The 72,089-nt window shown below is 43.5% G+C and overlaps 1 protein-coding gene, 1 non-coding gene and 1 pseudogene across 2 annotated transcripts; 1 reads left to right on the top strand and 2 right to left on the bottom strand.

Moving 5' to 3' along the window:
* Window positions 1-6,955: 6,955 nt before the first annotated feature.
* Window positions 6,956-7,062, bottom strand: LOC136478686 (small nucleolar RNA R71). Its single transcript, XR_010764404.1, has one exon. It is a non-coding gene; the product is annotated as a small nucleolar RNA R71 (small nucleolar RNA).
* A 24,841-nt stretch (window positions 7,063-31,903) lies between these two features.
* On the bottom strand, window positions 31,904-33,131 carry LOC136470071 (calcium-transporting ATPase 4, endoplasmic reticulum-type-like; annotated as a pseudogene).
* A 16,061-nt stretch (window positions 33,132-49,192) lies between these two features.
* Window positions 49,193-50,186, top strand: LOC136473832 (uncharacterized). Its single transcript, XM_066471472.1, has one exon. The coding sequence runs from the start codon at window positions 49,398-49,400 to the stop codon at window positions 50,049-50,051; it is 654 nt and encodes a 217-aa protein (XP_066327569.1). The 5' UTR covers window positions 49,193-49,397; the 3' UTR covers window positions 50,052-50,186.
* The last annotated feature ends 21,903 nt before the right edge of the window (window positions 50,187-72,089 follow it).

Genomic DNA, 72,089 nt, shown 5'->3' with positions numbered 1-72,089 from the left:
GAAGATATCCTGAAGATACTACCAGATCTGTTAGGATATGTATGATCCCAAGATTCCTGTAATATGTTATTACTTTCTGGTTATCTCTCAGATCTAACCAACCTATAACCCTGCCCTCGGACTATATAAGGTGGGTAGGGACCCTCTCCAAACTCATGCAATATCATAAGATAACTAATACAAACCAATAGACCACAGGAGTAGGGTATTACGTCATACTGATGGCCTGAACCTATCTAACTTGTGTGTCTCTGTTGCCTTCTTGTTCTTGATTACACGCATCTCTGTCGATCAATCTACCTTCATGGGATACCCCTCGGAGGACTACTGATGATATTCTGTCGATAGTATGTCACATGAAACTTTAAAGTGGAAGCTATTTCTGTTCTCTTTGACGAGAAGAGCTAAACACTGGTATACCCGAACCATAGGGAGTGTACAAGGAGATTGGGAAGCTCTATGCTCTAGCTTTTACTTATCTTTCTTTCCCATCTCTGGAGTGGTTAGCCTTCAAATAGAGGTTCTATCTTTTAAACAAAAAGAAAAAGAATCTCTTGGTGTGGCATGGGCATGTTTTAATGACCTAGTCAATTCTGGCCCTGATCTTGCCATTCAAGACCATATGCTTTTACAACACTTTTATATGGGTCTTAGTGGGGAGACCACACAGTTTCTTGACTCAGCTTTTAGAGGTGCCTTCTTACATTGCTCTGCTAGTGAAGGGAGAAAAATCCTTAGAAAAATCTTAGAAAACACCCCCTACACCAGCGTTTGTGATGATGGCCCAGAAGATGAAGTAGAGAAAATTCCTGAGGAAGAACCTTTGATAGTTGAGCCCGAACCTTTAACTACTCCACTTGAAGCCTCAACTATCCTCCAAGTTCTCGAACCACCAAAGGAGGAAGAAATTCCGCCTTTGGAAAATATGTTCGAATTCGAGGAAGATCTTTTCTCCAATTTTGGAAACACCTTGAATTATTATGCAATAAGGAAATCTTTGGCACCCTTAGCACCTAGCCAACATCTTCCCGACCCAACCAAAGAGAAATTCCTTAAAAAGACTATGAAGGAGTTGACAACAATCGTAAGCAATGAGTGGTTGGGAGAATCCAAGCTTTCTCCTAAAGTTATTCGTTTAGATTCTCCCTCTACCTCCATTCATTGTCAGATTTGTAAAACCTCCTTCGATGCTTTTTATAATCCAGTTGTTGGAGTAAATCTTGTGTCTAAATCTTTTGCACATACCCTTCCTAAAAATATGCACTTAACTCCAACAATCAAACTCTTAAAAAGTCTCCTAGGGCAAATCCTTCCTAGTGAAGGAATTTTTCACCTCATCCCTATCAAAGTAGATGAAACCAAGGTGTATCTTAGTTTTTATGTTTTCGATATTTGGGAGTTTGATCTTTTCATAGGGCATCCAATAGACTCTTACATGAAGGAAGAAAGAGGAGTATAAATGTAAGACTTGGGAAAAGCATAAACCTTTCTATTCCCATCACTTGATCATTACATGTTAAGACCGAGTTGAGTCCCGAGCAAGATCCAATGGTGAGGATTATGGTAGCATCTCTCCTGGAAGCTTCCGACAAACATCTCAAAGAAGAAGCCTAGGATTTCATCTAAGAAGAAGAAGAACCATGAGATCCTTTCCCTTTGGATGAAACTCAAGATCCGCCAAAACCCCCCATTGTGCTCAAACCCCTTTCTTCAGGTTTGAAATACGCTTTTCTAAATAATGATAGGGAGTCTCCTGTGATTATTAGTGATAAACTCTCTAAGGATGAGACCCTCTGGCTCCTTACCATTTTAGAAAAGCATCGCTCTGATCTCGGTTACTCGCTTGAAGACCTCAAGGGGATTAGTCATGCCCTTTGCACCTATCGCATTCCCATAGATCCAGCATATCCACCTTTTAGGGAGCCCCAACATAGGCTTAACAATGCGATGAGAGAAGTTAAGAAAGAGGTTTTAAAACTTTTGCATGCAAGGATAATCTATCCCATGCCATATAGTGAGTGGGTAAGCCCGATATAATTTGTACCGAAGAAAGGGGGCATGACTGTGGTAAAATTGAAAAATATGAATTAATCCCACAACGAACAGTCACAGGATGGCGGATGTGCATTGATTACCAAAAACTTAACAAGGCAACAAAGAAAGATCACTTCATGTTACCCTTCATCGATGAGATGTTGGAATGGCTTGCAAAGCACCCTTTCTTCTATTTCCTCGATGGGTATTCTGGCTATCATCAAATCCCGATCCATCCTGATGACCAAAGCAAAACTACTTTTACTTATCCCTATGGAACATATGCTTATTACAAGTTGTCCTTCGGATTATGCAACGCTCCAGCTTCGTTCCAAAGGTGCATGATGTCTATATTTTCTGATATGATAGAAGAAATCATGGAAGTTTTTATGGATAATTTTTCTATTTATGGAAAACTTTCAATGATTGCTTAGAAAATCTAGACAAAGTTTTGCAAAGATGTGAGGAGAAGCACTTAGTCCTTAATTGGGAAAATGTCATTTCATGGTTAGAGAAGGCATAATGCTTGGACACTTGGTGCCCGAATGTGGGATTGAGGTAGATCAAGCTAAGATAGAAGTAATAGAACAGCTACCTCCTCCCACAAATGTCAAAGGGGTATGAAGTTTCCTTGGTCATGCAAGGTTCTATCGCCGTTTTATAAAAGATTTTTCTCATATTGCTAGACCCCTTACAAGTTTGTTAGCCAAGGATGCTCCCTTTGAGTTTGATGATGAGTGTTTAAATGTTTTCAAATCCTTAAGAAAGCACTCATCTCTGCACCAATCATTCAACCCCCTGATTGGTCACTGCCTTTTGAAATCATGTGTGATGCTAGTGATTATGTTGTGGGGCAGTTTTGGGTCAAACAAAAGATAGAAAGCATCATGCAATTTTTTATGCTAGTAAAACTCTATCATGACCTCAACTTAATTATGCAACAACTGAAAAAGAGCTTCTGGTAGTTGTTTTTGCTATTGATAAGTTTAGATCTTACTTAGTAGGAGCAAAGGTTATTTTTACATTGATCATGCTGCTCTTAAATATCTCCTTACTAAGAAATACGCTAAGCCTCGGCTTAAAAGATGGATCCTTTTGCTTCAAGAATTTGATTTAGAAATTAAAGATAAGAAAGGAATAGAAAATTCTATAGCCAATCACTTGTCAAGAATGCAATTCGAGAATCCACAGGAGTTGCCCATCAATGATTTTCTATGGGATGACATGCTCCGAAAGGTTGCAGGATCTGACTCCTGGTATGCAAATATTGTTAATTTTATGGTTATAGGTTATGTACCTCCAGGAGAGAATAAGAGAAAGCTCATCCATGAAAATTGCCTCCACCTATGGGATGAACAGTATCTCTTCCGAGTTTGCTCTGATGGACTGCTCAAGAGGTGTGTTCCGGCTGAGGAAGCAACCAAGATCATCGAGAGATGCCACTCGGCACCACACAGAGGACATTATGGGGCATTTCGCACTAATGCTAAAATCTAGCAAAGTGGGTTCTTCTGGCCAACCATGTACGATGACACCAAAGACTTGATACAGAGATGAATCTAATGTTAGAAACATAGGAATATCAATGCAAGAGACGCCAAGCTACTCACCACCAACCTCTAGTTAGAAATCTTTGATGTTTGGGGAATCGACTACATGGGGCCATTTCCAAAATCCTGGCAGTGCGAATACATCCTGATGGTAGTTGACTATGTCTCAAAGTGGGTTGAAGCTTTACCATGTCGAGCTGTAGATTCCAATAATGCCAAGAGGATATTTCCTGAGACTATCTTTCCACGCTTCGAAGTTCCACGCATGGTAATTAGCGATGGAGGTTCATTGATAGGAAGTTCCGATGCTTCTTATCCGATCATGGAGTCCATCATAACATCGCAACACCATACCATCCTCAGACTAGCAGACAAGTAGAAACATTGAACAAGCAAATCAAGAACATTCTATAGAAGACTGTCAATGAGATGGGAACAACATGGAAAGATAAGTTACACGGAGCACTATGGGCTTACAGAACAGCTTACAAAACATCTCTTGGAATGTCACTATACCAACTTGTCTATGGGAAGACATGTCACCTACCTATCGAGTTGGAATTCAAATCTCATTGGGCCATAAAAAGGTGGAACATGGACTTTGAAGCAACTAAAAAGAAGAGAAAAATACAACTCTCTAAGCTAGAGGAATGGCGAGAAAAGGATATCATAATGCAAAACTCTATAAAGAGAGGACAAAGAGGTGGCACGACAAAAGATTGAAAAAGAAGGAATTCAACCTAGGTGACAAGGTGTTGCTTTTCAACTCTAGAGTGAAGTTGTTTGGACATGGAAAACTACAAAGCAAATGGGAAGGACCTTAGAAGGTAATTAGCACATTGTCTCATGGAGCAGTCACACTTCAAAATGATGAAGGTATGCTTTTTTAGGTAAATGGTCATCGTTTAAAAGTTTTCCATGACACACAATTGCCAGAAGAAGAATTGGATATATTTAACTTTGTAGAATTCAAATAACATTTTCAATTTAGCTCTTCTTCTTTACTCTATGAAAAACGCCCTTAAAAACCATGTTTACCTGCTAAAGTATTGAAAGAATATCTCTAGTCTTTTGTTGGTGCTTGTCTCCACATGTTGTTTATGCAAGGTAACAGAATTCAAGTGTGGGGGACGCAAACCTCCCAAGCAAAGCATGGCATCGACAAACGACAAAAGAACCACGAGAAAGGTAGGCCGACCTATCTTGGGTCTACTAAGCCTTGCACTTCGTCCTTGTCTAGATTTACCATCAACCAGTTTGGGGGAGAGGCACCCCCATGTATCCAGCTAAGTATTTCTCTTCCTTTGTTTTATTTAGTTTGCTTTATAAAAAATGAAAACAAAATAAAAAGAGTGTGCCTAGTTTGCTTTAATTTCTTTTAAGAGCTAAATAAATAAAAAGGGATTCTAAGGATAATCTCTTAAAATGGAAATGATGAATAGTTGCTTTGTTGTAATTCATTTCAAGTATCTAGTTTTCAGCCTTAAGTTTTCCTGAGTTTTGGATAAGATTGCTTTGATATAAGGATTTACGCTGAACTTGAAACTCATGGGTAGCATATGCTTGATCTAAGTCTAAGTAATTGACAGATATGATATGAGAAGGTCTGAGCTATTGTTTATCTTGTTCCAAGTGACACTAAAGTTCTGGAGATTTCTTTTGAAAAACACAAAAATGCTACATGATGAGTTCTTGTATGACAAAGCTTGACTTCCCACCAGAGCCATACATTTTATGCTAGGAAAACTTCCACATATATGCTGCTTGTTTTGCATTGAGTTTTGTCAAGCTTTGTTGACCCTTATGAGAGATTTGTCATGCTCTTAAAATCAAGATCACGTACACACCACCCACATATGCATTACTCCTACACTAGGAGTAGGCGTAAAAACATGCCTTCCATCTAGATCCACTCAAAAATATTTTACTCCTGCACTGGGAATGAACACAAAAACATGCTTGTTAGGTTTTTCATTCACCAAATAAATGCTCCAAGTTCTTGTTGATACCTCTCTCAAAGTTTTGTTGTAGAAAAGAGACATGGGGCTATGCAAAAGTTATTCATAGAAAAAGAAGAAAAAGAGTTGAGAAAAAATAAACAAGTGTTCGAGATATTTAAAACAATGGGTACTTAGATGCCCGCCTGAAAAAAGGCAAGATGAGTAAGATAGTCCCTGTTCTCTCGCAAAAATATTTCCAAGTTTCAAGAGAGAGATGTTTTCAAGGAGCATAGTAGAATTAGGTTAGCCACCATATATATCCACCACACATCCATACACATGCACATCTTGATTTGATTGTATGACTCAACTCTCTTTGGATCCGAGGTTTGACTTTAAAATATATGTATTGCAAGTATGCTCTACCTTTCTCCCTACCGATGAACTCCACATAAGCCTTAGTTGTAGGAAGAGAAAGGCATGACATCACTATTGTCTTAGTAAGGATCCACAAATACCACATATATTGGGACACTTGAGAGTGTCATACAATGGAATCTCTAAGTTTTATTTTGAAAACTTATAAAAACTCTAGAACAATGGTTGAACAAAGAACTAGAGTCATAGTGCATGACTTGATCGTTCTTTCAATTACCCAAGACCCAAGTGAAGGCTAAGAAGCCCCATGGTTGAAGGTAATATGGTAAGTTTGAAAGTCAAATCGGTTTATTCTAATCCGGAGGAGAATTTCTGATTGAACGCATGTGTACTTTTGAGGTGTGAAAACATTGATGCAACTCCTGATCTATTGCTGAGTTTAGCTTTGCCAAGGGATGAGCAAAGGTTAAGTGTGGGGGAGCTTGTTGATGGTCGTTAACATCAATCATAAACCATCAATATAACCTGCATATATACTTAATTCAATCACCAACAAAGGTGTAGGGGATTAAACTAACAAATTCCACGAGTTTTGGTAAATCTATATTTTCTGTAGAGTTTATCTAGAAAACTATCAAGGTGGACCTAGATGTCAGACTTAATTGTGCTTATCCACAACGAAAACAACTCTAGTGCTAACCCTCCATGAGTTCTCTGCTCTAACTATGGCCAACATCCGTACTGGACCAGCGATCAATGTCAGAGACAATGGTTTTGAACTCAAGCCAACTCTCATCAACATGGCGCAAGCCAACTAGTTTTGAGGAAAGGCACATGAAGATGTGAGTGCTCATCTCCAACACTTCCTGGAGATCTACAGCACTTTCACCATCAAGGGAGTTACTAGAGACGCCATACTACTCTGCCTCTTCCCATTTTCACTTTTGGGGGAATGCGAAGCAATGGTTCTACGCCAACAAAGATAGAAACACTACATGGGATAACTTCTCCACTGCCTTTCTAGCAAAATTCTTTCCTACAGGCAAGACCAATGCTCTGCGTGGGAGAATTTCAAGTTTTCAATGGCAACATGATAAATCTATCCCTAAGGCATGGGAATGCTTTCAAGATTACATATCAGAATGTCCTCATCATGGAATGGAGAATTCGCTACTCATGCAGACTTTCTACCATGGGTTGACCAATAGTACCCATGAGAACATGGATGCTACTGCTAGAGGTGCTTTCCTGTCACTCATGGTCTCAGGTGCAACAACTCTCATAGAGAAGATGGCCTCCAACCAAGGTTTGAATGAAGAACGTCTTCAGACCTGCAAGAGAGGTGGAGGAATGCATCAACTCAAGGAGGTAGACATATCGTCTGCCAAGATGGACCTGCTCATGAAGAAGCTCGAAGACTAAGCCATAGATAAGCAAGAAGTCATGCACATTCATGATTCCTACATGACGTGTGAAGAGTGTGGAAACACTAGGCATTCAGGGAACAACTGCCCTAAAATCCATGAGGATGTGAACTTTGTCAACAACAACTACTATCGTCCTCAACATAATCAAGGATGGAATTAGCAACAAAGGTCAAACTACCAAGGTAATTACCAAGGTAACTATCAAGGTAATAATTTCAATAATCAACCACCCTTGAGAGAGTTAATTTCTGGCCAAACTAAAATTATGGAGGGCTTATCTAGGAAACTAGCTTCCAATGATAAAATTTTAGAAAATATAAATAATAAAATGGATAGCTTCTCCCTATCATTAGAAACCAGCATAGCTTTAATAAAATGATAGAATTACAAATAGCTCAGCTGGCACCTGTTGTTCCTCCTACCAACAAAGGTAAGATTCTAGGGCAACTAGAAGATCTAGAAACTATAAATCTTGTCGATATTCACAATGCAGCATACTATTGTATACAACCATCATCTAGAGGATGGATAGATTATTCCTTGCCTGAAAAGAAAGGTGATCCAGGAAGGCCTATCATCCCCATCGCCATTGGACCTCATATTTTCTAAGAAGCTGTCTGTGACTTCGGAGCAAGTGCCAACATCATGCCTAAGGTAATCTATGATCAAATTAATGGAGATACTTTGTTATACACAAATATGCATTTGTAGCTTGTAGATGAGTCACTCTTCTACCCCAAGGGAGTTCTTGAAGATGTCATTATTCAAGTGGGACAATCATACGTACCCGTAGATTTTGTGGTTTTGGAAACAGGTGGAGATGTAAGGGCACCCATTATGTTAGGCCAACCTTTCCTAAGCACCCCAAAAGCCATTATCTACATGAACAGTGCCAAGATCTATTTCATAATCAAGGATAAAAAGGAGAAGTTTTCTTTCAAGAATCGTATCCTGCAATCTCCTACAAACGGTGTACTTGCCCGAAGAAACAACAGTGACCAAGAAGAACAATAGAAAAAGAAGGATGAACAAGGCCAGGCAGCCACAAGAAGAATCAGTCAACATGATCAACACACTTCGGTCAGAGTACGACCACCTACTCGCTTCACCATACCTTACCAAGAAGGACGATCTAGGCATACCCACGATCGAGTGTACAATTAGGCAAAGAATATTCCACAAGACCTTCTGTGACATTGGGTCAGGTGTCAATATAATGTCCAAGGTAACATATGAATATTTATTTGGTAATGAACCTTTGTACCCTACATACATACAATTATAGATGGCGGATCAATCAATCTGATTTTTGGAGGGAATAGCTAAAGATGTCATAGTAAGAATACATGATCACTATGCCCCTGCTGACTTCATGGTTCTAGACATGGGTGAAGAAGAAGATGATACATCCATCATCCTTGGAAGACCATTCCTCAACACCAGAAACGTAATTATCTACGTCAGATCTGGACAAGTCCACTTCTAGTTCCCTAGAGAAAAGGTATGATGTTATTTCAATAGTTATACCACTTATGAACAGCCAAAGAAATCCTGCTCTAGGAGGAGACGTTGATCATCCCAATGTCAGAAGAATCAATCCCTAAAGAATGGATGGGAAGAAGATGAAGAACCTGAAAAAGTTGTAAAAGATGAACCTACTCTGCCAAAGTCAAGTCCACAGACCAAACAAGTGTGGAAGGAAAATGTGACAACATTAGAGTCACCATCACAAGAGGTGCAACCATTAGGGTCTCCATCTTCGAGGCCAACAGATGCACCCAAGGAATGAACAAGACTGGAGGTAGTCCTATTCGAAAGACTTAAAATCCGAACCCTTGCCAGGAGGTAAAATTGGTAGTTATCCATATTTACTTTTCACGTCACATGAATTACTTTAGCATATTTACTTTTTTGCATTAGCATTGCGTTTAGAAAAATAAAATAAAAATCTCATTCTTGCATTATAAAATCCTAAGCCCCATGTGAATGATTCCTCAGAGTGTAAAAACCCGTAAGAAACATTCATTGTGGTGGCATAAAAATAAATAAATAAAAATACCATGCATACAATTATATAAGAAAATTCAAAAAAATATATTAGACAGACATTCTGCTAAAAGTCTGTCAATTCAAAAATATTTCTAAAACTCAAGAATGACTAATCTCTGAATGGCTGACCACTAACCCTTTATCCTAATCCGTTCCATGAGTTTTGGTGTTATGGTTGGTATTTTACAGGATGATGCATAGAGATTAAGAGAAAGTTCACCTGGTCGTCATCATCTCGCTCCACTCCAGGACGAGAAGGATGTCCGCTGGCCAATCTGCTCTGAGAAGGACCATGATAACATCTAGCTTGGGGGAAGAACATCCCCATCTATCTAGCTAAGTATTTCTTTCTCTTTTGTTTTACTATTTCTAAATTTGCTTTATAAAAAGATGCATAATTAAAAACAAAATAAGAATTTACCTTTTTGTTAAATATATATTAAATATTGTGTGATCTAAAAAATGAATGAAAACAAAATAAAAAGTGTGTGTCTAGTTTTCAGTTTGTTTTTAAGAGCTAAATAAAATGGACTCTGAGGATAATCTCATGAATGAAAATAATGAATAGTTGCTCTGTTGCAATTCCTTTCAAGTACCTAGTTTTCAGCCTTGAATTCTCCCAAGTTATGGATAAGATTGTTTTGATATAAGAATTTACTCTGAGCTTGAAACTCGTGGGTAGCATATGCTTGATCTAAGTCTAGATAATTGACGGATATGATATAAGAAGGTTTGAGCTGTTGTTTATCTAGTTCCAAGTGAACTAAAGTTTTGAAGATTTATCTTTTGAAAACATAAAAATGTTTCATGATGAGCTCCTATATGACAAAGCTTGAATTCCTACCAGAGCCATATATGTTATTTAGATTAGGAAAACTTTCACTCATATATGCTGCTTGTTTTGCATTGAGTTTAGTCAAGATTTGTTGACCCTTATGAGAGGTTTGTCATGCTCTTAAAATCAAGATCACGTACACACCACCCACATATGCACTACTCCTACACTAGGCGTAGGCACAAAAACATACCATTCCATCTAGATCCACACAAAAATGTTTTACTCCTACACTGGGAGTGAACATAAAAAATATGCTTAATAGGATTTTTCCACCAAATAAATGCTCCAAATTCTTGGTGCTATCTCTCAAAAGTTTTGTTGCAAAAGAAAATAAGCATGGAGCTACGTAAAAGTTATTCATAAAAAAAGAGAAAGAAAAAAAAGTTGAGAAAAAATGGACAAGTGTCCAAGATATCTAAAACAATGGATACTCAGATGCTCGCCTAAAAAAGAGAAGAGATGAATAAGATAGCCCATGTTCTCTTGCAAAGTTGTTTCTAAGTTCCAAAAGAGAGATGTTTTTAAGGAGCATAGTAGAATTATGTTAGCCACCATATATATCCACCACACATCAGCACACATGCACAACTTGATTTCATTATATGACTCAACTCTCTTTGGATCCAAGGTTTGACTTTACAATATATGTATTACAAGTATGCTCTTTCATGCTTTCCCCACTCCTATGAGCTCCACATAAGCCCTAGTTGTAGGGGAAGAAAGGCATAACATCACTATTGCCTTAGCGAGGATCCATAAATTCCATATATATTGAGAGACTTGAGAGTGTTATACAATGAAAGCTCTGAGTTTTATTTTGAAAACCCATAAAAACTCTAGAATAATGGTTGAGCAAAGAACTTGAGACATAGTGCTTGACTTGATCGTTCTATCTTTCAATTTCTCAAGAACCAAGAGAAGGCTAAGAAGCCCTATGGTTGAAGGTAATATGGGTAAGTTTGAAAGTCAGAATAGTTTGTTCTAATCCGGAGGAAAATTCTTGTTTGAACGCATGTGTACTTTTGAAGAGTTGCTTCGATGTTTTCAAAAATCCTAAAAACTCATGATCCAGTTGCTAAGTTTAGCATTTCTCAGGGACGAGCAAAGGTTAAGCTTGGGGGAGTTTGTTGACAGTAGATAACAATCATTATAAACCATCAATATAACATGTATAAGGGCATGAATGTGATCACCAACATAGGTTTAGGGGTTTAAACTAACAAATTCTACAAGTTTAGGTGAATCTGTGTTTTCAACAGGGTTTATTCAGAAAACCGTCAAGATGGACCTACATGTTAGAATTAATCATGCTTATCCATGATGAAAACAACTCCAGAAGGTTCCAGAGGACACCAGAAGCCAAACCACCAAAGAGGACCGCGAGATACCTCCAGGTGGGGCCGGCTGCCCCCACCTGCATGCCGGTTGGCCCCTAGGGCCCACATGTCTACTCTTCGTTGCATTATTGGTTCTCCACCGTCTTATGGTTTGCATCTACATCGTCCTTTCAAGTTGGTTTGATCCAAGGGCTCAGGATTGACGCTCCGGTCTGTATATACCAGCCCCTACCCCCTTCCTCAGGCATTGCATTCAATCAAGAGAAGATAAAAACCCTAATCATCCTCATAGTTCCACCATATTCTATGGCATAGCTAGCTAGGCTAGGTCTAGAGGTAGGCAAGCTTCGCTTGGATTCTCAATCTTGTTAAAAACGTGGCTTGGTATATCTCTTGCACCCCTCTCTCGTTTGTATCTCTCGTTACTTTCATATGTTTGCTACAATTGTTATGACAATGTTCTTCATATCATTCATGTTTCAAGTTATAATTAGGGCTAGATATCGAGCCAGCTCGGCTCAGTTCGGTCCAGCTCGGCTCGGCTCGTTAATATTACGAGCTAGACGGACATCTCAGCTCAGCTCGTTTGTGAGCTCGAGCTGGCTCATTTAACTCATGAGCTACTACTAAAAAATAGGGGACATATGTTTATAATGTTGATGCAACATCAATTCCAGAAGGTGACGTCCACCATTATGCAACCATAATGATTAATATATATCAGGTTCATCATAGTACCAATCATGCAACATAACTGGTCCATCCATGATCCATGCAGTTCCAGCATATTACATTATGTCCATCTCCATGCAAGTATGTTAATATTTACATATGATACTTGACACATTAATTAAGTTCCATGGAAGCACACAAAAGTAGCTATTTGTCCTCCTTTGGAGTTTGTTTCCTAGCCCCCAATTCCTACACTTGTTGCAGGCTTAGATCATATCATGTAAGTAAAAAACTGTACTTCAGGAAATTACCGAGAACCAAATTTTAGAATGTTTGTATTTCAACTTCTAGTTGTATAATTACTAGTTGCTTGCCACCACAGACTTAGAAAAGTCCACAAACTCAATGTCAGCATCATCATCTTCTCCCTGAAAAATAGTTCATAAATCAATATTTAAGTACCACAACAATTATAAAATCAAAATTCATATGAAACAACTAAAATTAAGGATTACATACAAATAGAATAGGTGTACACTTTTCATTCTGAGACCCCCTTATCTAGCTTGTCTAGCTAGATGCACAAACTAATGCTTGAACCCTCATTGGCTTCAAAGAGCTCCTATAGTCATGAAGAATTCTACCAGAAGAGCTAAATGTGGACTCTGATGATACACTGCTAGCTGGAATAGCAAGAACCTCATTGCCATACTAGACACAACAGAGCTGCTTGTACCCTTTGATGAAGAGGCTGAATGAGTGGTTTGGTTTGTCTCGCCCATTTTGTGGCGATACCTCAATTCATACTTCTTGTAGAGCTCTTCTAACTCTTTGTTGATCTCATTAAGCTCTTTTTCACATCTTACAGGGCTATAAAGCTGTTCAAAGCTATAGCTAACGTACCTCATTTTAAACCTAGGGTCAAGGATTGTAGCAATAGCCATGAGATTGTTTCTCACCTCCTAGTATTTATCAAATTTATCTAACATTGCAGCAGCCATATTTCGCAAATATACATCATCTGATTCCTTTGCCTTTATCAATGCAATCTTAGCTGTCACTATGTAAGGGTAGAAGACATTAGCTGTGGGGTAAATTGATCCTAAAAATGCAATTGTTGCTTCAGCCATCGTTCTTAAAATTGGCCTAATCTTGTCATAAATTTTCCACTCATCTTCTTAAGGTGCCCACTCATACTTATGGTCTACTTGAGAATAGTAACCAAATGCAGCCCTGTACTGAATACAAGTATCTAGCATTCTATGTGTTGAACTCCACCTTGTTTTAACATCAAGAGACAGCCCTTTTCCAACTGTAATAGCATACTCATTGCAAACATCCATAAATTTATACATACGACTTGGAGACCTTTTAAAATATTTCACTGTGTCTCTAAGGTTACTTATGAGATCATCTATCGGTTGCAAGCCATCATTAACAACTAAATTGACTATGTGGGCAGCACAGCGAACATGAAAATATATTGGATCCAACTGACCATTCTTTCTAGCAAGAAGCTTGGGTGTCAAATTTGTAATAGCAGCATCATTATTTGAAGCATTGTCAAGAGTGACTGTCATAACCTTATCTTCTATTTTCCATTCCACCAAACAATCAAAAATAGCCTGAGCTATCACTATTCCAGTGTGGGGAGGATCCAACTCAACAAAGTTTAGCACACGACATTGCAAAACCCAATTGGCATCTATGAAATGTGCAACCAAACACATGTATTGAAGGTTTTCATTAGATGCCCACAAATTTGTAGTTAAACTTATAGATTCAGCCTCTCTAAGACACTTCTTGAGAAGTTCCTTTTCTGATTCATACACTTTCATGCACTCATTTTTATGGCCTTTCTACCAATAGATTCATAGTTACTATTCATCCACTTCGTCAAGATATTAAACCATTTATGTTCTACCATCCGAAATGAATACTCATGAACAATAATCATCTTGGCAATCAAATTTCTAGTGTGGTCATGATCATATTCAATAGGGTTAATCATAAGAGAACCAGCATCAGAACCAAAGGTTAGAGTGCCTTGAGCAAGTTGAGCTTTAGCCTTTGCTAGCTTGTTCAAAAATTGAGTGCACTTTTGTAGGTGTCGGTTCAGCTGTGATGTTGGTCCACTAGGATGGTACACATAACTTTTATAGCAAAATTTGCACTTAGCCTTTGTCACCATAACCCCAGCCTCCTTCTTGGATGTAACTTGGATCTCCTTGAAATACTTCCAACAATCAGCCCGCTTCACCCTCTTTACCTTGCACTTGGAAGGACATAATGAAAAGTAGGGGATGGTTATGGAGTAGTTGTAGGCATGAGCCGCGTGGGACATTTTGTCGCTCGAACTTGTCCAATCTGCACTGACGACGAGGCAGTTTTCTTGCCATTCTTGCCGACTCTGCTTCGACGGGTCTCCAAACTTGCCGGTGGTGGAGGAGTTTCATGTTGTACCTCGATGGTCTCATCGTCGTTCTCCATGGCAGACGGTGACAGCAGGTGGCAACGGCGCCTTCGTCGTCTCCATGCCTACGCAGCTATGTTGCACTTTGCGTGTAGCGAGCAGCGGTCAGAGTCACTGGACAAACACCGAGCAGAGGTGAGGAGGCTGGAGGGGGGCGAGCAACGAGCAGAGGTGAGGAGTTGCCGGTGGTGGTGGCTCTCATTTTTATTTTCTACGGATGGGAAGATGAAGGGGAAGGGATGGGATCATGGGAGATGGAGGAGAAGGGTCACGACGCTCATGTTCACAAGCTAGGACGAAGGGATCTAGGATTGATCGGTTGTCTTAGTGGTATGGGCTTGCTTGTTGGGCCTCCCTCGTGGACCCTAGATTTATAGTCATGGGTTGATAGGCCTCAGCTTGTTTCAACTCGTGAGCTGGCTCGAGCTAGCTCGTTAAAACAGCAAGCTGGACTTCTAGCTCAGCTTGTGAAAAATTTAAAATGAGCCGAGCCGAGCTGAACTGAGCTGGCCATGAGTCGAGCGAGTTGACGAGCCACGAGTATTTTGTCTAGCCCTAGTTATAATGTTCATCGTTTACTTTGATTATATGCTTAGTATAGCTAGATTATCATTATATTTAAACATAAGTTTGTATAGCGCTCACTCTAGTATACAATGTGTAAGCGTGGTGCTTATACGTTGTTTACCTGTGGATGCACCCTATATTCCAGGCCATGTGGTAGATCGTGGATGTAACACTCCCGTTGAGTCCTTTGTAGTCCACTCCCCGAATATAGGACAAGTAGGATGCGGTTACGAAGGAAGACAAGCTATGTTCTTAATCTTCCTTAGTAATATCTCTTATGTGTAGATATAAAGTTGATCTTAGCCATGACTACTAGGTGTAAATGCACTAATCAACATATACTTTGACTTATAATTAAGAATGACTTAGAAATTATTCCTCTAATATTCTACTTAGCCATGCTAATGCCATAGAAAGGAGTACTCTAAGTGATCAATGATTAGTTATTACTTACCATTCATATACATTTATCTCTTGACTTACCCCTATTGTGAGTAGAAGTTGGTTATGGTTTATTTCTCCATCATGTGTATAAGTTATCAATATATTCCAACCGTACGTCCTTCCCTGTGGTAAAAATATAAATAACAATACCTGAAATACTCCTGGGTAAAGTGCTATAATGGTATATTATCTGTGTGCTTGTAGATTCCTTTCATTTATATATTTTTCTAGTCACATGCAATATTAAAGTATTTCTTAGTGTCATTCTAGAAGTGGCACTAGGTAGTACCAACAAGCATTTCTGGCACTATCACTAGGGATGACAACTTAGTAAAAGTGATGCTAAGAAATGTCAATAACATAGGGTGACTACTTAAATAAGTGATACGTTAATAAATACCAACCCTCTTCCCTCTCTTTTGGCTCCTTTGTGCTTAAGCCCCTTGTATGCTTGTACCTATTTTAGATCTTAGCGCTCTCTAGGTTCTCATGGTGACAACCACACCGCTAAGACCCTAGGGGTGTCTTGGTGCCATTTAGTGCAGGTGGGTCCAGGTACCCTACAAGTGGATTTAGGCATTTGTGCCCTCTTGTGTGTTGCTCCTTTTCGATGCCCTGTCTTTTGCCATGGCGTGGGGATTGGAAGAAGCAAACCACCGCTCCTTTCTTTTCACCTCCCATTCCACCCTCTCTTCGATTCTTGTCAACTGCAATGGCGTACGGATTGAGAGAGACCAAAACTATTTCCTTTTCCCCCTTAGCCTGCTCTGTTCGATCCTGTCCTAGCCATGACGATTGGATCAAAGACCATACTATCACTTCTAGTTAGCGAAGCTATGGTCTATGTCATGTTCTTGGAACCATGCGAGTCGACTCAATCAACCTTTAGAGTGCCATCTCTACCGAGGATGTGACATGAACATACCTAGCTGACTTTCTCCTTTTTAAGCCCAAGGATACGGACTCACTTCATGAGGGCTAGTCTTGTTTTTTGTTGTGTTTGCTTAGGGCCTAGCATGCTTGGGCAAGGGTTGTGGCGGTGGAGTTTGGCACTCATGAGCAAAGTGGCCTTCTTGTCCACACTCAAAACATCTCTTTGGCTTTGGCTTTGGCTTTGATTGTTGTTGTTGAACTTGAGCCTTCTTCTTTTCTACACTTGCTACATATCCAATGCCACTTCTATCCATCTTCATGACGGTGTTCATGAGTAGCTCACTTTGGAGATGCTTGCCTCTTGCAAACTTGCTCAATCCCACCTTGAGATGCTCTTTCTCCATCTTGAGCTTCTTGTTCTCTTCCTTGAGAACATCATTGTTCTTTTCTTCCTTGAGCTTCTTGTTCTCTTCTTTGAGCTTCTCATTCTTGCTATCCGTTGGACAATTGTGTGATCTTGGCTTCCAATGCTTGTTTACCGAGAAGGAGGTTGTTGTATCCAAGGTAGATGATAATCAAGTGATATTCAATGGATTTAGATACAACAACTTATATCTAGTGGACTTCACATCCGAAGATGCAAATTTGAAGACTTGCCTATTCACCAAAACAACACTTGGGTGGCTATGGCATAGAAGACTTGCTCATGTTAGGATGAGCTCACTCAAGAAGCTAATGAAGAATGAGTTGGTGAGAGGGTTGAAGGATGTGAAGTTTGAGAAGGACAAGCTTTGTAGTGCATGTCAAGCCGACAAGCAAGTTGCAAATACTCATCCAACCAAAGCTTTCATGTCAACCACAAGAGTGCTAGAACTCCTTCACATGGATTTATTTGGACCAACAACATACAAGAGTTTGGGAGGAAATCTTTATTGTCTTGTGATTGTTGATGACTATTCAAGGTATACATGGGTATTCTTTCTTCATGACAAATCCAAAGTTGCATCTTGCTTCAAGAAGTTTGCTAAGAGAGCACAAAATGAATTTGAAGAGAAGCTCAAAAAGATTAGAAGTGACAATGGGAAAGAATTTGACAACACAAATATTGAAGCCTATTGTGATGAAGTTGGAATCAAACATGAAGTCTCTGCAACTTATACTCCTCAACAAAATGGTGTAGTTGAGAGGAAGAATCGGACATTGATCACTCTTGCAAGAACAATGCTAGATGAGTACAATACCCCCAAAGCTCTATGGGCTAAAGCAATCAACACCGCATGCTATGCATCCAACCGCCTATTCCTTCAAAAGTTCCTTGGCAAGACACCTTATGAGTTGCTCAATGGGAAGAAGCCGGATGTTTCCTTCTTTAGGGTGTTTGGTTGCAAATGCTACATCTACAAAAAGAGGCAACACCTAGGGAAGTTCCAAAGACATTGTGATATTGGTTTTCTTGTTGGTTACTCATCAAAGTCCAAAGCATATAGAGTATTTAATCATGCCACCGGCTTGGTTGAAGAAACATATGATGTAGAATTTGATGAATCTAACAGCTCCCAAGGAGCACATGAGAATCTTGATGATGTAGGTGATGAACCATTGAGGGAGGCTATGAAGAACATTCCGATGGGAGACATCAAGCCAAAAGATGATGTACAAGTCATTGATCAACCTTCTTCATCAAGTGTGCCACAAGATGGTGAAAAAGATGGGAGAGTAGAAAATGAAGATACTCATATCTCTCATGAGCAAATGGTGGTACAAACACAAGATGTTGATGCTCCACAACCTCCTCCTCAAGTGGTCAATAGAAGAAATACACCTCTCCTACACGATCATCCACAAGATCTCATCATAGGGAGTGCATCAAAGGGTGTAAAGACTCGATCTCAAAAACTTGCTTCATTTATTGCTCATCACGCTTTTGTCTCTTGCTATGAGCCTACCAAGGTAGAAGAAGCTCTTAAAGATCCAGATTGGATCAATGCCATGCATGAAGAGTTGAACAACTTCACTCGCAATGAAGTTTGGACTCTTGAAGAGCGACCAAAAGGTGCAAGAGTCATTGGAACAAAGTGGGTGTTTCACAACAAGCAAGATAATCAAGGTGTTGTTATGAGGAACAAGGCAAGACTAGTTGCAAAGGGGTTCTCCCAAGTTGAAGGTTTGGATTTTGGAGAGACCTTTGCACCGGTTGCAAGATTAGAAGCCATTCGTATCCTACTTGCATATGCATCATATCATGAAATGAAACTATATCAAATGGATGTGAAAAGTGCATTTTTAAATGGCTTTATTAATGAACTAGTCTATGTTGATCAACCTCTCGGGTTTGAAGACCCTAGATATCCTAATCATGTTTATAGGTTGTCCAAGGCACTATATGGGCTTAAGCAAGCCCCAAGAACTTGGTATGAGCGCCTCTGGGACTTCCTCATTGAGAAGGGCTTCACCATTAGGAAGGTCGACACCATACTATTCACCAAGAAGCTTGATGGGCATATCTTCATTTGTCAAGTATATGTTGATGATATCATCTTTGGATCATCAAATGAAGACTCATACAAAGAATTTGGTGAATTGATGTCAAAGGAGTTCGAGATGTCAATGATTGGTGAGCTTACATTCTTTCTTGGTTTCAAGTCAAGCAAATGAAAGAAGGCATCTTCATCTCTCAAGAGAAATACACAAAAGATCTTCTCAAGAGATTCAAGATGGATGAATGTAAGCCAATCAAGACACCAATGCCTACCAATGGACATCTCGACCTAGATGAGGGAGGTAACCCAGTTGATCAAACTCTCTACGTTCCATGATTGGTAGCTTGTTATATTTAACCGCATCTAGGCCCGACATCATGTTTAGTGTGTGTATGTGTGCTAGATTTCAAGCTAATCCTAAGGAAACACATTTAATTGCCGTAAAAAGAATCCTTAGGTACCTTAAGCACACACCAAGCATTGGCCTTTGGTATCCCAAAGGAGCTATATTTGAATTAGTTGGCTATTCTGATTCGAATTATGCTGGCTACAAAGTTGATAGAAAGAGCACATCCGGAGGGTGCCATTTGCTTGGTAGATCACTTGTGTCTTGGTCCTCCAAGAAATAAAATAGTGTGGCTTTGTCCACCGCCGAAGCGGAATACATTGCCGTGGGTGCTTGCTGTGCACAAATATTATACATGAAACAAACTTTGCTAGACTATGGTGTAGTTCTAGAAAAGGTACCTCTTTTGTGCAACAATGAAAGTGCGGTAAAACTTGCAAATAATCTGGTTCAACACTCTCGCACCAAGCACATAGATATCCGCCATCACTTTCTAAGAGATCATGTTGCTAAAAATGATATATCACTAGAAGGTGTAAGAACCGAAGATCAATTAGCGGATATCTTCACTAAACCGCTAGATGAGGCTACATTTTGTAGATTGCGGAATGAGCTCAATGTGCTTGATTTTAGCAACTTCACAAAAAATTAAGCTTGTGTTGTCCTTTGCATTCATTGTAATATACAACATGTTTAATTTTTGGTAATGCATATAGGGCTTGTCTAACATGGTTAAGATAACCGCTAAAAAGCGTGTGAAGAAGCTTAACCTTGGATCAAACTTGACAAGCAACTAGATTTACTTACAAGTATTGCATATGCATGAATGTTGTTTTGTCGTTTTGTTCCTTTTGCCCTCTTATTGCCTATTTTCTTAAAAAGAATTATAGCCTAAGGCAAAATATTTTGAAAAATATGAGGGCTTGAGAGAGGTCACTCACATCAGTCCCAATTGGTGTTTATTTGGATCTTAATTGAGTTGGGACTTGATTGGGAACAGGCAGCACGGAGGAACATTGAAGACTTGCTGGAAAAGAAGTGACCGGACGCTGTACCGGACTCTGATGTCTAGTGTCTGGTCAGTTCACAGGAGGTGAACAGAAGCTGAAGGAGTGACCGGACTCTGCGTTTGAGCGTCCGGTCAGGAAGGGTTCCAGCATCCGGTCAATCTACATGGCATAAAAGGCAACTAACCGAACTCTGGCTGCGTCCGGTCATGGACCATCGAACATGTCTGGTCACGATTCCAGAGGAATTGGACCTCTCTGGAATCGACCGGACGCTGGGTGGTAGCATCCGGTCGCTACCACCGGAGTGTCCGATCATTAGATCTCGTGCGGCTTGCAATCGCTTCTCTTCTTTCCTTTCCCATCGCGTTGGGGGACTCATATATTCACGCGTACCGTACCTTGCACTGCATCCACTAAGCCCTAGCCACCGTGAGTCACCGCAGCCGTAGTCTCTAGCCGCCAACACGCCGCTGCCAGCTCACGCGCACGTAGCCGCCAGCACGCCACCGCCAGCTCACGCGCACGCCACCGCCAGCCCACACACACACCGCCGCTAGCCCGCACGCACACCGTCGCCTGCTCCCGCGCCACCATGCCAATAGAGCCACGCCATCGTGCTAGCCCCACACCAGCGCATCCACTGCCCAAGCCTTTGCACTCTGCTCATACTTCAGTAGCCTAGCACCACCGTGACCTTGCACTGCAATCCTCACCATCGATTTTACCGATTCATGTCGTGCTTCACGAACCCTAACCCTAGCCGGTTCCATGGTTCCCCGCGTGACGTCTCTTCTTTTCATCGGATCACCGGTTCGTCAGGTAGCAAGTCAGTCGCTTCTATTTCGCATCTAAATTGCTTCCTCTCATAGGGTTTCGCATCTATTAGATATATCGTATTTACTTGTATATCCTTCTATTCCATCATACAGCGAGTTGGTGCCATTGAGGTGTCAGGTGCAATTGTCAGTCAACTCGGGGCCAAGCTCATGAGTACGGATCGAGGCCAAGCCTCGAAAGTGTCAGTGGATAGTTGATCTTGTCAGCGGCAGTGATTCTAGTCAGATCAGATGGCTCGCACCAAGAATGTTGGTGGTGGTCCAGGAGATGATGATCAGAGGCCTCCGCCTCGCCTACCTACAGGACCTAAAGGCAAGGCGACAAAGAAGACTACATCTAAGAAGCGCAAGTACCCTGACGCAGAGACAGCGAGAGCAGTAGTAGTTGTAGAGGTCGCAGAGCATGCCGAGAGAGGAGGTGCCTGCAGTGGAGTTGTCATTGTAGATCATCTGCCACTAGACGCGCAGGGTAGACTTGAGTAGATTGAGCATCTTCATGGTAGTCCATCTAGGACTATCATGATGGTAGGACGACGTCTTCCCATTGTGGATCCTCAGCCTCAGGGGGAGTCACAGCAGGAGCCACGGGAGTAGCCCCCACTAGCAGAGCCGATAGAGTAGACTCAGGAGGGCCAGTAGGCCGAGGAGACCGAGCAGGCACCCCAGCCATAGCTATGCAGCTCTGGTCATACCAGTGTTCTAGTCCCACTAAGGCCAGCTACTCAGCGTAGGGGTTCACACCCACCGCCTAGACCACAGGGTCCACCTCCAGTGACCCACCTTGACTTGAGGGCCGCCATGGCCAAGCAGGTTTGGCAGCTTCGCTTTGTGGAGTTTGATGTGTGGTTTTCACCTAGGAGGGATGAGAGAGCAGCAGAGGGTTTCTACACACCACTGTAGGAGGATTTCTATAATGCATATCTGAACAGTGGGGTAGTTTTTAGATCTCAGCGGGTATACAACATTGAGGCTATAGTCGTAGCAGCTGAAGAGCATATTCACCCCTACCTTGCATATCTGCCGGGGCTGATAGATCTGATTGGCTGGATAGGATTGTATGTACCATCTTGGGTTCGACAGTTCTATGCTTCGCTCTACATTGACTCACATCATAACTTTATACACTTTGCATTCAGAGGTAGAGACTACAGGATGATGAGTCAGAGGGCCAGGGAGATACTGAGGTTACAGGAGCAGCCTGTTAGGTTACATGAGGTTTGTTATGGATAGCAAGAGCCTCCCAGGCGTCCTCATGGTGGTTTGGTGCCCCCTATAGATCTTGTGCGCCATTGCTTCAAGGAGCCCTTTGGTGAGGGGTCGAGGAGGAACCCTAGTGACCTTACTCCTACAGCTTGAGTGCTAGAGGCTATCATAAGGAGGACACTACTTCCTAGGTTGGGATATAGAGAGGGCTTGACTCGCCTCCAGCTTTGGCTCCTCAACACCCTGATGCAGCAGACTGTGTTCGATATTTGGGATCTTCTTCTGTCTGAGATGGAGGACACGATAGCTGAGGGCTTCAAGGGTCATAGGCAGCTTCCTTATGCACATTGGATCACATTCCTTATTCTCAAGGCTGTGCAAGTTAGGACACCTAAGATGGTTGCAGAGTATAGAGGTGCCACCATAGAGTTTCCAGCTTATAACATGGCACAAAGGATCAGGCATAGCACACCACAGGCACCCACTCAGCCTCACCATCGTCTAGATGTACCAGAGTCCGTAGCTCAGCAGGATGAGGTTATCAGAGGCATAGCCGCTACTGAGGAGGAGGAGCTTGAGGCTTAGGAGGAGAGGAGCGAGTCTAGTGATAGTTTGGATGATGACTACCTACCTATTCCTCATATGCCTCCATGCAGACATGATGCAGAGGCCGGCAGTTCTAGCTCAGCTCCACCTGCACCATAGATGGACCCCACTTTGATTGCTATCCTTGAGCAGATGCAGCAGGATTAGGCTAGACAGGCTCAGGAGACCGCTGCCAACTTTGCACAGTTTTAGGCTCGTCAGGACAAGTTCCAGTGCCAGCAGTAGGTCCTCCAGCAGCAGCAGCAGTAGATGCATCAGCAGTAGTTACTCATGTAGCAGTAGCTTTTGGGATTCATGCAGCATGTCGTGACAGCCATTGGGGCCCCACAGCCATAGCTTTCACCCCAGATTAGTCAGCCTACTACCACTATGATGACTCCAGCAGTACAGCCCAGTGGGCTTCAGAGTCAGGGACCGCCTCTAGCTCTGTTTGCTTCATCGACAGTACAGGTGTCCCAGTGGTTATCCTCGCCAGTGGTAGCCCTGCATTTCATGCCATTATAGACGGGCTTCACATCGGATCAGTCACCCTCGCTATTTGTGCCTGACACATCAGTCTCTAGGAGTCTTGGAGCATCTTTTAGCGAGTTGACAGGGATGCCCACACTGCCACATATGCATGCCGCTGGTCCTTCTATAGCAGCCCCTATCATTGTGACTACTTAGAGGCTCCCTTCTTCTATCGCATCTTCAGATCCTATGACAGATATACTAGCAGTATCACAGGCTGCACCTGCCCCAGCTCAGACCCAGACCGCTTCAGCGATGCTTCTAGCCATAGAGGGTCAGTCCGTACAGAGCTCAGGGTCAGATGATGATGGCGCCCAGTTCCAGCTTGCCCCTCGTACCTCAGCGCCTGGCTCATCCGCTATAGCCCCACCGATCAACCCTTAGGTTTTGCTGTTTGATGCTAAAGGGGGAGAGGGTTAGAGTATGTAGACTCAGGGGGAGCAACTTTTAGGGGGAGCCTAGTTAGCTATTGGTCTATTATATACATTTGGAGCTTTATTTGTGTGATACACTATTACTATTATACATTCGTGTGTTTACTTTCATGCATACTATTATATCTATGTGATAGTGATATCTTCGTAATTGTGTTATATGACATGTGTGCTCTCTATTTTGAATTATTCATATGTCATATCACTTGTGTTATGCTCATTTGCCTTTGCTTCCATGTTTATACTCCGATGCAAATGAGCTTTATTTCTTATACTCATACTTATTTCATATCCTTTGAGTACATTGTGTTGGCTTGGGTCATATAAGCTTGCCTAACTCTTTTGTTCTTATTGACAAAAGCTTATATGAACCAAGTCTGTCAAAAACCTCACTCTTTCACATACTCGAGGTGGTATTGTCATCAATCACCAAAAAGGGGGAGATTGAAAGCATCTAGGCCCCTAGTTGGATTTTGGTGATTAATGACAATACAAGATTACTATGACTAACATGTGTTTTGTAGAGGCAATTAAGTTAGGTCATAGTAATGGAGATCAATTGGGCAATCGAGGTGGTCATGCCCCTATGATGGAAATTGTTTTGGTTTTCAAAGGATGGATGACAAGGTTAAGGATGACTAGTTCTAAGTGTCGATTGGAGTTGGAGAGACACTTAGAGTAGTTTAGGACTTTGTTTTTCCTTTTACCATACTATTAAGGGGGTATAGATGGGTAGCTTGACCTAGGTGAGTCTAGTGAGTTAGGTGTGGTGCACACTTGTTAAAACTAGCGCTAGGTAGCTCCTACATATGCCTAAGATCCTTTGGAGCAAACTTCATTCACATATGATCAAGAGTTGGAAGTGAATGGAGGGTCAAATACTGACCGAACGCTGGCTCCGGTGCGACCGGACGCTGGCCGTAGGGTCCGGTCAGTTCATTTGACCAAGGAGATTGTGTTCGGTGTGATCGGACGCTGGAGTGGTCAAGTGACCAGACGCCGAGGTCCAGCGTCCGGTCGACTCCAGTAAGGTACTAGAAGAGAAAATCTGTGACCGGATACGTCCAGTCAGTACTGACCGGACCCTAGGGTTCAGCGTCCGGTCGAGTATAGTAAGGTTCCAGTGAGGGTTTAATGCGACCGGACGCGTCCGATCAGTGGTGATCGGACCCTGTCAGCGTCCGGTCAACACTTAATCACTGGTGTGCAGGTTGAACTGACCGGAGTGTCCGGTCACTTGACCACTCCAGCGTCCGGTTGCACCGAACACAATCTCCTTGGTCAAATGAACTAACTGGACCCTGTGGCCAGCGTTCGGTCGCACCAGAACCAGCGTCCAGTCAGCATTTGACCCTCCATTCACTTCCAACTCTCAATCATATGTGAATGAAGTTTGCTCCAAAGGATCTTAGACATATGTAGGAGCTACCTAGCGCTAGTTTTAACAAGTGTGCACCACACCTAACTCACTAGACTCACCTAGGTCAAGCTATCCGTCCATACTCCCCTTAATAGTACGGCTAAAGGAAAAACAAAGTCCTAAACTACTCTAAGTGTCTCTCCAACTCCAATCGACACTTAGAACTAGTTATCCTTAACCTTGTCATCCATCCTTTGAAAACCAAAATGATTTCCATCGTAGGGGCATGACCACCTCGATTGCCCAATTGATCTCCATTACTATGACCTAACTTAATTGCCTCTACAAAACACACGTTAGTCATAGTAATCTTGTATTGTCATTAATCACCGAAATCCAACTAGGGGCCTAGATGCTTTCACTTAGGAGGAGCTAGGGTCTAGGTCATTATTCTTGAAGCTGAGGTCGACACGATTGGCCCAGGAAGTACTGGCTAGGCTATGACTTGAGCTTGTGCTTAGCAAACAACCACTTCTGCCTCTTTTGGCCCGAGGATCAGAAATCCTCTGCTAGGGCTAAGTCTTTTTCCCTTGGTGTTCTTTCGGTGTTATTCGATCTTTCTTAGTCTTGTTGCCTTTTTAGAGTATTGTTTGCTTATTGCCTTGTTTGTCGCTCTATCGAGGTAGTTACATTAAGGATAACGTGATTGGACTAGGACCCGTTGGAGTGAGAAGATGCGGACGGCAGCAGGACCTTGAGGAGAACGACTACAAGTACACTAAGGCTCTCAAAGATGACCAGTGAATAGGTGACATGTCCCACCCAACCTTGTAGAATCCTATTAGACATGCTATAATGTAGCTTCTAGTGTTTTACTATTATGCTCTAGTGTTTTACTATTATGCAAATGATTTGTGATAGGTTGCATGGTAGAATTGCTTGTGAGCGATTACCTTGTCGCAACCTATACCCTTGCACACCCGCTGTTAGACTAGACACTCGCTTACTACTTACTTGCTACTGCTTCTACTATGCATTATATATGTGATGTGATGCTTAATGGAGGATTGTTTGTAAGTGGTTAAGGCACATGGTGCCGATAATATGGTAATAATTGGGGAGATCTTGGCGTGTGTCTTGGGTGTGTGGTGAGGGTTGAGTCCATCGGACAGGATCTTACGATGAGTCATTGGATGAGTCTTGTGGGGGGCGCGACCTAGGCATCCCCTACGAGAGGTACCTATGGCGGGTGCATGTGAGATGAGAAGATCCCAAGGTGGAGTGTCTTTGTGGGATGAAGCCTCGAGATAGAAGTGCCATCGAGGCATGGGGTGTTGGTTATCCCCTTTGAGAAGATATCATGTTTGGTCCCCCTAAGGACTGGTATGTCGAGAGAACCGGATCATAGGACCCTACGTACACACCACTAGCTCCTGAATGGGCGGGGGATGGTTACTCGACCAACTAGGACGGTGCCATTACTACTAGGTTGGAAGTGGATAGTGTAGGGAGGTACGGGCGTATGGCCCACAACCTCCTAAGACAGCGTAGTGACCTTTGGGGCCCCAGTACTATGTCTCACAGTCTCAGCATGCCGGTAGACTCCGGGGTGGCCTAGGGCTAAGTGGTAGGATGGCACCATACCGATTGGGACGTAGTCGGTATTAGCCTAGGCGGTACGCACCGCCGATGATGGTGATCTTGTGGTTCTAGGTGTACACGCTCTGCAGAGTCGATTGATCTATACGTATAGCCGTGTCCCAAGATATGGACATTTATATGACCCACGCTTCCCTTGATTAATGAGAGGTGTTCTTTCTTCTCCCCCCTGGTTTGTTGGGCTTCGGCTATTAGCCATAAGGCAAGGTACAAGAGGGAGTAGTCCTTGCCGGCTAGAGAGTGAGAGTGTGGTGAGATGTCTGTGATGGGATGGGTGAACGTGTGGATGAGATGGGTTAAAACTTGATGAACTATTATAAAATATGGATGAACTTGCATAGGAAACCTACAGCCATATATAGGCCTTTTGCTCTACCCTTGTATTCCACTTACCACAAAGCATACGCAAAGCATAGGGTGGGAGCCAGTGGCCAGTACAAATTGTACTGAAAGATATTTGGTAGGTTTTGGATGTCATCTACGATGATGACATTGGAGATTGAAGGATTAGGATTAGGTGGTCTCGTTCCTATGCTCAAGTGTGGTTGAGGAGATGAAGTCTACGCCCACTAACATTCTACGCCTACTCTGATAATTGCCCGTGAAGGAGGAGCCTTCACCCGCCGACGCGCTACGTCTACTCTAATGTTGATTTGTGTGCGTTCCGCTAGTATAATGTTGTAATTAGGTGTGTTACCCAGTGTTGTAATGTCTTATAATCTTGTAATTCCGTGATGTATGACTGTGATATCAACTAAATAATGATAATGTGATAGCTTGGTCTTTCTGCGATTATCACATTATTCGTATCTATGGATTTTTCCTTCATGGAAAATCAGGATTGTTTCACTGATCACCTCGGGCGAAAGGGTAAATTACGGCTCATGGTGAAAGTCTACAACATCTACAGAGTGTAAAACTGGTATATTAGCCGTGCTCACGGTCACGAGCGGCCTTGGAACTCTTACGAAACAGATGATCACTATTGATTAATTGTTTATGCTATTCATTATTCATGTTTACCTAATTATGTGTTTATATGGGCTTATGATAAACTTGCTGCTACTCAATTGCTTAAAATCATGACTCACTAAAAGCTAACCGCAGTTAAAACCGTGTCAACCTTTTGAGCCACATGAACCCCATGTACTCAACATGTACTTACGCTTGCCTTTACATTTTAATTGGATAAAAATCCTGGATGGGTACCAGATTACTAGAGTCAGGAGGAGTTAGGCTTATGATCAACCAATCAGTTGTCCCTGTGGAGTGGAGTCTTCACCCGAAGATCGGAGTTATCTTGCCGCTGTTTGCTATCTAAGGTTATATCTTTTATACTAAGTTTGTTATATACTAAGTATTATCTTTTGATATTACCCTTATTTGTAGCTATATGTGAGATTTGATTTTCTGGGCTCACATATGGTGTACCTGTGATTTTGTTATTAAAATTGGATGCTCTTATAATGCCTCAATCCAACCGACTGGTGTAGTTCTTGTTTTTAGTAGTTTGTGGAGTCATGTTGCTATGTTGTATTTAGGTTATTTTAACAATCTGGATTTATCTTCTTTTTAATATAAATCGGTAGCTCTTCTGATTTATCTAAAAGATAATAATTTGCTTAATACAGTATAGTTGGCTCTCAAGACCTACTTCCTCAGTGGTTTATACATGCCCCTCAAGAGAAATTCAAAATCTTTAGTTCATCTATCACGCTTAAGATCAGCCCTAGTACATTTCACATATATTTGTATACTCACACCTATATTAAAGTGGGCAGCGGGGCACACAGGATGAAAAGAAGCCCAGCTCAGCCGCCTATACCGATCGACGTTGAGAATCTTAGCAAAATATCTCGTTTTGGTGGCTTGACGCTGTCAACGACGTTACGTATGTACTCCTTTCGTCCCTAAATAATTATCGTTAAGTTTGACTTTTAAAAAAAAAATCGTGCAACATTTACATCTTTAAATAAATTTATTAAAAATTAGATTTAAAGATCTTTTTAATGATACTAATTATGTGCTATAAATATTATTTTTTTAATATATATTTAGTTAAAGTTATTTTTCGAGAAGCGAAAATAATATATATTTAGAGACGGAAGGATTAGGCTGTGCTAAACTGAAGCGGATGTTGCTGTGCTGTGCTGTGCTGTGCTGTGCTGATGGAACATAAAAACAGCGCATCGATCAGTCGCTCGGGGCCCAACGTAGTCGACCGTGAATCTAACATTGATGTCTCCATATCGCGATCTTCTTCGGCACTGTCTGTCTCCTAAAATTTTTATCAAATCGAACGTTTGAACACATGTATAGAGTATTAAATATAGATTAATTACAAAACTAATTACACAACTTATGACTAATTTACGAGATGAATCTTTTAAATCTAATTAGTGCATGATTTGACAACATGGTGCTACAATAACATGCGCTAATGACAAATTAATTAGGCTTAAAAAATCGTCTCGCAAATTAGTCTCCATCTATGTAATTACTTTATATTTAATGCTCCTTATTAGTATCTAAATATTCGATGTGACATGAATTTTAAGAGCGACTAGAGAACCAAACACCCCTTTGATTCTCTGTCTTTTTCTTTTTGCTATTGTCGTCCATGTGGAAGTGACAACAAAAGGTGTGTCTGCAGGCTAAGCTTGGGCTTAATTGGGTTCATTGCAGTTGCAGAGAGGGATTAAATTAATAGCTGCACGAATGATTATAGTGTAAGCCATGCATGCTTTAATAATCTCGTTCTGATGGGATCGGAACGGGGCCAAACTCAAAAGGCTGGCTTGGCTTGGCTTGGGCGAGGATGCTGTATCGTGCATGAACCTTTGGTCGACACACACACAGGTTCATGCATATACGAGAGTCCATGAAATTTGCTCTCGGATAGGATTAAAAGCCCTCCATGCATGTGCCCAACACTATTATTTGTTTCTTTTTTTTCATTTTCTTTTCAAAATAGCAGAGCAACCAGGCCACTGGTATGCTGAACCCTTGTTGGCTTTCCCATGTAAATCTGACCACGATGAACAGACATCGTTTTCATTTTTGTTGGATGTGTCTCAGTCACCGAATTTTGAAAATTAAATCACCCAAGATAAAAATAGCAAATACTAAACACGTACACAACCTGATGAGCCGTCCGTCTCGTCAATAACCAAATGCAGAGTTTTGGACCTGAAAATAATTAATTAAATCGTCACTGATCGAAGTCATGCATGTTGTTATTCAGGCATAACCAGAGTAGCTAGCACTCATCAGTTATGGTGATATCGCAGATCAACCTGCTTATTGCTCCGCGTCGCCTTAATTATATATCAACATGTGATGCCTCAGAAGAAGACGATGATTGCCAGCTGACGCGCACCCAATTAAGGGCCAAGACGGCCGTCGGAAGTCGGCAAAGCTAGCTCCAAGACTCGTACGGTTGCCACCAGAGGAATAATCACATACCTCCATGGCAAGGCAATGGCCAATAATCTCCCTGGCCTACCTAGTACTACCTTTGATTTCATCGCTTTTGTTCATAGGGATCTCATGTGCCATACACTGTAGATATTCACGTCATACAAAACTTGAAATTTTACGATTAAAAAATTATATATCCCAAAAAAATCGATGTTTTAGCTCTTGACACTAAGTTAGGCACATATAGTTCGAGCTGAGAACACTGCGCTTTTGCAACACTCCATGTATTCTTCTCAATTAACGGTTCATTCTTGCTCCCTCGTCCCAAAATGATCACCGGCCCTAAGTCAAACTATCTCATGTTTGACTAACTTTATAGAAGTAGTTAGCATGTATCGCCTTCAATAATCAGGGTACATTTGTTTTGAGCATTAATTTATCCTAAGAATCCTGAAAGCATGAGTGTTTTTGAGATGGAGGGAATAGATGATAGGTATGTGTCAATGATATTTGCTACGGAGTGTAAGAAGGTAAGATCTCGGAGAGGAAAAGAAAGGGCAAGATTCGGCCTATACATTCTGGCTTTGGCATTTGGAAAGGTAGGTAGGCCCTTGTTTAGTTCCCTTGGATTCCAGAATTTGACGCTATGCAAAAAGAAGATTCTCCGTCACATTAAACTTACGGTATATGCATGGAGTACTAAATGGGACGAAATCAAAAACTAATTACACAGTTTAGTTGTACTTTGCGAGACGAACGTTTTGAGCCTAATTAGTCAACGATTAGACAATTATTACCAAATAAAAACAAAACGCTACAGTAGCTACAGTGCATGCCGAACTTTGGCGGCGCCGATTCAGCGGGTGAACTAAACAGGCCCTAGGTTAAACTTTGGTCCCTGCAGCATGGCGACAATTGTATTGTACGATATTGGTTGCGCCGCCCTAGCTATGTAGGGCAGGGCAGGGACGCAGCGTAGGCGTAGGGAGGCAATGGCAACAGGACGGCATCGCATATACCACTCACCATGGGGACAAAAGGAAGCGAGGCGCTGCTCATCACTGGGCACTGGCTCACTGCTGCATGCACTGTACTGGATCCAGCCAACTGAGCCTTAGCGGCGAAGGCTTCCAAAAGGCGTCAACGATTAGCGGCTGAGATTCCGTTTAGGCCCTTGCTATGATGGATTAACGGAATTATTACGGACGGATTATATATTATTATTACTTGTTCTTTTTTTTTTTTACAAATTATGGAGTGCATTGCTAATTAGATCAAAAGTTTGCATTCAACTAGCTATAGGCTTTGGAAGATCTAGTATAACGGGGTGGTAAATATATGATGGGAATTTGATGTTTCTGCCCCAATTTTATAGGATTATTTGGATTCTTGCCATAACAATTTCTCCAGTTTTGAAGAATGCAATTACTATTTGTCTTATTGGAAGCTTGCCATTACTATTCTGCTTTCCCCTCACCCTTGCCCTTTTCTACATCTGGAGCGTAGCTAGGCCCACCTGCAGGTGCCGTATTTCCATATGTGCCCGCATTGCCCCTGTACGAGGTGGTGCAACCGAGGGTCGCATTCTTGGCAGCCATCTTCCTGGTCCCGAGCGCGAGGCAGGTGGTGATGACGGCGGGCAGGCCCTCAGGTATGGCGGCGACAACGAGCGCGCGGCGATCTCAAAGTAGTAGGTGCACTTCTCAAAGGAGAAGCTGACGTTCCTGGCATCCATCCCCCCTGGAGGTCGAAGATGAGGAAGTACTTGACGTTGATGAGCCAGACGAGCGCGCAGATGAGGCCGATGATCTTGGTGAGCGCCTCCCCGAACTCGTTGAGCTTCTTCTTGAGCGGCGTGTCGTCGCCCTACTACAACGCCTGGTGGATCTACGCGTGGATGGCGCCGATCTCCGTGGCCATCCCAGTGCGCGCGACGATGCAGAGCGCGGCGCCGTTGACGACGGTGGTGCCGGCAAACACCATGCACTCCTTAGCCTGTATATCGACCTCCACCGGCAACGCGCGGGATGTCTTGTTGATGGACATCGTCTCCCCGGTCAGCGACCCTTGCTCGAGGCAGAGCGTGGAGGTGAGCAGGCTCGCGACGCGCATGTCGACGGGCACCTTATCCCTGACGCAGAGCTGCAAGACGTCACTCAGGACGAGGTCCCGCACGGGTAGCGCGGGGACCCAGCCACCATCGCGAAGGATCGCGGCGTGGTGGGACTGGATCTCCTGCAGCGCGTCCAACGCCCGCTCCGCGTTGGCCTCCTGCCACACCCCGACGGCCACATTCACGACGAGGATGAGGAAGATGACGAGCGGCTCGACAAAGGCGGTGAGCGTCGGGGCGGCGCCCGAAGAGGTGGAGGAGGAGAGCGCGAGGAGCAAGGAGACGGCGGCGGCCGTGAGCAGGATGCGCACCAGCATGTCCTCGAACTGGTCCAGCAGCAGCCGCAGCAGTGACGGGCCCGGGTGCTCCGCCAGCTCGTTCGCCCCATGGACGCGCAGCCGCGCCGTGGCCTTGACGGAGGAGAGGCCGTGGGTGATGGAGACCCCCAGCCGCTCCTCGCAGTCTGACACCGACCGCGCCCACGCCGGGAACGCGGATAGGCCGTCCGCGTCGCCGGTGGCGGCGGCGGGCACCGGAGCGGCGGCGGTGGAGGAGTCGGGTGGTTGGTTCATTGGCGTGCGGTGCGAAGAGCCGAAGACCGGAGCACACCGCAACGAACCAAGCCAACGAAGCAGGGGATGGCAATGCCCACGCTGGGGATGGACGAATGAAGCAGAGTGCAGGCACGGGCGGTGGAGTTGTGGGAATTCGGGGGGGCACACACCGCGGCACTAGCAGCAGACTGCTCAGCCTTATCCTCTCGTACAGGGGTAATACGGGCACATATGGAAATACGACACCTGCAGGTAGACCTAGCTACGCTCCAGATGTAGAAAAGGGCAAGGATAAGGGGAAAGCAAAATAGTAATGGCAAGTTTCCAATAAGACGAATAGTAATGGCATTCTTCAAAATTTGAGAAATTGTAATGGCAAGAATCCAGCCCTATTTTATACTGCAATGGTGATTTTACCCCTACTTTTTAAACTTTATGATTTTGCCCCTGTGATTTTGAAGCGAAGCGTCTGTTTACCCCTATTTTGTAACACCGTTAGATCTGAGTTGATTAAATGGCCAAAAAAAAGAGAAAATAAAATGTTCACACGTGGACTGTGTTGCATATGTTACGAGTATTTCAGAGGCATGTTACAAGCATTTGTTCAAAATATTTCATCTGTTTCAGACTTATGATGCAAGCATTTTTATCTTAATGTTGCACATGTTTCATACTTATGTTGCAAGAGTATGTTCGAAATGTTGCAGATGTTTTAGTCTTATGTTGGAATAAGTGTTTTTATGTTTGGAACTGTTTTATCTGGATGTAGCCTATATTTAACACACATGTTGCAATTGTATATTCCGAATGTTTCATCTGCTTCAGTCGTACACTACTATAGGATGGACTTGTTGTCCTGGGCGGTAACGGCCTTTAGTCTCGGTTACCGCGCCGGGACAACGATCCTGGGACTAAAGGTGGAACCTTCCGTCCTGGGTCATCGAGCCGGAACTAAAGAGGGACCTTTAGTCCCGGTTGGTGTTACCAACCAGGACTAAAGGCCCTCCAGCCGAGCAAACGTGGTCGCACCCTTTAGTCCCTGTTGGTAACCCCAACCGGGACTAAAGGTTCCTTTTCTTTTTCTTTTTTTTTCTTTAATTTGTTTTCAGTTCAGTTACACATATTTGTTTAATATATAATATGTTTTTATGTATGTATTCTACGCTGCTAATATAAATACACGCACGCATATAATTACATCTAATTCTCATCTCGAGGATTATTATATTCGAATAAAGAATGAAACTATATATATTATAGATATATATGTATATATACAACACTTTCATAATCTTGTTCTCGAAAATAACGATATCAATAAACATTTAATTTGCATCATTAGTTCCTTAGGATCAAAGTAGAACTCGCCGTTAGGATTTAGCACTTTTTCTAGAAGATATCCTGCTATTGACTCTTGAACTGCTTTCAGATGGTCTTTTTGCATGACCCTTCGTTTCAACCATTCAGTCTTGCATTTGAAATAAAAGAAAAAGTATTAATACATATATATATATATTCATTTAAAAATAAATAAATAAATTGATATATACGTACTCTAAGGACATCTTTAGGAGTTCTTCTTATGTGTGTGGTGATAAATTCACAAATGTAGTATCCACACAAGTTATTACCTGGTTGCTGCCGCAAACATCACTGTACGAGAAGAAGATTATTCTCATCATCTCACACGTAAATTGAAGTACGATATAGTAATTAAACACGTGGGGAAGTATATATAGTATAACTTACTAGTATTTCAACTATATTAAGTGGTGCCTTGCAATCCTTGCGGTGTTGCCGAATAAACTCTTTCCAAACCCTGTGCGACCAATAATGTACGATCATTAATAAATTATGGCAAAGTCTATTCAATAATAGTTGTGCGCGAGAGATCGAAATTACCCCTGGATAATGTCTATCATATCTTGGTATAGTGCCCGCTCTTTTCTCAATGAGTCCAAGATTACTAACCGACTTGAGTTTAACTCAATGACAATGAGTATCCAGTGAAACCTGCATTGGTTTATACACACACGTACATGCATATAAGTTGTATTGATATTACATAAAATGTGTAGACTACATTATTATTAACACTTACTCAAAGTTGTACGGGAAAAGTATTATTGTCTTGTCATGCTGCTTCACGAAGAACTTCATGATATTCGTCTATGCTTCAGATACCCAGTGCTCCTTGACGATAATATCGGTTTTGAATACGATATAAGGATCAATGAAGCCAACATTGGTGTCTTGTATTCTTTGGAGCTCTGACATCTACAATCTGTATATAAATATAAGTTACATGTGAGGATAATTATATACACGTACAAATGGAAGTGAGTTTATTAAATAAAAGTAAGAATCACTTACAAACAAAAGGAGCTAATGATTGATTTGTCCAGAGCATCCAAGTGGTATAGTTGATGCAATTCTTCGAAACTAATATGTAAGATGTCATCGCCACGGAAGTAATGATAGTCTCTAAATCTGATAAAGATCCACTGCTCACCCCTACCACACGCCTGCATGTACCACTTGTTGAGCAAGTACATTTGCGTACCCAATTCATTCAGAGCCGCATGGTTGTACAGACTTTTACCAAATTTATAAGTCTTCCAGGTATCAACTTCTAGGTTCTAGATTGGAGCTTTGCCCATCAATTGATCCAAGGTTAAACCAGTTTGTTCAAAAAAGCATTAAGGTCTTGAACCAACACTTCTCCAGAGTTGTCTGGTCGATAGACTTCTATGTTGGAACCATATTCATTAGCAACAACAAGATTTTGCATTGGTTGCTTCTGTTGTCCGAGTTGTGGGACATCCTTCCCTGATGCTCTTTTCCTTTTCTTATGTGCATCATGTGACTTCACGAGGGAGCGGTCATAGTCTGATAGTGGCGGAGGCTTATGAACTTCAAGCGTCTTTTTCTTGTGAGCTTCGACCTTCTGCCTCAGCTGATCTCGTGGTATGTAAAAGTACGACTTCTCCTTAAGCTTCGCTTGTCTCTGCTTTTGGATATCTATAAAAAAATCTTTCACTTTTTTGTCTTCTTCAGCTACTATTTGCTCATCAGTCTTTTCAGAAAGTATTTCTTGAGAAATAACTCTTTTTTTGGGTCTTCTTTGCCACCGGGACCTTAGACGTCTTTGTAGTGCGTCGCTGTGGAGGGGGTGGGGGCGGTGTTGGAGACCGGTGTGGAGGCGATGAGGCTGGTGTTGGAGTCTGGCATGGAGGCGTTGGAGATAGTTGTGGAGGCGGTGGGGCCGGTGTAGGAGTTGGAGATCGTTGTGGAGGCAATGGGGCCGGTGTAGGAGTTGGAGATCGCCGTGGGGATGAAGTCGTCTCGCCCCCCGCGATGCTGTGATGAGATGGGGAAAGAATGATTGGGCTAGGCTGGGGGGAGACCCTGCTACAAAAACAAGTTGTGGGTCAATTATTTTTGAAGCCAATATAAAATTAATGGAAAATAATATTTCATTCACTTTCATTCATACCTAGGGTAAGGTAGGGGAAGTGGTGGCGCCCCAGGAATGATGATGAAGCGTTTGCGCCATTGAATAAATGTCTTCTCTGCTTCTCCTAGTGTCTTCTCCCCATCACCGCCTTCAATGTCAAGAGGAACATTGCTGTAACCTTTGAGCACTCTATCGACTGAGACGCTAGCATATCCAGGTTGAATAATTGACCCATGGATTCTTGGTGTCTTCGTTCGGTCTATTGGAGATACAACCCCGACAGCCACCATGATTGATGCATTATTACCATCTAGAATGTGTAGCTCACATATTGTTAGAGGCTCGGTAATGTCATCAACAGGGAAGCGCAACCCAGCGTCACCTTGAATAACTGGTAGCTCCGTGGAAGCACAACTACTTTTCATCTGACCAACAAGGCTAATGGTGACTCCCAACGTTGATTGCGATTGTATTTGACTCATTGCTAGCTGCACTTGCCTCTTGATCTCCTCCTGTATTCTTGCCTCAAGAGATTTTTCTCGTTCACATGATTCAAGCAATGCTTGTCGTGACTCATTAACAAATTGCTCCAATACACGGATTCGGTCTGCCTCCTCATCCTTCTTTCTCTGGCGGCTTCTGTAGGTATCCTTGTCTGATGGGAATGCTTGTATCCACGAAACCGCCCCATAGCCTCTTATTCGACCACCGTGTTCGGGATTCTTTAGGGCATATGTCAATTCATCCTTTTCTCTGTTGGGCTTGAAAACACCACTATCAGCTTCTTCCCTAACACGAGCTAGTCTCTGTGTTGCTCTCTCAAATTTTTGGCCGAAAATTAGCTTGCCAGTGTCTGGGTCTAGGCTTCCCCCATGAGTGTAGAACCAATTCTTCGCGCGTTGAGGCCAGTTCTTCTCTATTATTTTAGGTATGATTCCCTTGGCAGTAATCTCTGCTTCTAGGTTCTACCACATGGGAATAGCACTCCTATAACCACCTGATCCCATGCGATGATGGTATTGCTTCTATCGGGCATTCTGCTGATTCTTCATCACACGTTCCTCACTCTCTTGAGATGTCTTGTATTGTACGAAGTCATCCCAATGGGACTCCAACTTGACAAACACCTTAGCATTGAAATTTGGCATTTCATTCTTCAAGATAAACTTTTTATACAATGTCTTCTTCCAACTCTGGAACAATGTTGCCATCTTCATTGTCCAATCCCTCACTAGCTCCTTCAAAGCATTATCTGCTTGTAATGTGAAATACTGAGTGATATCTCTCCAAGCTACGTTCTTATCATGATCAAATACAAAACTAACATTAGGAGCGGATATCTTCTGCTTCCATTCACGAGCACTAACTGGAATCATATCCCTTACAATGAACCCACATTGATTGACATATGTCTGAGCATGTGGTCCTAATGGTTTGCCGGTGTCGGTGTCGAATTCTGATATTATGAAACGGCCCTCTAATGGCTTTTTTGGCCCTCGGACTTTCCTACTCTTGCCGGTGGTTGATGTAGATCCAGAGACCGGCTACATGAGTAGAAACACAACGATTAACAACAAATATACGTACGCATGCATCTAAAAGAGATGATAGATAATCGAATATACCTCGCCAGTATTTTCTTGCGTGACAATTTATTGATCTTCAACCACCAGGATATTCAGGATATCCTCATAATCAGCAAAGTACTGACTCGTGTCATCTACATCCGCATTGGTGCCGGCGTTGATAATATCCGCCATTATGTCATCATTCAAGTTATCATCCGGAGCAGCCATTTGTATCTTCAAGATAACACATAGATAGAATTACTATGGCACATAATATAAGTACATGTGATAACACATATAGAATTACTAAATCTAATTAAATATAATAACTCATAATATTTCATAAGGATAAACAATAATAAGGTATAGGCTTTGGAATCGAATCAAAAACACTTTCGATCCAAAAACATGGAAATAAGTACATGTATATATACATATAGAATGATACAATTTTCTCTCTCTCTCAACACATAGAATAAGTGCATATGTATATATCTCTAGATATGCATGTGATAACACATAGAATGTCTCTCTAGATACAATTTTCTCTCTCTCTCAACACATGGAAATAATTAAGTACATGTATATATACACATAGAAATAATTAAGTACATATATATGTATACATATAGAATCTCTAGATAGAATTAATTACTAAATCTAATTAAACCTAACATATATACATAGATAGAATTACTAAATGAAAATTAAATCTAACACATATATAGAGAGAGATAGAATAATAATTACTAAATATATCAAAAACTATAATAAAAACTATCCAAAAAACTATCTAAATAAAGTACTAATTAAATTTTAATACATTTAAATCTAATTAACATATATAAAAAACTATCTAAAAAACTAAGAATAAACTACTAATTAAATTTTAATACATTTTAATCTAATATATATATCAAACACTACCTAAAAACTATCTAAAAAAACTATCTAAAAAGTATCTAAAAATATGGCCGAGCGCTATAGCTAGCAACAGGCTAGGGGCGGATGGCCATGGCGGGCGTGCTGGTCGGCCACGAGGCCGAGCTGAGCCGCGCGAGGACGACGTATGGCGGAGACGATCTCGACGGCCGCCGGGCAGGGCTCGACGACGAGGCCGGGCGAGGGTAGACGACGATGGCGGCACGGCAGAGCTCGACGCGGCCGGACGCGGCAGAGACGAGATCGACATTGTAGATCGAAAAATAGAAGATGAACAGAGAAACCGTTCGATATATATAGGCCAGGACACTTTAGTCCCGGCTGGTAACACCAACCGGGACTAAAGATCCTTTAGTCCCGGCTGGTAAGCCGAACCGGGACTAAAGGTCCAACCCTTTAGTCCTGGCTCGGCTTACCAGCCGGGACTAAAGAATCTTTAGTCCCGGTTGGTGTTACCAGCCGAGACTAAAGGTATTTTTGGGCGAGCAAGTCCACCCACCCTTTAGTCCCGGTTCCTGACCTGGGCCGGGACTGAAGGCCTGAAAATTTTGGCAGCCCGCCAAAGTAATTGGAAATACCTGAGATTTTGATTTTGTTCTCCTTGTTTAATACTAATTAATTCTATAGCAACTTCAATACTTTGCAATATTTATTTTAAAAAATACTATTGATTAAATAATTATTTATTGTAAATAGGAAAATTTTGTAACCTAAAGTTTTTATTTTCTTTTATGAATATAGAATATAAATGTTACTAATACTAAGTATTTTGTTAATGCAAAAATATATTTGTAACTTAAAATTAATAAAACTAATATTATTCGATAGGAAATTTATTATCACATTATTGTAACGTCAATGTTTCAATTTTTTCTCAGTTTTTTTTACAAAATGACAGAAAATTTTTGTTGAACCTATAAAAATAAAGAAAATATAGTATTTTTGTTCTACAACTTTTTCAAATGAAAAATGGCCTATATAAGGATTGTAGATCTTGATGAGTTGAACAAACTTAATATTCAAAACTTTTCAATTTGAGACAATCTAGGGTTCCGAAAACTAGTTTGTAGGCATCGAAATTTAAAAATCACAAATTTGAATCATCTAAACTTTCTCAAATGGAAAGTTGACCAAAACAACAATTGTATATCTTGATGAGTTGAACAAACTTGGTACTCAAAACTTTTCAATTTGAGACAATCTAAGGTTCCGAAAACTAGTTTGTAGGCATCAAAATTTAAAAATCACAAATTTGAACCATTCAAACTATCTCAAATGGAAAGTTGACCAAAACAACAATTGTAGATCTTGATGATTTTAACAAACTTGGTATTCAAAACTTTTCAATTTGAAGTCATTTAGAGTCTATAATACTAGAGTCAAAGTGTTGTTTTTTCATTTGACCAAATTTGACTTGGTCAAACTTGCTCAAATGAGACACTAAATGACCTCAGATGAAAAATCTCTGAATACCAAGTTTGATCATATTAGCAAGATCTATAATTTTTACATAGCTCATTTTCCCATTTGAGAAATTTTTATCAAACACTAGTCACAAATTCTTGAATCTCATATAGACTTTCTAAAACTATATCACACACTTGTGAAATTTGAACTATATTTTATTCAAACTTTCTCAAATTAAAAAATGGCCTATATAAGGATTGTAGATCTTGATGAGCTGAACAAACTTGGTATTCAAAACTTTTCAATTTGAGATAATCTAGGGTTCCAAAAACTAGTTTGTAGGCGTCGAAATTTAAAAATCACAAATTTGAACCATCCAAACTATCTCAAATGGAAAGTTGACCAAAACAACAATTGTATATCTTGATGATTTTAACAAACTTGGTATTCAAAACTTTTCAATTTGAAGTCATTTAGAGTTCATAATACTAGAGTCAAAGTGTTGTTTTTTTCATTTGACCAAATTTGACTTGGTCAAACTTGCTCAAATGAGACACTAAATGACCTCAGATGAAAAATCTCTGAATACCAAGTTTGATCATCTCAGCAAGATCAACAATTGTTACATAGCTCATTTTCTCATTTGAGAAAGTTTTATCAAACACTAGTCATAAATTCTTGAATCTCATATAGACTTTCTAAAACTATGTCACAACAGTGCATCGTTGTACCATGCGGGCACGACAGTGAATTTCTTCTTGACGTATGACCCTTGGTTATGATCTTGTTATAACCATGGAGTGTCTTCATCATTTAACATGATGCTTGGATCTTTCTTCACTATGAAGGGTGGAATTTGGACATTTCTTTCATAATCTTCTGACACGTCTCACTTGTCTTCAATTCTCACTATATTTATTTTCCCAAAAAGAACTATATGGCGCTTTAGCTCATTTATCATTGAGTTGATGTCTTTGTTTTTTCCTCTCTTTGATTTTGTAGACATGTCTTTCACATAGAACATCTGACTCACATCGGCAGCAAGGACGAATGGTTCATCTTTGTACCCAATATTGTTGAGGTCCACTGTTGTCATTCCATACTCTTTGTCGACTGTTACCCCTCCTCCGGTTAGCTTCACCCATAAAACCGGAACAAAGGGACTTTAAAATTAGGTGCGTAGTCTAGTTCCCATATATCTTCTATGCGGCCATAATATGTTTGTATATTCCCATTTGGATCTGTGCCATCTATGCGAACACCACTATTTTGATTGGTGCTCCTTTTATCTTGGGCAACTATGTAAAATATATTCCCATTTATCTTGTACCCTTGGTACGTGAGTATATGCCATGATGGTTGCCTAGCCAACAAATACAGTTGCTCATCAATATTGTCATCGCCTTACATTCTTTTCGCAACCAACCACTGAAACTTTCCATGTGTTGATGCCAAATCCAAGCTTCAGTCTTCCCTGGAAACTTGGATCGTAAGAACTCCTTATGTATCTCGATGTACGGATGCACCAATGACGAGTTCTGAAGAACTATGTAGTGTGCTTTATTGAAATAATCGTCTTTCATGCCAATATATATTTTCTTCCCTAAAGTTCCTTTACCATTGAGTCTCCCCTCATGTCGTGATTCGAGAACGCCAATCAGGGCAAGGTCAGGAATAAAGTCAACACAAAACTCAATGACCTCCTCTGTTCCATAGCACTGGGCGATGCTTCCTTCAGGCTTAGAACGGACTTTTACATATTTCTTCAAGACTCCCATAAACCTCTCGAAGGGGAACATGTTATATAAGAACATAGGTCCAAGAATACTAATCTCCTTCACCAAATGAACTAGGAGGTGTGTCATGATATTAAAGAAGGATGGAGGGAACACCAACTCAAAGTTGACAAGACATTGAACCACATCATTCTGTAGAGTAGCTAGTTCCAATGGATTGATTGCCTTCTAAGAAATTGCATTGAGGAATACACATAGCTTCACGGTGGCTAGATGTACATGTGGAGGTAGAATTCCTCTTAAAGCAACTAGAAGCAATTGCGTCATATGTACATGGTAGTCGTGGGACTTTAAGTTTAGGAATTTCTTCTATGGCACATTTATTATACCCTTTATATTGGAGGAGAATCCCGATGGGACCTTGATGCTGCTTAGACATTCGAACATGCTGTCCGTCTCTTCTTTGCTAAGCGTGTAGCTAGCAGGACTTAAGTAATGACGTCCATCATCTATCTTCTCTGGATGAAGGTTGTCTCGTTCTTTCATGCCCTGCAAGTCCTGGCATGCTTCAAGTGAATCCTTTGGCTTCCCGTACACACCCATGAATCCTAATAGGTTCACACAAAGATTCTTTGTCAGGTGCATCACGTCGATTGCGTTGTGGACCTCTAGGACTTGCCAATAGGGTAGCTCCCAAAAGATGGACTTCTTCTTCCACATGGGTGCATGTCCCTTAGCATCTTTAGGAACAGATTCGTTGCCTTGTCCCTTTCCAAATACTACTTTCACATCCTTGACCATTGCGAGTACGTCTTCCCCAGTTTGGTTATGAGGCTTCTTCCGGTGGTCTGGCTTACCTTTAAAATGCTTACCTTTCTTTCTTACTTGGTGATTCAAAGGAAGGAATCGACGATGGCCAAGGTACACGACCTTTCGACATCTTTTCAAATATATATTGTCAAGGTCATCAAAACAATGTGTGCATGTATTATATCCTTTGTTTGTCTAACCTAAAAGATTACTTAAAGCAGGCCAATCATTGATTGTTACGAACAACATTGCTCGTAGGTCAAAGTGTTCTTATTTGTACTCATCCTAGACACGTACACCTGGTTTGTTCCATAAAACTAGAAGTTCTTCAACTAATGGCTTCAGATAGACATTAATGTCGTTGCCAGGTTGCCTCGGACCTTGGATGAGGATTGGCATCATAATAAACTTCCGCTTCATGCATAACCATGGAAGAATGTTGTAGATACATAGAGTAACTGGCCAAGTGCTATGACTAGTGCTCTGCTCCCTAAAAGGATTCATACCATCTGTACTTAAGACGAACCTTAAGTTTCTAGCCTCATTTGCAAACTCTGGAAATTCCCTGTCTATCGCTCTCCACTGGGACCCATCAGCTGGGTGTCTCAGCATATTGTCTACCTTACGGTCTTCTTTATGCCACCGCAACAACTTTGCATGGTTTTTATTTCTGAACAAACGTTTTAAGCGTGGTATTATAGGAGCATACCACATAACCTTGGCAGGGATTTTCTTTCTAGGACGTTGTTCACCCTCGACGTCACCAGGATCATCACGCCTGATCTTATACCGCGCTGCTTTACATACCGGGCATTCATCCAAATTCTCGTATTCATTGCCATGGTAGAGGATGCAGTCATTAGGACATGCATGTATCTTTTGGATTTTTAATCCCAAAGGGCAGACAACCTTTTTTGCTTCGTACGTAGTGGTGGGCAATTCATTTGGCTTCGGAAGCATCTTCTTTATGAGGTTCAATAAATTACCAAATGCCTTGTCGGATACACCATTCTTTGCCTTCCACTGTAGCAATTCCAGTGTTGTACCCAACTTTTTTTGCCCCTCTTTGGCCGTCAGGTATAGCAACTTCCTATGATCCTCAAGCATGCGCTCGAACTTAACTTTCTATTTTTCACTTTCGCATTCTTGTTGTGCATCACGAATGGCATCGCCAAGAGCATCACCGAGATCATCTTCTGCCGCTACCTCTTCTTCATCTCCCCCCATTCTAGTATCATCAAAGGCACCATACTGAGGAATAATGTCATCAATGTCTAAATCTTCTCCTTCACCTTCTTCCATCATGACCCCGCTTTCTCTATGCTTAGTCCAACATATATAGTTTGACATGAAACCTGACTTAAGCAAATGTGAATGAAGACTCATTGAGCTTGAATATTCCTTTAAATTCTTACATATGGCACATGGACAGCACATGAAACCATCCCGCTTATTTGCCTCGGCCACACCTAAGAAATAGTGCACGCCCTCAATAAAGTCTTGGGAGCAATGATCGGCATTGTACATCCAATGGCGTGACATAATCTGCATTACACGACAAATTATGAAAACCTTGAACATAATTAAGTATTTTATTACACAACATAGATGACACACACACGGTTGATTAATTAACTAAGCCTGGCTACAACGTAAGCAATCCCAACTATCACTAAACAAACTAAAACTACAATGCACTTCAGTAACATAATTATTTCGTGACCATACGCAACTAAAACAGACAAATCATTCTTCTGTTGAATATCAATAAGCTTCTCCTGCTGGCTCACTGTCTCATCATCAGCAGCCGCTACCTCAAGCGCACCCGAATTCTACACGTATGTAGCATAATCTTCCTTCCAGTACCAACCATCGCATCCATTGCCTTTCCACTGAAATTAAAGTCAAAAAATATTTAGTCAAAAATATTCAAGAAAAGCAGGTCAATTAGCCATAAAAATCAAATGCGTAAGAAACTCACATTACGATCTGGGCACTTGTAGAAAACACGACCCTTGTTGGGTCCCTGTCTCTTGACTCGGTACTCCATCACAATCTTCTGCTTACACTTGCCACAGATAATGAGAGGGAGTTCTGGCCTCAGTCGTTTCACAACCGAACGAGAGGCCGAGGATCCGGTACCAATTGTCATCTACTTTCTATACTTATTTTTGCAAACTAGTGTAAATTTCATATTTTCTAAAATAATATATTTAAATAAAACTAAAATTATTTATTTATCTAACTAAACCATGAAATATGTACTATGTATAATAGTAAACTACCAAACTATCAAGTGATTTTACTATTGTAAATCATCATGTGATTTTGAGCTAAAAATGACATAGAAATCACATAGCTCAAAAACATATTTCAATAAATAACCATCCGTACTAATTGACATTGCTTACGTGATCATCTCAGCGAGCATTTCTCTACCGGACGGCACCGTACTTGGCCAAGGAAGAGCTCCGATTCTATGAGGAAGGCAACACGGTCTTCCACGACCGTTGTCGCTCTCCCTCGTAGAATCAAAGCTCCTCCTTGACGTCTGTTACCGCTCGGCAGAGAACATGCTCGCCGAAATGAACACGGTCCGCAAGTTCAACTAGTACGGATTTTCTATAATTTTCTAACTATTTTCTAAGTTTTTCATTTCATGGAAAATTTAATTCTAAAAAATAAAAGGCATGATTTCTAAGTATTTCATTTTATGAAAAAAATAATTCTAAGTGACCTGCTCGATATTGGCGAGCTCGCGAGCGTTTAGGTTGCCGAGGATAGTAATATTTGTAGATGACATTTGTAGGTCTGAAGTTATCAAATATCCATCAAATTATAGCTCAAAAACATGTTTCAATAAATAACCATCCGTACTAGTTGACCTTGCTTACGTGATCATCTCGGCGATCATTTCTCCACCGGACGGCACCGTACTTGGCTAAGGAAGAGCTCCGATTCTACGAGAAAGGGAACACGGTCTTCCACGACCGTTGTCGCTCTCCCTCGTAGAATCAAAGCTCCTTCTTGACGTCCGTTACCGCTCGGCAGAGAACATGCTCGCCGAGTTGAACATGGTCCGCAAGTTCAACTAGTACGGATTTTCTACAATTTTCTAACTATTTTCTAAGTTTTTCATTTCATGGAAAAATTAATTCGAAGATCACGTAAGCCGCCGGGGACGAGGATGGCGCGTGCTCTAGCGAGGACGAGCGAGGCGTGATTTTGATAAACTAATTTAACTTTTGTTTATCCAAACATATATGCAAATCATCATGTGATTTTGAGCTAAAAATGACATATAAAATCATAATAAAGTCCAACATATAAAGTTACATATGCATCTACATCGCAAAATGAGATAAGCTTCTGATAAAACATAAGAGGATTAAGTTTGTTACCTCCAAAATCGAAGAGCAACACCAATGGAGGAGGAGAGAGCAAGAACAACAGCAAGCTGAAGAACAGAGGCAGTGAGTTTGAATGGAATGGCTCAGGCTCGGGGAGGAAGAAATAAGCTGGTCTATAGGCCGGGATAATTAGTCCCGGTTAGGGGGCCAAACCGGGACTAAAGATTAATCTTTATTCCCGGGGCATCACCCAAACCGGGACTAAAGATCCCTACCCCGCGGACGACCGTTGGGCAGGGACCTTTAGTCCCGGGGGCAAAAAATGCCGAGGCTAATGCCAAATTGGGACATCGTTCTAAAGTCTGTTCTCTAGTAGTGGTATATCGTATTCAAGTGTTTCATGTTTTAGAGATAGAAAGTCCTAGGGGGGCACGGCCTGGGTGCAATTTTATGGTGCCGAGACGTTTAGGCCTCAGGGAATGCTGAAAGATGTGCTTTCATAGAAGAGATTTTAGCGGAAATGGTGTCAAATTTTTTCTAAGCTTTTACCAGTTTTGAACTGATTAAATTATCTAATTCATATCAAATTTGCTAAACCATCGATATGGCAATAGGGGAAAAACACAAAGAGCAAAATAAAACAAAGGTAAAATCATATGGGCAAACTTGTTCTTTTATCCAAAAGTTAACACCGTGAAGACTACTTCACATAGTAGGGGCAAAAACATAGGCGTAAAATCATAAAGTTAAAAAAAACAAGGACAAAATCACCATTTAACATAAAAGTAGGGGCACAAACGCTTAAGCCCCTGCATGGATCAATATATCGATCACTTAATAGATGGCGCATATATATATATATATATATATATATATATATATATATATATATATATATATATATATATATATATATATATATATATATATAGGGAGAGGCTATTCAGCAGCCGGCTACAAAATAAGTTATTCTGTAGCCACCTCTATTTACCATAATTTTATATACTAATTTACCATAATGTTATAGTAAACCACTTAGTAAGGAGTTACTATAAATTAACATAGTAATTATCGTAACTCAAAGTGGCTACAGAATAAGTTATTCTATGGCCAACTACAGAATAGTAGTTATATATATATATATATATATATATATATATATATATATATATATATATATATATATATATATATAATGCAACCCCCCCCTCCTTAAAACCTCATGTGAAAACCAGCAGCTCATAGGATTTGTCACGATATACCAAGAATTGAAACCATTCAGTTTATTCGATCATATATAATGCATATTTGCCGGCGTATGTGCCCCTGCATCCACTTGAGCTAGCAGCACTCGCGAGAACACTAACAGAAAAGTTATTTTTCTTTGGGTTTTACCTTTTTCTGTGAGCATAGCTACAAAGAAAATTTATTTTAAATCTTTTTTTTGCGAATTATATAAGGACAGACGCAGACACTCAACACGTACGTACACTCACCCCTATGAATACACGTATACAGACCCTACCCCTATGAGTATCTTCGAAAACTGTGCTAGCACATCTCGAGATTGACGAAGTCACACAGGCGCATCGCTGTCAACAGGAATGTCGCCTACCATTGAAAGCACGACGCCGTTAAATCCTGGAATATATCTAGAAAAATGCGAGCACCCATGTCAAGAACTTGAAACCGCGTGGGCAGGTTCCACTGCAAGGAACCTAACCGAGCTAGGCTCAGTTCGCAAATTTATTTTTAATCTGGATGAACATAATTTTTTTGTGCATGTATGACCGACAGAAAAATAATTTCTGACAGTGAACCGATCAAAAAATACACGAGCTAGTCCTGTCGGTTATTTTCTGTTGGTATACCGCTAGAAAAATATTTTTCTATCAAGATTCACATTGTTCTATCAGTTTTTGCACACACGTGCCTATTCGAGTTACAATCAGTGTCGGGCGGGTTTGAAGGAAGTGACCGGTCTTTGAATACACAGCAAACCATGCATGCATTCGACAATGGGAAGCAAATTAAATTAAACTAATACAATATACAGCGAAGTGACAAAACCCAATCTTGCACAAGTGCAAGTTGCAGCTCCACAAGCACGTACGAGATATATGTTTCACCAAACTCTCGAAAAGGAACCAAATCAACACGACTGCGAATGAGCAATAATAAGGTCGCTAGAGTACATCCATGGAATCTCCCATGCATAACTGGCCGGGGCCATATGATGATCGACACTACTGGCACACAGATCAAACATCGCCATCATCATCAGCTCTTTATTATGCTCGATGATGCACATAACATTGGTGTCCCGGCCGGCCCCTGCCTTTTACTACTTTAATTACCTTGCCTACGCATCATCGGCCATCTTTTGCTACCACGCACGTACTTTTGCTTTATTATTAATCAGTACGGCCCGTTCAGCTAGTATTAAAGTCGACTGATAAATCGGCTGAAGTTGTTTTTTTTGAGACAAAAATAATATAGATTCTAGCTGATAAAGCGACCGATAAGTACATGCCAACAGACCTTTGCCCCGGCCGTCCGGCCTCCGATCCTATTTTTCTGTTTTCTCGGTGCCCATAATTCCTGGCGACCATGAAACTTTGCATCCATGTGATGCTGAACCTTCCTGGAAGCAGCCGAAGAAGATGAAGATTGCATGGTGGTGACAAGAGGCCAGTCGTCGCCCCTCGCCACCCCGGCCGGGCGGGCTATATATACCATGAAACCCTTCAGACCAAACTCCATGCCAAAACACACAGCAGCAGCAGGTCCTTGCATTGCATTGCATGCATGCACGCTTGACACTTCATTAGCCTACCACTCTAGCTATATATATTGCACACGGCCACAGCTAACTAAACTATCTATTAGCCAGAGCCAGCCACTTCCCACTCGTAGCATAGCAAAGCAATCCATCGACAGCAGCTAGCAGCTTGATCTCCCATTGGTTAATCATATTATTTGTAGAGCATTTCTTGGCCAATTCCATTTACAAGATGAAGAAGGCGTCTAGGTACCTGAAGCAGCTCTTCTCCGCCATCGTCGCTGCGGTGAAGGCCAGGTCCACCGCCGTGGGCACCAAGGCCAGCTCCCTGCGGACGCGCCTCATCGTGCTCGGCATCATGCGGAACAAGAAGCTCCTGCTCAGCGCCATCCAGAGCAAGATCCACGCCATCATGGGCGGCGGCGGCGGCAGTGGCCGCCACCACCAGCAGGGCAGCAGCAGCTACGGCCTCAATAATGGCAGTGGCGATGGCGAGGCCGAGCGCCTCTTCCTAGCCAGCAGCGGCGCCAGGAAGGCCGCGCTGCTGCAGAGCCTGCCGAGCTTCGCTGTGGAGCAGGAGGCGAGGGCGGTCGTCCTGCTCAGCAGCCTGCCGAGCTTCGCGCTGGAGCGGGAGCGGGACACCGCCGGCGCCAACGAGGACAAGGATGTGGTGGAAGCAGCAGCAGCAGGCGAGAAGCATCTTGCTACCGTGAACGACGCCGCCGTCGCCGCTCCTGCAGGATCGGCGGCGGAGGGGGAGTTCCGGCTGGAGGACGAGATCGACCGCGTGGCGGACGTCTTCATCAGGCGCTTCCACGAGCAGATGAAGCTGCAGAAGCTCGAGTCCTTCAAGAGGTTCTGCGAGATGCTGGAGAGGGGCGCCTGAATGTCCATATCCCACTCCCATTGCATGCCAATCTTCATGGTTCATCTAATAATTAATCAAGAAAGATCGACTTCTGTCGGGGTCGGGGTTTAGTTATTATAGTTACTTCACATTAGAATAAGTGACAAGAAATCGAGTTTGTTTCTTGGATTCCTACTTTAATTTGGGGGTGTTCGTTTGAATGTGAGGAGAATGATGGTCTCGTGCTCCTTTTTTTATGGGAGGAGAATTGGTGTGATCAAGTCCGATGTATGACTTGACGGTTATAAAAGTTAACTGAACACTAAATGAAATTATGGGTTTCCAATCCATGTCGCGGCCCATAGTTTTCCACATTCCTAAATTGGTTGTATTAACTAATATTTATCCAACAAAATAGGCATCAGCAATAATCCTCAAGTTCTAAAAAATATACAAATATTTATAGTAATAAACAATTATCATTAGATTAATTATGAAGTATATTTTTATGATATAAACATATTCTCGAAGATGTAAATGTTGATGTATTTTCTGTAAATTTGGTCGAACTAACAAAGTTTGACTAAAGTCAAACCACATTCTTTTCTAGATGGAGGGAGCAAGTAAGACATAACCCACGGAGATGGTGACAAATGTAACAATCTGCTTGATACGGTTTTGTCGGGCTTCGCCTTGCTATGATGAATAGAGTCAGGACAGTGAAGATAAAATAGCTTCACCAGCTCATAGTTCATTTTGAGAATAGCGATAAAAAAGACTCTTACTAGAGTACACGAAAGAGCTAGGCAGAGTTCAACAAAAACAGGGTCTAAACAAAACATTGTTGAAGCCATTAATCTGCAAAACAGAATATATGAGTGAATAATGGAGCCTGTTCGTTTCAGCTGAATTGGCTTATAAGTCATGGCTGAAAATACTATTTACTAATTTGATATGAGAAAAAAATATTGTTCGTTGACTGATAAGCCGAGACTTATAAATCAGATAGAGTACTGCACTAGGCTTAACCCTCCATACATACAGCTCAAGGTCTTAGGTGTTGTCAGAGCAATAAATTAAGACACGGCGCGAAGGTAGTGGAACAACTACTTGTAGCAATAATAAAGGGCTCGTGAACTCGTAAATGTAGAATGTTAGAGTAAAAATAAGCTGCATAAAAATTGGACAGCATCCTAACTGTACAATTGCACGACCCAACTTGCTTTCATATAGTACACTAACGTAAGAAATGATCAAGTTTTTTTGCAAAACGTATTTTCTTGCTGAAAATGCTGGACTTTTCCTTTATGTGAAAGGAACGAAGTGCCTGAGCACTCACACAACACATGTGAAATCCAGACGCTTTAAGACGAGGCACACCAAAGCTGTCGAGATTCGAGAATATCTAACCACTCAATCTCTGTCAAAGAGGTTTTACGATGCATTTGAACAATGCAGCATTTCACATCTGTCGGCCTTGATAAAAGCTCTTTACAAGAAAGCAAACACATCAAGGGGTCCACATTTACAAAGCATGACGTGCACGGTCCACAGGTTTTCTCCACAATGCAGGGCCCAATGGCCCAGTGAAACAGTGCTATACAGGAAAGTGTGGATCGCTTCTAACCTCAGACAGATTCTCCAGGAAACAAAGATGAAGGATCAAGTACACTTTGCAACAACAAGTTTGTCTTTAACAAAAAGTATTGTAACAAGTTATCAGAAAATTATGCCAAAAATGGTACCTTCAAATATTCAATATGCAGCATAACCAGAGGGCAGGTAGCAATCTCAATTTCAAGCAAGTCAATACAGATGATATATGGGAATATCTGGTCCAATTGTGTCGGGTATCGATATTAGGGATACCCGGAGGAATGAAGTTAGCGGCCGCGAACGTTAATTCGTCCGGATGGTCCAAAACGTATTTAAAGTCTTGCCCGACCTCTCGGGCGCGGGCTCCGTCTCGCCAGACCCCGAGGACGCGGGCACCGTCTCGCCCAACCCCGAGGGCACGGGCTCCGTCTCGCTAGAACCCTCGGGCGCGGGTTCTGTCTCGCCTGACGGGGATTCATACCGCCTCCAACCACTACGAGTCTAAGAGTACGACCCCAGGGTCAAACTTCTAATACCGAGAGGGAAGCGGGCACGTCTCGACGTGACCCGTGGCCACGATGGACCATACCTAGGGGCTCACGTCGCCAACAGTGTCGGGCGTGCTAGCACTGTGCTGCCTAATCCTCATGCGGCTCCTAACAGGAGTACATGTTAACCACGCCGTCTGCTGGGACGGGATGGGACGCCACGATCGGCTGACGATGCATGCGTATAGCGCCAGTGACGAACAGGGCCGCGGCGTGAAGTCGTCCCCGTCATTATCTACAGGACCGACGGTACCCGCATAAAGGAGATGAAGGACGCCATGACCCTGGAGGCCTTCTTCTCCCTTGTTTTCTCGTTTTCTCTCTTTCTATCTTCTGTAACATGCACCTTTCCCTTCACCTATTAAAGGAGAAGCAGGACATCCCATGGAGGACACGAGCACACGGCTGAACGAGCTCAACAAGACTCAACTCCGTTCGATCTTTTCACTAGAGACTTGGGACCTTCTCCCTCTTTAGCCTGTTTGTAATCCCTACTATAGACTAGTGCCGGTAACACGAGCAGCAGCATACTGGACATAGGGACATTCCACCCGAACTAGTATAAATCCTTGTGTCCTCCAAGAACACCATCCGGGCCAGACGCATAGATACAAATTTACTAGCCAGTGATCCGAAACACCAACAGTTGGCGCGCTAGTTAGGGGCCTTTTGCGCGTCTCAACGTCCACATCAAGCCTCGGATAGCTAGTCAAGGCATCAGCTAGGTTCTGGGCGCGCACGTGCGCTTCGGGAGCCTGGACTTCATTGTCATGACGGAGGGAGAGTTGGCGCAGGCTCCTGCCGCCGTCTAGCCTCTCCACTCATCGAGGCGCTTGAGAAGCTACAGCTGCACGTGCCAGAGGCCCGTGTCCCCAGGAGCGACTGGCTCCTCAGCTTCGACTACGGGAGGCTGGAGCGCCAACTCGACGCCTTCCTAGGACCCCGACCATCTCAAGAGGAGCTGCGATGCCTTACTTTCTCCTTCGCCAATGCCATGATGCAACTCGCTGGAGGGGACTCGCTCTCCCCAGAACACCTCACCTAGGGCGCCCCGGCAGCATTCCCATTCGGTCTGCGCAATGCTACGGGGACCGTTGGCCACCTCATGGCGCAGCGCATGCACCCATCCCCTACGAACGACGAGCTCATGGGGATGACCAAATACATTGTAGAATCTTTCCATGACCGTCTCACGAGAGATTCAGAGTTGCTCTCCAGCTCTGACTCCAGCAGGGGGAGCCATCACCCCTCGCGAGAATGTTTTATGGTAGGTACCTCCGAGGGATGCATTGAAAGCATCCACGATGGAGCGGCTACCCCACCAAACGACCTCGATGATGAGGTCGAGGAAGATGCGGGGCCCTTCCTCGCATGCGGGTGGAACATCTAAGGGCATGGCACCCGGAGCTTGAGGATGCACGAGTCCAACTCGAGCAGGAGCACACAGAACTCGAGCGAGAGATTGAGCGCTGTGGAGACAGTGGGTGTGTGCATGCCAAGGCCCGCGACGTGAACCAGAGGATCATCGAAGATGATGGAGCCCTCCAACACTTTGCTCGGGCTAGCCAGAACATCGCTGCCGCGGTGGCCTTACTCCAAGGGCTCCCGAAGCCCACGACACCCGAGGATCGTCGGGCCCATCGCAAGATCTACACACTGCTCGAGCACGCGGCGGTGCAGCAGGCGAAGGGCTTGACGAGGAGAAGCGTAGGACCATCGACAAGGAGATTGCGAAGCTTTTGGAGGTCGGATTCATCAAGGAAGTGTATCACCCCGAGTGGTTAGCTAATCCCGTTCTGGTAAGAAAAAAGAGTGGGAAATGGAGAATGTGTGTTGATTACATGGTGTAAAGCAAATGGACCCTAGGCCCATTTACTTTGGATTTTGGTGTTTGATGACCAACACAACCAAATTGGACTAATAAATTTGCAAGTGATTGTTTTATAGTTCAATAGGATGCAAGACGTGACTTGGACAAAGGCGACGTGATGATCCGATGATCAACACCTCAAGCAAGACCTTAGGAGCACAAGAGAAGACCCAAGATATCAAGCAAAGTCCAAGAATGAAGATAGGAACCAAGCCGCACGCAAGATCACGAAGAAACAAGCTCATAGAAGTGACCGAACGCCGGACCGAATGCTGGAAGAAAGTGACCGGACGCTCCGATCAGTGGCTCAGCAACAGCAGGCGTCAGCAGCAGCGACCGGACGCTGAACAAGTGAATCGACCGGACGCACCGATGGCACTATTCATCAGTCCGGCAACACACTCAGCAAGTGACCGGACGCTGGCGGCAAACCGATCGGACGCATGACAGCAACGTCCGATCGAGTACAGAGAGGTTCCAGAGCGGCGAACTTGCGATCGGACGCGTCCGGTGGCATGTGACCGGACGCTAGCAGCATCCAATCAGTTGTTCGTGGCTCCAACGGTCGGGACGACCGAACGCGTCTGATCAGGACAACTCCAGCGTCCGGTCAGTAGCAGAAAAGCGGGACTTCATCCCCAATGACTACTTTCTCAGTGGGGCTTATAAATACAACCCCCAACCCGCCAAATGACTAAGGGTGGAGCTGAGGAAACATATGAAGGGTGTCATTGATACACCATTTTAGTGATCTCCACTTGCATAGTGCTTAGTGTTTTATTAGGTGATTAGCGTAGGTGCTTTGCGAAGTGCTTAGGTTGATTAGACCACCGCTTATGCGCTTGCTCTATGTTTAGGTCTAGTGTTTAGTGAGGTTTGCATACCTCTAACCACTCGGTGCTTGCGTGCACCATTGTTGTACATCAGAGGGGCTTGTAGTCTTGCGAGATCATACCAACCACATCTATGGTGTGGCCACCACCGTGTACCGGAGGAAACAAGGCCCACGGCGTTTCGGTCGGAAGCTTGATAGTGAAGACGGCGGGGAGCATCTGGGAGAGGCTTGCCGGAAGGCACGTCGGAGACCCACTTGCGTGTGGAGAAGGCCCAATGCTATCCATAGAGTTACCCGACTGGGAGCTTGGCCCTTGTGAGGGATTCCTTGCGAGGGGCTCCAACGAGGACTAGGGGGAAGCTTGCGCGCTTCTCGATACCTCGGTAAAAATACCGAAGCCATCGATGGGAGTTTGCATATCTCTACCTTGCTCTTTAGCTTATGCATTTACATTGATTGTATTACTCTTTTTACGGTAGAGATAGCAACACACTAGTAAAACCATAGTTGCACATTTAGATAGTTTATCTTTTACATAGGTTTTGCTAGGGTTAGAAAAAGAGGCCATAATTTAGGAGTTAGATTTTTAAGTTGCCTAATTCACCCCCCCTCTTAGGTGTCACAGTCCCCCTTCAATTGGTATCAGAGCCGGTTGGCTCAATTTGGACCTTTGGCTTAACCGCCATTGAGCCGACGCTATTTAGAGTGGTTGGGATGGATACCTCTAGGCCTCTGCACTTTGACGGCACTAACTTCCCCTATTATAGAGCTAGAATGGCTTGCTACCTTGAGGCGGTTGGTTTGGGAGTTTGGAGAGTCACTCATGATGGGATGAAACCCATTAAGAATCCCGATAAACCCATGAAGAGTGATGAAAAAGAAATTCATTTCAATGCTAGAGCTCAAAATTGCTTGTTTGAGTCTTTTAGCATGGATGTGTTTAACTAAGTATTCACTTTAAATACGGCATATGAAATATGGTTAAAACTCCAAGAGCTCCATGACGGCACAAGTAATGTCCGTGAGCAAAAACATTGTCTAGCTAAACAAAATTATGATTCCTTTGAAATGAATGATGATGAGCTTGTTCATGATATGTATTCTTGTTTGAATCTAATTATCAATGAGCTCCATTCTATAGGATTAACAAAGCTAGATGATGCGGACATCGTGAGGAAGATCATCTCTGTGCTACCACAAAAGAAATATGCAAGCAACATCACCATCCTTCACAACATGGAGGACTTGAGCACCATGACCCCAGCCATAGTCATTGGCAATATAGTGGTATTTGAAATGTCACGAAAGATGGGCCAAGAAGAAGCTTCTTCATCAAGCAAAGGCAAAGCTCTCGCATGTAGCAAGAAAAAGAAGATGAAGGGCAAGCAAGTTGAGACAAGCTCAAGCTCAAGCTCCTCAAGTGAAGACGAGGAAGAAGATGAGGATGATGATGATTATGATGAAGGTTCAAGTGATGATCAATCTTCCTCCTCCACCTTCGACCTTGATGAAGAATCAATCAAACTAATCAACAAGGTGGAGAAGATGATCCAAAAGCTCAATGTCAAGGGTGTGCCCATCCAAATCCAAGATCTCATTTTCACCAATCAAAGAAATGAGCAAAGAAAGAGAGGATGCTATGGATGCGGTGAGTTAGGGCACTTTGTGGAAGTTTGTCCAAACAAGGCCACACCCAAGACAAAGAAGAAGGCGTGCAAGAACCAATCCCTCACATCAATAAGGTCATGGGATGATTCTTCAAGTGAAGAAGAACACCATCACAAGAGGCAAGGGCGCAAACACTCATCATCAAGCTCTTCACATGTGTGCCTTATGGCATGAGGTAACAAAAGCTTATCCTCTAGTGAGAGTGATAGTGATGATGAAATGCATTCTTATGAAGAAATTGTGCAACAAAATCTTAATTATGCTAAAGTTTGCACTAGTCAACAAAAGAAGTTCGGAAAGATTAAAGAAAAGCTAGATAGTTCACAAGAAGCATATAAAACTTTGCTTGAAAAATATAAGAACTTTGCTAATCTCAATGTTGAACTATCTACTAAAATTGAGCGACTTGAGGCTAGTGCAACAACAAATGCATGCACAATCAATGATGAGCAACTTGTAAAGAAAAATGAAAAATTAAAAGAAAAGTTAGCTAGCTCATAAGATGCTTATAAAAGTTTGCTTGCTAAAATGGAAACCATGTGCAAACATTGTGATGAGCTAACTAATAAAGTTGCTAATCTTGAAGCCGTTAGCACAACCCCCACTAAGGCATCTAAAAGGAAAAGTTCTAACATGTCTAAAAAGGATGCCTCTACTTCTTATAATGATTTATGTTTAGACTCATCCTTGTGCAACCAAGTTTGTGTTGAGAAAGTTATTGTAGATACATTCACATAAGAGGTTGCAAAGGAGAATGAGCAACTCAAGCAAGAAGTAGCTCACCTCACTAAGGACTTGACTCAAGTGAAAGGCAAAGCGAAGAAAGCCCAACTTCATCAAGATAACATCGTCAAGGGAGTGAAGAAGCTTGATGAAGGACAAACCGTGGTTTGCTACGTGTACCACAAGGAAGGCCACAAGTCCTATGAGTGTAAGGTGAAGAATGGGGGAGGAGCAAAGAAGAAGGAGAAAAAGCAAACAAGCAAGCTCTCCAACAGCTACACCAACAAGGTGGACAAGAAGGCCTCCACAACATATCTCTTGAAGAAGAAGAAAAATGACAAGGTGGTGGCTATCAAGGTGAACAAGCAAGCCAACAATGGGGTCAAACGCTTTTGGGTGCCAAAGGAAATCATCTCCAACATGAAGAGCACCAAGAAGGTTTAGATCTCGAAAGGGAAGTGAGAAGTCCAATGGACTTCAGGGAATTTGGAGACTTGGCAAAAGTATGGATGCATTTCATGGGGTGCATCATGATGGACAAAATCATTGCCAAGTGGCTTAGTGAATACTATGGACCCAAATTCCCCTCCCCATGTTAGGTAACTAGATTCAATTTACTTCAATTGGTATTAGATTTAAATTTTCCTACAATTGGTATCTTTTAGCATCTTGTTACTCTTTATGCCTAGGTTTGCATTTGCATTCTTATATATTTTGTCATGCATACACTAGGTATTTTATATGGTAGGCTTGCTCGGTTTCATTCTTATTCCTTGGAGCAATCCTGCATGGTTTAAAATTGTTTAGGAGCACGGCACATAGCTTGTCCTTCAATTGTTCATCTAATATGTGCCAAAGTCCAAATTGTAGATAATTTCTTCTGAATATCGCCTTAAAAATGACTCTCACATTCATGTGATGTCATCTTTCAAGTGGTATTTTTTATTCTAAAAACAATGTGCATGTTTCCTACAAGTATTCTATACTTGTGTGCATAAATTTAGGGGGAGGTTACTCTACAAGTTGGATGCTTTGAGACTAACACATTTTCAAGCTTATCATGTGTGTAGTAGTCTTATTGCAAGGAAAATGGAGTCCCCGGAGTTAAGCATCATACTTCAAAAATCCACCACCGATTGCAAGTGGTAGAAATCAAATTGATTTCTACATATGGTATTTCTAAACCAATATCATCATGTTGATTTCATTTTGATATTTATATGTTTTCTCCATGCATTATATAGATTAAATTCCCTTGTGCAATAATTTGCCAATTATGCATATGCTTAGCCTTCTATCATATGTATGCATATATTTAGGGGGGCTTAGTCTATATAATGTGAGAGTCAAATTTTTTGATCTATTTCAATCTACACACAAAGAATCACAAAGTTTGACCCTCCCTTGTGCTACTAATGTCTTTCTTTTTGGTGTTTGATTCCAATGGGGGAGAATTTAGAGGACCAAAAGCAAGCATTAGTTTGTAGTAATGGTCCGAGAAAGGGAGGATAGTGGATTATGGATTAGCCTATGTAATGGGAAGAATTTGTAGGAAGTAAGGCTTAAATCCATAATACCACATGGGGATATTTGCAAGGGCAAGATAAGTTTTTACGTAGTCTTACAAGTAGTATCTTTTAGCATCATATAACCTTGCCCCTTGCATTACATCCTAGCAAGTAGGTAGTTTTTAAATTTCAAAATTTTTATTATTTGCTTGCTTTTGTCATGTTGTCATCAATCACCAAAAAGGGGGAGATTGTAAGGAAAATAGACCCTAGGCCCATTTACTTTGGATTTTGGTGTTTGATGACCAACACAACCAAATTGGACTAATAAATTTGCAAGTGATTGTTTTGTAGTTCAATAGGATGCAAGACGTGACTTGGACAAAGGCAACGTGATGATCCATTGATCAACACCTCAAGCAAGACCTTAGGAGCACAAGAGAACACCCAAGATATCAAGCAAAGTCCAAGCATGAAGATAGAAACCAAGCCGCATGCAAGATCATGAAGAAATGAGCTCATAGAAGCGACCGGACACTGGACTGGACGCTGGAAGAAAGTGACCGGATGCTCCGATCAGTGGCTCGACAACAGCAGGCGTCAGCAGCAGCGACTGGACGCTCAACAAGTAAATCGACCGGACACACCGATGGCACTATTCATTAGTCCGGCAACACACTTAGCAAGTGACCGGACGTTGGTGGTAAACCGACCAGACGCAGGACAGCAGTGTTCGATCGAGTACAGAGAGGTTCTAGAGCGGCGAACTTGCGACCGGACGTGTCCGGTGGCATGTGTGGGGCTATGGCCCCCAAGACATGGGCCGCACCATCAAGGCATGCACGGTGCTACTCGGCGTGCACCGCAAGACATTGTATAGTACCAAATAGAATACTTTACTTGTAACCCTGTCTCTCTAGACTATATAAGAAGAGGCAGGGGTCCCCTAGCGGATAGGCTACATCAATCTACTTGGTCATCTAGATCAATACATACACCAAAGACACATGACGTAGGATATTATGTCGATCAGACGGCCCGAACCTGTCTAAATCACTGTCTCTATGCCTTGTGTCACCATCTAGTTCCTGATTACGTGCACCCCCACCAACAAATCTACCATCGCAGGATACCCCTCGGTGGACTGCCGACAATATTCTATCGATAGTTGGCGCACTAGGTAGGCGTGTGCGCTTGATCCATGGCGAGCCAGATGGACCTCAAATCAACAACGCGTTCTCGTCATCAATCTCGTGGAGATCCATACCGGTCCACGACGACGATTCATCGCTGCCACACTAGCCCCTACAACAACAAATCCGATCTTGGAACCACCTCCGAGGTCATCTTCACCAACAACTCACCGCTCACCAGGTGCTCGCCGTCAACGCCGACCAGATGCTCCATCCAAAGCTAAGTCACGCTTTAATATTCTTCCAAATATTCTCCGATCTTCGTATATCGCCATAATGTTTCTCTGAACTGTTTTCTCCATATTTGCTCTCCAAACGATTTTTTGAACCCTCGAACAGTCCTGTTGATGCTCGAACGCCTCCAGAGACAGCCCTATCTCTGGCTCCTCCCTACACATGCATGAGCGTCTGCCCTCTGCGTTATGGGTGGTCGGCAGTGGCTCCTTGGTCATGCATGTTCCTCCTACACGTGCACGGGCTCCACGCTCGATGTTATGGACTATGGGCTAGCTAGGGCTAGAGACTCAGCTATACACTAACTGGTCGGGTGGTTTATATAAATCATAAATATATTTTCACGCCAACTGATCGTCGAACTGCATACGTCGTTTCATCAGCATTGCTGATTTGTCTCTAGAGTTCATTTATTTTTACATCATGTACTACCCGTTCTACATGTTTGTATTGTAGGATCATTGTCTAAGTGATTGGATCACCTGGTGCTCGGGCTTCTCCATTGATCAACTGGTCAGACTGCTCAGTTCATGGACTCCATCGCCGACCAGTTGATCGAACTATTCATCGGTCGCTTCTACTCAATGCTCACTTCACGGCTGACCAGTAGACCAGACTGTTCGCCGTTCGTGCTTCATCGCCAGCTACGCCGATTACTCCTCAGCGCTTGGATTCTTTGTGCTCGAGGACTAAGTGGGCACACTTCACTGCACAGACGTCATTAGCTATGTTGATGCTCAGACCTCTCCACCTACGCTGAGGACTCCTCGGTGCTTAGACATCGCCGCCTACGCCGGGAACTCCTCGGTGCTCGGACATCACTGCCTACGCCGGGGACTCCTTGGTGCTCAGTCATCGCCAGCGACGCCGGGGACTCCTCACTCCTCGGTGTTCGGTCATCGCCGCCTACACCAGGGACTCCTCGCTCCTCGGTGCTCGGACATCGCCGCCTACGCCGGGGACTCCCCGGTGCTCGGTCATCGCCAGCGATGCCGGGGACTCCACGCTCCTCGGTGCTCGGACATCGCCAGCGATGCCGGGGACTCCTCGCTCCTCAGTGCTCGATCATCGCCAGTGACGTCGAGGACTCCTCGCTCCTTGGTGCTCAATCATCGCCAGCGACATCATGGACTCCTCGCTCCTCGGTGCTTGGACATCGCCAGCGACGCCAGGGACTCCTCGCTCCTTGGTGCTCGGTCATCGCCAGTGATGCCGGGGACTCCACGCTCCTTGGTGCTCGGTCATCGCCAGCGACGCCGGGGACTCCACGCTCCTCGGTGCTCGGACATCGCTAGCGACGCCGGGGACTCCTCGCTCCTCGGTGCTCGGACATCGCTGCCTATGCTAGGGACTCCTCGGTGCTCGGACATCGCCAGCGACGCCGAGGACTCCTTGCTCCTCGGTGCTCGGTCATCGCCAGCGACGCCGGGGACTCCTCGCTCCTCGGTGCTCGGTCATCGCCAGCGATGTTGGGGACTCCTCGCTCCTCGGTGCTCGGACATCGCCAGCGACACCGGGGACTCCTCGCTCCTCAGTGCTCGGTCATCACCAGCGATGCCAGGGACTCCACGCTCTTTGGTGCTCGGACATCGCCAGCGACATCGGAGACTCCTCGCTCCTCGGTGCTCGGACATTGCCGGCGATGCCGGGGACTCCTTGCTCCTCGGTGCTCGGTCATCGCCAGCGACGCCGGGGACTCCTCACTCCTCGGTGCTCGGACATCACCAGCAACGCCGGGGACTCCTCGCTCCTCGGTGCTCGGTCATCGCCAGTGACATCGGGGACTCCACGCTCCTTGGTGCTCGGACATCACCAGCGACACCGGGGACTCCTCGCTCCTCGGTGCTCGGTCATCGCCAGCGATGCCGAGGACTCCTTGCTCCTTAGTGCTCGGACATCGCCAGCGACGCCAGGGACTCCTCGCTCCTCGGTGTTCGGTCATCGCCAGCGACGCCGGGGACTCCTCGCTCCTCGGTGCTCGGTCATCGCCAACGATGCCGGGGACTCCCTTGGTGCTCGAATCTTGCTACGTCTCGTCGGTGTGCTATCAAGCTGCTCCATGTTGTTTGGATCAGGGTGCTGATCTTGGGAAGCACATCTAGGGTCTTGATACGCGCATGTCAGACGACGTCGGCAAGCTTTCAGACTTCTTTGACCCTGCTACAAGATTCATTCTTCATCTTCCAGTAGTCTCAGGGACTAAGTGGGCACACTTCACCTTGCGGTGAATGTGCTTGTTCTCATCTCGAGGCTACGCCCGGGGGCTGGCTACCTGCTCGGCTGGTCTTCTACTTTATGACCCTAGCACCACGTGACTACGTCACCTACTGTCAGGCTTGGGGACTAGCTATGGGGGTATGGCCCCCAAGACATGGGCCGTACCATCGGAGGTGGCCTGACCCACAAGATCAAGGCGTGCACGACGCTGCTCGGTGTGCATCGCAAGACATTGTATAGTACCAAATAGAATACTTTACTTGTAACCCTGTCTCTCCAGACTATATAAGGAGAGGTAGGGGGTCCCCTAGCGGATAGGCTACATCAAGCTACTTGGTTGTCCAGATCAATATAATACACCAAAGACATAGGATGTAGAGTATTACGTCGATCAGACAGCCCGAACCTGTCTAAATCGCTGTCTCTACGCCTTGTATCACCATCTGGTTCCTAATTACGCGCACCCCCACCGACAAATCTACCATCGCGGGATACCCCTCGGTGGACTACCGACAATATTCTGTCGACAGCATGTGACCAGACGCTGGCAGCGTCCGATCAGTTGTTCGTGGCTCCAACGGTCGGGACGACCGGACACGTCTGATCAGGATGACTCTAGTGTCTGGTCAGTAGTAGAAAAGCGGGACTTCATCCCCAACAGCTACTTTCTTAGTGGGGCTTATAAATATAACCCCTAACCGGCCAAATGACTAAGGGTGGAGCTGAGGAAACATATCAAGGGTGTTGATACACCATTTTAGTGATCTCCACTTGCATAGTGCTTAGTGTTTTATTAGGTGATTAGCATAGGTGCTTTGCGAAGTGCTTAGGTTGATTAGACTACCGCTTATGCGCTTGCTCTAGGTTTAGGCCTAGTGTTTAGTGAGGTTTGCATACCTCTTACCACTCGATGCTTGCGCGCACCATTGTTGTACATCGGAGGGGCTTGTAGTCTTGTGAGATCACACCAACCGCGTTTGTGGTGTGGCCGCCACCGTGTATCGGAGGGAACAAGTCCCGCGGTGTTTCGGTTGGAAGCTTGATAGTGAAGACGGCGGGGAGCATCCGAGAGAGGCTTGTCGGAAGGCACGCCGGAGACCCACTTGCGCGTGGAGAAGGCCCAAGGCTATCCATGGAGTTACTCGACCGAGAGCTTAGCCCTTGCAAGGGATTCCTTGCGAGGGGCTCCAACGAGGACTAGGAGAAAGCTTGTGCGCTTCTCGATACCTCGGTAAAAATACCAGTCATCGACGGGAGTTTGCATATCTCTACCTTGCTCTTTAGCTTCCACATTTACATTGATTGTATTACTCTTTTTGCGGTAGAGATAGCAACACACTAGTAAAACTATAGTTGCACATTTAGATAGTTTATCTTTTGCATAGGTTTTGCTAGGGTTAGAAAAAAAGGCCATAGTTTAGGAGTTAGATTTTTAAGTTGCCTAATTCACCCCCCTCTTAGGCGTCACGGTCCCCCTTCACATGGGTCTCAACAATGCATGTACAAAGGATCCATTTCCTTTGCCATGCATAGACCAAGTGGTCGACTCAACCTCAAGGTGTGAAAACCTTTGCTTCCTTGATGCGTACTCCGGATACCATCAAATCATGATGAAAAAGTCTGACCAGCTCATGACATCTTTCATCACCCTGTTCGGATCGTTGTGCTACGTCACAATGTGTTCGATCTAAAAAATGCAGGGGCTACATATTAGCGTTGTATGCTTAAGTGTTTTGGGGACCTCATCAGGTGAACCGTTGAGGCCTACGTAGACAACATCATGGTCAAGTCCAAATGGGCTGACCAGCTCATAGCCCACATAGAGCAGACCTTTGCAAAACTCTGAGCAAATGGTATCAAATTCAACCCTGAGAAATGTGTTTTTGGGGTCCCGAGGGGTAAGCTACTAGGTTTTAACATCTTCAAGCATGGCATCAAAGCCAACCCAGAGAAGATCTTGGCCATCACAAGGATGGGACTGATTCCGAACATAAAGGGGGTACAATGAGTTATAGGGTGTATCACCGCGCTCAGCCATTTTATCTCACGCCTCGATGAACGAGGTCTCCCCCTCTATCGGCTTCTGAAGAAAGCCAACCATTTCAAATGGACGCCCGAGGCCTAGGAGGCACTTGACAAGGTCAAGCAGCTCCTAGCGAAGGCCTTGATCTTAGTTCCCCCGACTGATGGAGAACGGCTCCTGCTCTACATTGCAGCCACCACGCAAGTAGTCAGCACAGTCTTGGTGGTATAGCGGGAAGAGGAGGGACACGACCTCAAAGCTTATCACCTTTTCAAGCTTATCATGTGTGTAGTAGTCTCATTGCAAGGAAAATGGAGTCCCAGGAGTTAAGCATCATACTTCAAATATCCACCACCGATTGCAAGTGGTAGAAATCAAATTGATTTCTACATGTGGTATTTCTAAACCAATATCATCATGTTGATTTCATTTTGATATTTATATGCTTTCTTCATGCATTATATAGATTAAATTCCCTTGTGCAATAATTTGCCAATTATGCATATGCTTTGTCTTCTATCATATGTATGCATATATTTAGGGGGAGCTTAGTCTATATAATGTGAGAGTCAAATTTTTTGATCTATTTCACTCTACACACAAAGGATCACAAAGTTTGACCCTCCCTTGTGCTACTAATGTCTTTCTTTTTGGTGTTTGATTCCAATGGGGGAGAATTTAGAGGACCAAAAGCAAGCATTAGTTTGTAGTAATGGTCCGAGAAAGAGAGGATAGTGGATTATGGATTAGCCTATGTAATGGGGAGAATTTGTAGGAAGCAAGGCTTAAATCCATAATACCACATGGGGATATTTGCAAGGGCAAGATAAGTTTTTATGTAGTCTTACAAGTAGTATCTTTTAGCATCATATAACCTTGCCCCTTGCATTACATCCTAGCAAGTAGGTAGTTTTTAAATTTCAAATTTTTTATTATTTGCTTGCTTTGGTCGTGTTGTCATCAATCACCAAAAAGGGGGAGATTGTAAAGAAAATGGACCCTAGGCCCATTTACTTTGGATTTTGGTGTTTGATGAACAACACAACCAAATTGGACTAATGAATTTGCAAGTGATTGTTTTGTTGTTCAATAGGATGCAAGACGTGACTTGGACAAAGGCAACATGATGATCCATTGATCAACACCTCAAGCAAGACCTTAGGAGCACAAGAAAACACCCAAGATATAAAGCAAAGTCCAAGCATGAAGATAGGAACCAAGCCGCACGCAAGATCATGAAGAAACGAGCTCATAGAAGTGTCCGGTCAGTAGCAGAAAAGTAGGACTTCATCTCCAATGACTACTTTCTAAGTGGGGCTTATAAATACAACCCCCAACCGGCCAAATGACTAAGGGTGGAGCTGAGGAAACATATCAAGGGTGTTGATACACCATTTTAGTGATCTCCACTTGCATAGTGCTTAGTGTTTTATTAGGTGATTAGCGTAGGTGCTTTGTGAAGTGCTTAGGTTGATTAGACCACCGCTTATGCGCTTGCTCTAGGTTTAGGCCTAGTGTTTAGTGAGGTTTGCATACCTCTTACCACTCGGTGCTTGCACGCACCATTGTTGTACATCGGAGGGGCTTGTGGTCTTGTGAGATCACACCAACCACGTTTGTGGTGTGGCCGCCACCATGTACCGGAGGGAACAAGGCCCGTGGCATTTCAGTCGGAAGCTTGATAGTGAAGACGGCGGGGAGCATCCGAGAGAGGCTTGCCGGAAGGCACGTCGGAGACCCACTTGCGCATGGGGAAGGCCTGAGGCTATCCATGGAGTTACTCGACTGGGAGCTTGGCCCTTGTAAGGGATTCCTTGCGAGGGGCTCCAACGAGGACTAGGGGGAAGCTTACGCGCTTCTCGATACCTTGGTAAAAATACTGGAGTCATCGATGGAAGTTTGCATATCTCTACCTTACTCTTTAGCTTTCGCATTTACATTGATTGTATTACTCTTTTTGCAGTAGAGATAGCAACACACTAGTAAAACTATAGTTGCACATTTAGATAGTTTATCTTTTGCATAGGTTTTGCTAGGGTTAGAAAAAAAGCCCATAGTTTAGGAGTTAGATTTTTAAGTTGCCTAATTCACCCCCTCTTAGGCGTCATGGTCCCCCTTCACATGGGTCTCAACAATGTATGTCCAAAGGATCCATTTCCTTTACCATGCATAGACCAAGTGGTCGACTCAACCTCATGGTGCAAAAACCTTTGCTTCCTTGATGCGTACTCTGGATACCATCAAATCACGATGAAAAAGTCTGACTAGCTCGTTGACGTCTTTCATCACCCCGTTAGGATCGTTCTGCTATGTCATAATGTTGTTCGGTCTGAAAAATGCGGGGGCTACATATTAGCATTGTATGCTCAAGTGTTTTGGGGACCTCATCAGGTGAACCATTGAGGCCTACGTAGATGACATCTTGGTCAAGTCCAAATGGGCTGACCAGCTCATAGCCGACCTAGAGCGGACCTTCACGAAACTCTGAGCAAACGGTATCAAATTCAACCCTGACAAATGCGTTTTCAGGGTCCCGAGGGGTATGCTGCTAGTTTTATCATCTCCGAGCATGGCATCGAAGCCAACCCGGAGAAGATCTCGGCCATCACGAGGATGGGACCGATTCCAAACATAAACGGGGTACAGCGAGTTATAGGGTGTATCACCGTGCTCAGCCATTTTATCTCGCACCTTGGTGAATGAGGTTTCCCCCTCTATTGGCTTCTGAAGAAAGCCGACTGTTTCAAATGGACGCCCGAGGCCTAGGAGGCACTTGACAAGGTCAAGCAGCTCCTGACGAAGGCCTTGATCCTGGTTCCCCTGATCGACGGAGAATAGCTCTTGCTCTACATTGCAGCCACCACGCAAGTAGTTAGCATAGTACTGGTGGTAGAGCGGGAAGAGGAGGGACACGACCTCAAAGTACAGTGTCCCGTGTACTTCGTTAGCAAGGTCTTGTCCGATTCCAAGACTCTCTACCCCCAAAAATCCAGAAACTCCTATATGCCATCCTTATCGCCAAGAGGAAGTTACATCATTACTTCGAGTCACATCTGGTGACGGTCGTGATGCCCTTCCCCCTCGGTGAGGTTGTCCAAAACTGGGACGCCACAAGAAGGATTGCGAAGTGGGCACTCGAGTTGATGGTTCAGGGTATTTCATACGCCCCTCAGACGACCATCAATTCCCAAGTCCTGGCTAACTTCATGGCAGAGTGGACCGAGATCCAAATGCCACCAGTGGTCGTCGACCAGGAGTATTGGACGATATACTTTGATGGGTCACTGATGAAGAAGGGGGCTAGTGTGGGTCTGGTCTTTGTTTCACCCCTCGGAGTGCGCATGAATTATATGGTCTGTATCCACTTCCCTACCTCCAATAATGTGGCCGAATATGAGGCACTCATTAATGGCCTACGCATCGCTATTGAGTTAGGCATCTGATGGCTCGACATCCAAGGTGACTCCTAGCTGGTCATTGACCAGGTCATGAAGGAGTCAAGCTACCACAATGCCAAGATGGTTGCGTACTGCTAAGAGGTCCACCAGCTAGAGGACAAGTTCGACAGTCTCGAGCTCAATGACACCCCGAGGTGGCTCAACAAAGTAGCCAACACGCTGGCAAAGATGGCGTCCGGACGAGAGCTGGTGCCGACGGGCATTTTCGCCAGCGACCAATACAAGCCCTTAGTCCGCTACAAGGAGCCAGAATGAACTGGTGATAGGCCACCGACCCTAGGCTCGGGGCCTAACCATCCCTTAGCTCCCCCTGACCTCGAGGTTATGGAGCTTGATGTAGACCCAGTGGTAGAGACTGACCCTCTTGCTGACTGGAGCATGCCTTACCTCAATTACCTCCTCCATGAGGTGCTACCGACGGACAAAATAGAGGCTTAGCGGCTCACGCATCATGCCAAGTCCTTCGTCGTTATTGAGGGGAGCTCTACAAGCGAAGCTAGACTAGGATCCTGCAGCGCTGCATTCCCATTGAACAAGGGAAGCAGTTGCTGAGAGATATCCACGGTGGGGTCTGTGGGCACCATGCCGCACCTAGGACCCTAGTAAAAAATGTGTTCTGACAGGGCTTCTACTGGCCAACCATAGTTGTTGATGCTAGACAGATTGTGCGCACCTGTGAAGGGTGTCAATACTATGCTCGGTAGACCCACCTACTAGCCCAAGTGCTCCAGATGATCCCCATCATGTGGTCGTTCATGGTCTGGGGGCTTGATCTCGTCAGACCCCTCAAAAGAGCACCCGAGGCCTACACGTACTTGCTTGTCATTGTGGACAAGTCCACAAAATGGATAGAGGCTCGGCTAATCTTCACGATCAAATCTAAGCAAGCCTTGCAATTCTTCCTTGACATCATCCACCGCTTTGGAGTCCCGAACTCCATCATCATGGACAACGGCACATAGTTCACTGGGAAAAATTCCTCTAATTCTATGATGACTACCACATCTACATTGATTGGGCTACCGTGGCGCACCCCCGCATGAACGGGCAGGTCGAGCACACGAATGGCATGGTCCTATAAGGCCTCAAGCCTAGGATCTTCAACTAGTTGAATAAGTTTGGTGGACAATGGGTTGTGGAGCTTCCTGTGGTGCTCTAGATCTTAAGGATGACCCCTAGCTGGGTGACCGACTGCACACCTTTCTTCATGGTCTATGGTTCTGAGGCGGTCCTCCCAACCGACCTCGACTACAGAGGGCCAAGGGTTAGGGCGTACAACAAGCAGGGAGCTGAGGCATCCCTCGAGGACGCCATGGATCAGCTCGATGAAGCGCGTGATGTTGCCCTCCTCCGCTTGGCCAAGTACCAGCAAGCGTTGCGCCGGTACCATAGCCGTTGGGTGCGGGGTCAGGCCTTCAACGTCGGGGTCCTGGTGCTCCGCCTCGTCCAGAGCAACAAGAACCACCACAAGCTCTCTCCACCATGGGAGGGACCGTACGTCATTGCGGAGGTGCTCCGACCGAGCGCCTACAAGCTCAAGACCATCAATGGCAATGTCTTCATCAACGCCTAGAACATTGAGCAGCTACGTCACTTTTACCCCTAATCTATGCGTGTACTTAAGAAAATTAAGAATGATGTTTCTGAAATGAAAAACACTTTCTCTTATCGATTTCTCTATCATCTCCTCGATCTTTAGTGCAATGGCAAGGGGTTGGGCCTCACTCGGGGGTTGATAAGAGTATATCTACCTAAAAACATTCTCTGTGCCTGACCCTCTCTTACGTTAAGATCTAAAAGCAAGGGTTGTGGAAACAAACGCTAAGTAAAAATGGTCAGACTGTAATAAACCTATGCCCTAGCAGCTACGGCGTTTTTGCTCACCAGCGTGATTAGAGTTTTGTCGCCCGCACCTCGAGCTTTACAGCCTTAACAATGGAAAGGGTCGGAATGCATTAACCTTTTTGTACATAAAAAAGGAGAAGAGCCAAAAGTTTGTTCGGTCATAACAAAAGTTAAGAACTTGTCCACTTATTATAAGTTCGTCGCCTGGCCTATCTAACTAATTTTTGGGGGGATGATCTCATCCTCTATCTTGGCAGATAAGTCATGTGCTAGAGGGGCCACCTCCCTCTCGATGTCCTCCAGCTCGGCATTGGAGTAGCCGGGCACGAAGCCTTGGCTCATCGTCGCCAGATCGATGTTCTCATAATGAGAATGGGCAATCGCAAATGATTGGTGAACGCCGATGTGAAGCATGTCCCTCGTGATCTCACACGCTCGATCCATAATTCAGATAGCGTGAACCATGAGCGAGCTCGTCTCCTGCTTCAGGGCCAATTTGAGGTCATCATAGACCAGCTAGACAGCGACGCATAGGGTATTGTGCTCGTCGCCCTCCTTTAGGACGGAGGCCTTCACCTCACCAAGCTCCTTCTCCAGGCCATGGCTCTTCATCACCTCTGCCCCAAGCTTGTCGTTGAGACCTATCCAAGTCACATACCGACCGTGTTAAAAGGCCTACCATGGATTCTAGGAAGAAAGACAACAACGAAAACCGAAGGCTTACCATCCATGTTCGACCGAAGCCTACACACCCATCATGTTGCCGGGTCACCTCGGCCTCCAGGTGCTAGACCTCTTCCTAGCGTTAATCGACCTCTGTGGCGAGCCTGGTGGACACGTCCTCTCCCACAACCTTTAGGTCCCTCTCCCCCTCAAGCTCACCCTCGAGGAGGTTGATCCGCTACTGGGCGTTGGCACGCTCCTGGCGAGCCAAGTCACACTCCATGTGGAGCCCCTCTACTGTGGCAGAACCGCCTAGTCTAATGCCTCCCAGGAGTTCTTATCTTCCATTAGACACTAAGTACCCAAGAGAGGACACTAAACTATGCAGTTCCATTGAGCACACCCCAAGGGAGAACTTGAAAATCCACATTTTTCCATCAGGATCATAAATGAGAAAATAAAGCTTACAACATTCTTAAGTCATTTCTTACATCACTTTATTACAGTACCAGAATATTACCTCAATCTATTATAACAGCAGAATATAACAATGTTATCAGAGTTACAGAGGAAGCATGATTAATTTAATGACATGGTGGAGCATTAATATAGTGGATATTTTTATACAAGAGATGCTAGCAGATTTTACATCTTTTCTTATAAAAACCTTTCGTGAAGGTTATAAATAAACACTACGGTCATAGCATGAAAGGAATCCTCTCTGAGCCCACCAGGAGGTTTCCACACATAAGAGTTAGCTCTAAGTATCCTCCGATCACCTACAACAGGGGAATAAAACCCTGTGTAGTCAATTGTACTCAGCAATACATACCCGATAGGAGGAAAATAAAAGACTCCAAGGATATGCAAGGCTATCTGGCTTGTGGGTTATTGCATCTGCGGAAGCATTACTAAACGTGCATCCTTATATTCAATTTTATTAGCAGTCATCATTAGTTCATTAACTACCCTTTCTATGTAAGCATCTATGCTACTTTCAAGCAGGTGTTAAGCAATCAAAACTATTTTACCATCTTTCATATTCTTGTCCTTACTATGGTGCTAGACCATAGCCAAGTCGTACCGCATCACACGACGATTCGTGAACCAATGTATCCCAGCTGGGTACCCCGAAACACACGCTTCGCTTGTACCCCAGACATAAGCAAGACCAACCCACCACTCTCCTATCAAGGGGTCTAGGTTCCCATCCAAACTTGGACTCCAAGCCCCTACTCCTAAGTCCCGAACTCAGTGTGGTGCTTAGACCTCCACCATCCATGCCTCCAATCAGTCAGTTTGGAAAGAGCCAGAACCCACGATAAGAGAGCAACGAGCATTCCTGCTCTCATAACCAAGTATGTGCTCAAGATAATAAGTCTATGACTTAACTACCATCCACAGCAACGGACGGTCCTTAATCGACACAGGTAGATCAAGTGCAATCCGAGCCTCGCTCGAATGCCAAACCAAGTCTAGATCCAAAGTACCATTCCGCCCGGTCTCCAATTATCATTTATATATATTCCCTGTGATAGTAATATAATAACAACAATAATATCTTTCCTATCTCTCGCGACTGACAGGTAATCACTCGACTTCTACCGGATCCTATAACATAGCAATCTACACGATTTTGATATACTAGTAGGACTCATAGGATAATGACGTATATATATATATATCCAAGTGGTTT

This window comes from Miscanthus floridulus, chromosome 8 (assembly GCF_019320115.1).
Source record: "Miscanthus floridulus cultivar M001 chromosome 8, ASM1932011v1, whole genome shotgun sequence".
NCBI classification, from domain to species: domain Eukaryota; kingdom Viridiplantae; phylum Streptophyta; class Magnoliopsida; order Poales; family Poaceae; genus Miscanthus; species Miscanthus floridulus.
This window is presented reverse-complemented; position numbering and strand designations above follow the sequence as displayed.

What these genes read in the sequence shown, in the direction of transcription:
- LOC136473832 (XM_066471472.1), top strand. Translation starts at nt 49,398, where the DNA reads ATGAAGAAGGCGTCTAGGTACCTGAAGCAGCTCTTCTCCGCCATCGTC.